The 70386-nt window shown below is 37.6% G+C and overlaps 5 protein-coding genes and 1 long non-coding RNA gene across 10 annotated transcripts in view; 5 read left to right on the top strand and 1 right to left on the bottom strand.

The window, feature by feature from the left end:
- Window positions 1-9555: 9555 nt before the first annotated feature.
- On the bottom strand, window positions 9556-10556 carry LOC113046792 (mpv17-like protein). Its single transcript, XM_026207786.1, has 4 exons — window positions 10404-10556; window positions 10250-10320; window positions 9903-9932; window positions 9556-9783 (listed from the first exon to the last, which is right to left on the bottom strand). Exons 1-4 carry the CDS (start codon window positions 10471-10473, stop codon window positions 9694-9696), a joined length of 261 nt encoding a protein of 86 aa, XP_026063571.1. The 5' UTR covers window positions 10474-10556; the 3' UTR covers window positions 9556-9693.
- A 508-nt stretch (window positions 10557-11064) lies between these two features.
- On the top strand, window positions 11065-12635 carry LOC113046796 (uncharacterized). The gene is made up of 3 exons (XR_003276175.1): window positions 11065-11111; window positions 12350-12506; window positions 12595-12635. It is a non-coding gene; the product is annotated as an uncharacterized LOC113046796 (long non-coding RNA).
- A 5142-nt stretch (window positions 12636-17777) lies between these two features.
- Window positions 17778-30569, top strand: LOC113046801 (pyridoxal-dependent decarboxylase domain-containing protein 1-like). Of its 4 annotated transcripts, none has more exons than XM_026207807.1 (24): window positions 17778-18024; window positions 18702-18775; window positions 18918-18986; window positions 19176-19250; window positions 20027-20176; window positions 20749-20938; window positions 21066-21134; window positions 21772-21850; window positions 21962-22046; window positions 22181-22229; window positions 22319-22420; window positions 22547-22672; window positions 22776-22826; window positions 23882-23926; window positions 25029-25086; window positions 25370-25440; window positions 25569-25674; window positions 26125-26296; window positions 27044-27162; window positions 27247-27368; window positions 27469-27561; window positions 27904-28000; window positions 29019-29117; window positions 29258-30569. In XM_026207807.1, exons 1-24 carry the CDS (start codon window positions 18004-18006, stop codon window positions 29485-29487), a joined length of 2352 nt encoding a protein of 783 aa, XP_026063592.1. In that variant the 5' UTR covers window positions 17778-18003; the 3' UTR covers window positions 29488-30569. The 4 variants fall into 4 exon arrangements, with proteins under 4 accessions (XP_026063592.1, XP_026063603.1, XP_026063613.1 ...); XM_026207818.1 differs by having other exon boundaries at window positions 17780-18024; window positions 20030-20176; XM_026207828.1 differs by lacking the exon at window positions 23882-23926 and having other exon boundaries at window positions 17781-18024.
- Window positions 30570-31087: 518 nt separating this feature from the next.
- LOC113046819 (eukaryotic peptide chain release factor GTP-binding subunit ERF3A-like) lies at window positions 31088-38387 on the top strand. The gene is made up of 14 exons (XM_026207846.1): window positions 31088-31529; window positions 32773-32814; window positions 33357-33611; window positions 34238-34271; window positions 34367-34444; window positions 34589-34769; window positions 35760-35914; window positions 36003-36143; window positions 36423-36516; window positions 36717-36797; window positions 36888-37061; window positions 37212-37301; window positions 37465-37633; window positions 37754-38387. The coding sequence occupies exons 1-14, from the start codon at window positions 31334-31336 to the stop codon at window positions 37804-37806; spliced, it is 1743 nt and encodes a 580-aa protein (XP_026063631.1). The 5' UTR covers window positions 31088-31333; the 3' UTR covers window positions 37807-38387.
- A 2215-nt stretch (window positions 38388-40602) lies between these two features.
- LOC113046822 (nuclear distribution protein nudE homolog 1-A-like) lies at window positions 40603-48709 on the top strand. Its single transcript, XM_026207860.1, has 9 exons — window positions 40603-40819; window positions 41603-41707; window positions 42612-42765; window positions 45015-45163; window positions 45261-45397; window positions 45583-45786; window positions 46060-46145; window positions 46254-46399; window positions 48442-48709. Exons 2-9 carry the CDS (start codon window positions 41622-41624, stop codon window positions 48488-48490), a joined length of 1011 nt encoding a protein of 336 aa, XP_026063645.1. The 5' UTR covers window positions 40603-40819; window positions 41603-41621; the 3' UTR covers window positions 48491-48709.
- Window positions 48710-55166: 6457 nt separating this feature from the next.
- Window positions 55167-70386, top strand: part of LOC113046828 (multidrug resistance-associated protein 1-like) — an 18348-nt gene continuing 3128 nt past the window's right edge. Inside the window, exons 1-25 of one of the 2 annotated variants that reach the window (XM_026207872.1) lie at window positions 55167-55396; window positions 57369-57545; window positions 57673-57798; window positions 58024-58161; window positions 58871-58996; window positions 59086-59147; window positions 59411-59542; window positions 59643-59870; window positions 60226-60403; window positions 60740-60901; window positions 61006-61099; window positions 61193-61395; window positions 61496-61642; window positions 61843-61930; window positions 62185-62254; window positions 62983-63109; window positions 64754-64930; window positions 65101-65268; window positions 65718-65904; window positions 66095-66136; window positions 67612-67660; window positions 67804-67945; window positions 68027-68234; window positions 69703-70013; window positions 70175-70374. In XM_026207872.1, the coding sequence (XP_026063657.1) occupies window positions 55349-55396; window positions 57369-57545; window positions 57673-57798; window positions 58024-58161; window positions 58871-58996; window positions 59086-59147; window positions 59411-59542; window positions 59643-59870; window positions 60226-60403; window positions 60740-60901; window positions 61006-61099; window positions 61193-61395; window positions 61496-61642; window positions 61843-61930; window positions 62185-62254; window positions 62983-63109; window positions 64754-64930; window positions 65101-65268; window positions 65718-65904; window positions 66095-66136; window positions 67612-67660; window positions 67804-67945; window positions 68027-68234; window positions 69703-70013; window positions 70175-70374 (3590 nt within the window). In that variant the 5' untranslated portion in view covers window positions 55167-55348. The remainder of the gene's footprint in view (window positions 55397-57368; window positions 57546-57672; window positions 57799-58023; window positions 58162-58870; window positions 58997-59085; window positions 59148-59410; window positions 59543-59642; window positions 59871-60225; window positions 60404-60739; window positions 60902-61005; window positions 61100-61192; window positions 61396-61495; window positions 61643-61842; window positions 61931-62184; window positions 62255-62982; window positions 63110-64753; window positions 64931-65100; window positions 65269-65717; window positions 65905-66094; window positions 66137-67611; window positions 67661-67803; window positions 67946-68026; window positions 68235-69702; window positions 70014-70174; window positions 70375-70386) is intronic. The other variant, XM_026207880.1, reaches the window with a different exon arrangement.

Genomic DNA, 70386 nt, shown 5'->3' on the forward strand with positions numbered 1-70386 from the left:
GTAACATCTTCCATAAGTGATCCAAAAAAAGCTTCAGCCAAAGCCTAAGGGGGGGTTTATTTGTTTGAGAATAACAGATAAGTGGGAACTTACCGGGCGGAAGCTGCACAGGTAGAACATGAAGTAGTGCACGTGACAGGAAGAGTGAGTGGGAAGCAGCACCTTATCAAACACAGACAGCAGCTCGATGTACAGAGCTTTGGTCTTCTCAATATCTAATGAGCCTGAAACAAAAAATATTATAAAAAAAAAAAATAATAACATAAGTTAAATTATGAATGCACTTCAAATGTTATTTATGAAATATGTATAATGCCTGTGCATTTGAATGCACTTCTTTACATGAAGTTATAACATGCTGCAAAATTACACTTACACTGCTTTTCACTGAAGAAAGATAGTTGTACTGGTTTGGAACAACATGAAAGAGCGTACATGTCGACATGTCCATTTCTGGATGAACTATCCCTTTAAATGTGTCCCACTGAGTATGTCCTGCATTATATGTATATTTCACTTACATCTAGTGTGAGCATCTTGCTGATGGTGAGCTCAAAGATGTCTCTCCTCAAGTCAGGGATGTAGATGGAAACTCTCAACAGGTTGTGCACGTAACACTCCTGTGTGGAGAGAAATCACGGCCTCTGTACAATCACATTCACACATGTGATGACATTACTTCAGTACTGGATATAAATGCTGTGGAGAACCTCTCCACAAACATAACTCAAAAGTGTTCTGGAGGATTTCTGCACAAAGGGGAACTTGTCAGAAAGGATTGGCATCAGGAATCGACTGGATCTGAAAGAACTAGAAAAGTGTTTATTAGTGCCTGTTAAACTGCTAAATCAATAAACTGATCAACTCTGCTATGCTTTTGGAGGTTTTGTAAGACACTTATGATGGAACATATCTTGCAGCAGGTGCAAGGCTTGATGACACCGATCAAATGTCCCCGGGAGATCTGTGTGAATTATAAAAAAGAACTATAAATAACTATAAAATATGGTGTAAGGTAGAATGATGCCTGTGATGGCAAAGCTGCCAATACTCCAGTCTTCAGTGTCACATGATCCTCACACAATCAGTGTTGATAATGTTGATCAAGGGGAAGTCGTGGCCTAATGGTTAGAGAGACTTGTAACATAAAGGTTGCAGGTTCGAGTCTCAGTTCTGGCAGGAGTTGTAGATGAGGAATGAATGTACACCGCCGCCAACTGAACTGGAGTGTGAAGTGACAATGAGAAGGCTTAAATAAAAAAATATATAAAAATTAAATATAATTAAATACAATTAATCCTTACATTCCCATGTCTATTAGATAACTTATCTTTCCAGCATTTGTCTCTCTTTAAATTTTTCCTTTATATTTCTTGCTCCTTCTAACAAATTATTTCTGCTATATGTATATTATTAAACATTTTAGCATTTTCTTTATTTGAGATCACAAGTTCTTCTCCATTTCGTAATGTCTGTCTATTTGTCAGATTTTGCTACCTCCCATTAAAACGGTGGGAAAAAACCTGTACAATTATGGTTTATTAAAGTCTATTCCTACCACAACCCTAAACATTCCCTTACAGTAAAGTAAATACATAAAATGTTGTTCAGCATGCGAAAAAGAACGCAATATTGATGTGCACATGTGCAGTAAAGCCTGATAGGAAAATCTGAAAGTAAAGTCAGGACACAGGTGTTCTTGAATTTTTATGCTATCCATTCGTTTTCCTAATCATGCCCCAAATATCAGAAATTTGTACATCCCATCCAATATTACTACAGTAATCCCTCCAATATTTTGCAGCTGTAATTGTTTTCCTTACAATAGCCTGATCGCCTTTGTATTTTACAAGATCTTTATATAAAAATAATGATTTTGAAGTAGCGTGTTTGGTTCAGTTGCGTTCAATAAAGGAACATTCTGCCACCTAGTGGCAAAAAGTGTTATGACTCGACGAATGGTTGTTTTGCATAAGGGCCACTTGGTGGATAGAGAGATGGAGCAGGTATGGATAATACACTAGGTGTTCAATTTTTAGCCTGGTCTGTATAGCCTACATAATAGTTAACGAATTTTACAACGCTTGCATTGTAAATGCAGTAAAATAATTATATACTCTTAGGCTACATTACTTTTTTATGTAAGAAATTAATGTGGAGTTTGACTTTTTTTATCTGAGGTTTTGGTAACATTAACGAATAAAAAACAGACCCCCTGTATCTTCTTTCATGTTCCACAGAAGAAAGTCCCACAACTTTAAAATGACATGAAGATGAGTAAATGATGACAGAACTTTATTTTTGAGGTGAGCTAATCTTTTAACCCTCTGGCCCTCTTGGTTTAGGAGTCACACTTGCCTCCTTCACAGTCAAAACTTACCGAAGCCTTGAAATGTAACTTTTTTTCTCAGGAAAATCAATGTAATATATTTTTGTTTGATCATTTTTATTATTATTATTTGTGATTTTGAGGGAATTTTATTATACTATGCAATAGTTATACAATTTTATTCAACTATCTTCTCCATGAGAATATTTATATATTTTTTTATTCTTTATAAATTTACTATTTTTTAATAAATGCAATATTTCACATTAAAATAGTTTAAATATTTTCACAATAAAATGTTTCAAATCGATCTGGAAGCATTTAACAAATAAAAACTTGTGTAATGTTGCGTAACCTCTTGTATTAGCACCCTGTATAGATATATACAGAAGCTTTTGGATTCCCATTGTTTTCTAGAGATAATTTCATCATTTTTTAGGTTTTGCATTTACATTTTGTCAAGGTTTAGATATTTTCGGTTAGATAAGTATCAGGTTTTACATTATTATTAGTCAAACATTAAAATCACACAGAAAGAATTTTTGTTACTCAGTATTTGATTATAAAATTTACTATAATTTATTAGTATTGTTTTTGACCATGAAGAAGTCATGTGTCTATTTATTTTTTTGACCCTTTAACATATCCAAACCATGTCAATGATTCTTTTGTGTGTTCATATTGTTAATGTGACAGAAGTTAGAATTAAGATTTAAGATTTAATTCATTAAGATTTAATTTTAGATTTAAGATTTAAAAATATTCAAAATGTACAATTTGTTGGTCAAAAATGACCAAAGAAGGCCAGAGGGTTTTGTTATTGTGTTCTTAATAGGCTACAATATTTTTGTAAAATCTGTGAGAAATCGATTAATAATTGATGGACTCTTTATTGAAGACCACTGGCACATAGGATTTGAGAATTTTGTATTGTCATGAAAATAATGTCACAATACAAATGTTCTTTCATAGGATTTGCCCTATTGAACAATACAGCCTTAAGTGAAAGTAAATGATCTTTTCCAGATTCCATGGTTAGCATAACTGTGCAAAAGTTTCTAACAAGTATTTTTTTTAAATGGTGTCAATGTATGAATGCATCTGAAACGGCATAAAAAGCACCTGAGATCCACCTGGTAGCTTCATATAAATATCTAGAAAAATGTTTTGAATAACAAAGGACACTGTCGCTGAGATATCAAACCGTCTGCCACCCATCCGCTTCATTTACACTGCTGCTTCGAAACTGGAGTGAACAAACAAAGATAAGAGGAGGCACACCTAATAACACTTCTCAATGTCCAAAGGTTGTACAGTAGAGATCAGATTCGATAAAAGCAGGACACTAAACATGTCTTGGTTACAATCCCGTTGGTCAAAACTCATATAAAACAGACTATTACATGTAGGAAAATACATAATTGTATTTATTTTGCCAAAAAGCCTTTCTTATCAGTGCATAATCTCAAAATAGTGTATAATACAAAGCACGGAACACAAAATCAATCAAATAAACGTAGTACAAAACCTAATTCAATTGTAAACATTTTCAATAAAAACAATGAATATTTCAACAGGAGAGAAAAACAAAAGTCCACTTCGGCAGCGCCATATGGTTGAATATCCTCTTCTGTAACCTGTTAAAATAAAACAAGAAAATGTTCACACATTTTTTTTTTTTTTGTCATTTAAAAGGTCTTTTTCTCTCTCTAGTGTGTATTTGATATATTATTTTATCCCACTGTCTGCGTCTATCTATAAATAATTATTTAACCTGTTGAATCCACTTGAAAAACAATGCATTTATGTTATACACAGTTTATAACTCAGTTTTGCTACTTTATTTCACTTAATCTTGTGTAAATGATAAGTTTTGCCTATATCAGGTGGTAAAACCAACTTCATAAAGTACATTAGGTGGGTAAATCCTCTTAAAAATGAAGATACATCTGTCATACTTGACATTGTTTATGCGAGCTATTGTAGGTTTCATGGTTGATGTTTAACAGAGTGATCTGCCCTTAATTATGATGCAAATACTTTCTCAAAGTCATTTCACTGACATGTTTCCTTATATGACCCGCTTTCATATCATGCCAATTATTACATCAAGAATATGTAGAAACAACGTTATAAAACATTTTTTAAAACTTGATTGAAACATTTCAGCAGACATTAATCGATAAACTGGTGAAGTTGCCATTGCCTTTACCTTAATAAAGTGATGCAATAGAGACAGCTATATATACATAATGAAATGGTATTAACCTGTACGTGATTGTTCATATGGCCTGTGTTTCTGTTCTGAGGGTGTCTCCTGCGGTCACTGTCGCAGACAAAGTGCTCACATTATCCTGAGGGGTCATTGCAAAAGCCACTGGGGCCTGACCTCCATCTCTCCTGTGCTTTGCTTGGCCGGCCACTGCACCTTGACCACGCGGTCCCCCGTTTCTCCTGAAAGAGTTTCGAACTCCGCTCGAGAGGCGGCTGGAGAACCTCCTGACAACTCCTGCCAAACCTCTGCCCTTCTTCAGCAAACCCACATCGTCCTCAAGCTCCTCGGGGGGCACCTCGATGTTACCCGTGTACCAGAAAACCCACCAAATGAGACTCAGGAAAATGATGATGGCTCCTGCATATATCAAGAAGTCGTAGAAGAACAAGTCTCCGAACACGCCGAGTAATAATATGATGAGACCAAAAATGTCGAAAGCCACCGCGAGCCAGAACGCGCAAGAACAGCGCCCGAGACCGCCTGGCGCTGCCTCCATCGTCAAGCTGTTTTACAGTTAGTTACCTTTGCTCGTTTAATTGTTTTATTTGAAAACAGCAGCCGTCTACATTAAGACTATAGACGGGTTTCGTTTGTTTCATAGGTAAGCGGAGTGAAGGAAATGATCTCTCTGTAACCACTTCACCTGAAGGGAGTGGCATAGAGCGGTGGGTGCGTCTTAAATACAGACTTACCTCACCTCCATACAGTACAGAGGCCTGCGCGGTGCGGTGCGGTGCTGCCCCGAGTGTCCGACACAACACTAGCACTTCAGGTATGCTCAATATAAACACTGACTGTGTACATTCGATTGAAGGGTTTTGTTTGATATTTTCAGGCTTTTTGAAGAAACAAAAACATGCACTGAAAATAATTTAGTGTGGAAAACATTAAACTCAAAAATTGCCAGTAAATTTCACAATTCATATACAAAGACTGTGCAAGGAACACACTGAACGTGATTTGAACGTGACATTTTGAAGGAGAAAGACTTAAACTTGCTTCAGTAGTCTTCTGATTCTGATACTATTTACAACTTTGAAAGATTTACATTAGTATCAGAATTGTTTTAGAATGTTTCTTTTTTCCTTTTTTTTTCTTCTTTTTTTTTTTTTTTTGCATGGCAGTGCTGGTTTTCCAAGATACCAGATGTTCAGGGAAAACTGAGTTTTGTAGAGGCAACAAGGACTATGTAATAAAATGAAGTGTAAGCTATATTAATAATATGTTAATAACATTAAAATAATAAATCAATGTGGTAAGTTTGAATAATTTGTTTAAAAATTATAGGTGTATTTATATATATGATAATAAGGTATATTATTTTACAAATATAAAATACTTGTTTATTGTTTATTCATTTGCTTATTTATTTTTGACAGTAGTGGCTACCAATTTGTAATGAAAATGTAAGGAGCCTATTTTATTTTTGGGGAAGTCGTGGCCTAGTTGTTAGAGAGTTTGACTCCTAACCCTAGGGTTGTGGGTTCGAATCTCGAGCAAGGCATCGAACCCCCAGCTGCTCCCCAGGCGAACTGCTCTGTGTGTGTGTGTGTGTGTGTGTGTGTTTGTGTTCACTGCTCTGTGTGTGTGCACTCTGGATGGGTTAAATGCAGAGCACAAATTCTGAGAATGGGTCACCATACTTGGCTGAATGTCATGAATGTCATGTCACTAGTGGCAATTGTCAATAAATTTGCTTACAGAGCTTGTTGGGAAATGCGACCCTGGACTGTCTTTTTATATCCAGAAACTTAAAAGCTAAAAAAAAGAGTAAATCTAGAAATACATGCATTTAGAACATAAATACATTTTAGTGACTTTCAACCTTTTTGAATGATGGCCTCTCATTATCCAAGACAATATTTTAAGGCCCCCATGAAGATTTCTGGTACTTCAGCTGTAGCGGCAAAGTTTCTAATTTACAGCAACCAGGAATGTCAATATATTAAATAATTATAATAATTATTGTAAAATTATATTAAGGTGTCACACTTGGCTGTGGGAAGGAATGAGAGAGAAACGTGGCATAGAAGCAAAAGTCTTTAATCCAGGAATAATCCACAATGGTAATACGGCACATCCGACAAGTATGGATGAAAAAGACCCCAAAGAGGAGATACACAAGACTTGGAACTTAAATACTATAGATAATCACAAAAAACAGGTGCATAGAATGAGACAATTAACATGGGACATGGAAAACATGGGAAGGGAAACCACAACAGGAGTGACAATAGATTACAATTTATTAGAAAACAATTTATGTGTATGACTTTTCCCACATTGTGATTTATAGGATGAGGTATTAAAATTATTTAACTCAGAACTAGGGCAATTTCTTAGTTTCGGTTATAAAATATTTTAGAGCAGACATAACTTAAGAAGAAATATAAATATTTATTAAAGAACTTTCCTTGACTTTTACAATGTATTAATTCAAAATGTATGCCAATTTTCATCTTGATTTTTTGAACCTTATTTTTATGCATTTTACATCATCTTGAGGCCTCTTTGGAAGTTTTCTCAGACCCACTTTGTGGGCTCCAGCTCCCTGGTTGAGAACCACCACACATTTAACAAATGTAAAAATATAAAGAAAAAAATGTAAAGTTAAATTTCTCTCTCTCTCTCTCTCTTTCTCTTTATATATATATATATATATATATATATATATATATATATATATATATATATATATAAATGCAGTGTTATAAAAAGTAACTTGATGCAAACTGTGTGTCACACATACTGCAAAAGGCAAATATTTGATCTTTGAACTTTCAATGCAACACGAATGCACTTTCTGATGTTTATTCTCATCATTCTTATTTGGTAATAAAAAAATGCATTTTTGAAACTAATATGCTAAATTCATGACATTAATGTACACAGTACCTAAGTGTTTTTTTCTGTCCTTTTGTCAAAGCTCATTGCATGCAGTGAGCGCACACCAGATATTTTTGCAAGCATGTGATCCTGCCTAATCCAACACAGACAATCAGTACCAGAAAAGCTGTTTATCTGTTACCCAGCGTCACCTGCAGTATCTCATAAAATCTACATTTAGCTGTCCCGTTTCACAATTCACCTCACATACACTTTCATAAAAACAGCACCACAAGAAACTGTACAACTCTCCACAAACAAAAGAAAACACTGGTTTATCTAAAATGCATTGTGTAAACTGTGGAAAGCAATATGTAATGTCACATTACACTGCCGGAAGAAACACGGAGCAGTGGATAAATCAAAAGAGACTTTAATAATTTCCAATACAGAGTAAATCCAACATATGAAACAGGAGGTTTACACACATCACTGTAAGACCTGATAGAGACAAACTGAACAGCCTAGTTCTTATAAACACAGGGCCATCGGGGGAAGACAGGTGACATCAATGGAACATAATCCAATTAACAAAACAAGGACAGGAACATGACCAAATAAGGGAACAGAAACCTGGAATAAAACATGACAGACACAGTCTATGATTCTGACATTAGAAACAACAGAAGGAGGGATAGGTGGGAACTTGGGAGGAGGCTGAGGAGGAGGATGGATATCCAGGAAGGGGCCAGCAGACAGAGTCCAGGGAGGAGACAATGGGCTTTGAGCAGGAGGAACCCAGCTGGACCCCACCCACAGCCATAATGTCGACCCACGGTGGAGCCAACGGAGAGAGGATTAATGGAGGAGGAATGGCCGCTGACTGCAGGGGTCCGACCAGTGGTGGCAGAGCAGGTGGCGGAGGAGCCCGGGGCAGAGACTGTATAAGCCAATGAGATAGGCGGATGTCGATGATCCGGGGGCCAGGATGGAGCTGAGGGCTTTGGCGACCAAGGCAGAGATGGAGATCCGGACATCCACTGTGGAGCCAGAGCGACTGAACACTGAGGAGCCGAAGGGGATGAAGGAAGGGATGAGGTGCAGCTGGAGGAGTGGAGTCCCGAGGTGCAGACTGGTTGATGGCAGAGCAAGGCGGAGCCTGAGAAACGAGGGAGCCTGGTGGAGATGGTGAATCGACGGGTGACAGTGGAGGCAAGGGACCTAGGTGGAGCCACAGGGTCTACAGGCCGAGGCGGAGTTTGGCCCTCGAGACTGGAGGCGGAGGTGAGGAATTCTTCAACCATTGTGACTCTGGAGAATCGCAGACCTACGGAGCTCACACCGCATAGATGGTGGGCTGAGGGCAAGCAGAGGGGATGGCAGACGACAGCGGAGGAGGCAGGTGCGTATGGGAGGGCAGGCATTTCTGAGCCTCCAGGCATTCAGGGATAAACTCTGGATTGGGAGCCTCTTGAGGGTGCATTTGAGGAGCGTGGACTGGAGGGCGCTTTCTAGGAGCGGAGACTGGAGGGACTGGACTCAGGGACTGGAGCCCTCTTCGGTTTGGCACTTGTTGCACCAAACACAGCTCACCCTCAGGGCACAGGGCAATCAGGGGAACACCGGTGCCATCAATGGAACATAATCAAACTAATTAACAAAATGAGGACAGGAACATGACCAAATAAGGGAACAGAAACGGGGTAAAAAAATTACACAGACAGTCCATGATCCTGACATAATCACAATAAATATATTTTTTACAATTTTAAGAAGATAAAAATCTTTTTAATACTGCATCCCATATGAGTACGTGCATGTAAACCTTATGAGTAAATGCTTCTTCATTTCTCTTTAGAAAGACAGTTATGTTTGGATAAAACACTGAACAGTATGTACATTTTTTAAATATTTCAATAAATTCCTAAGTTATTTGGGTTGAATGGCAACCTAACCTGGGGCACAAATGTCACAAGGCCCGTCCAACCCACCAAGTGAAATTTATAAAAACACAATGCATTTCCTTTAAGTAATAAATAAATAAATTGAATCACATAGAACAAAACTATATAAAGTAAAACTGGGTTGTTCAACATAAAAAGAAAATGAAAGGTGTACACTTTTAAGTTAATTTAATATCACTCTTAATAAGATTTTAAGCAACAAGATTTATAAACACAACGCAGCCTGAATACAGTACCATTGTGGGACTGAACTGTTCATCCGCAACAGCGCAATGATGTTCATAAGCACCATTGTGTCTCTATTTCTCCTCATCTGTACTACGAGGTAGAATCCGTTTTTTGGGGGACATGATCCAAGCGAAGGCTACCGCTGCTGTGCCATCCCCACTCTGTCGCGAGAAACATAAGAAGGTGGCCCACAGGAATGCTGAACAGCCCATGAATGCCGTCCTCAGGTAGAGAGGCAACAGAACAAAATTCAAAAACTGAAAGAAAATACAGATCTTACCTGCATGAATGGCCAGTACATTAGTCCAGTCTGTAAAGTAAAAATATATTTACACTGTCATCCATAAAAAGTTAGATGTTCTCAATTAAATTTTATAATAAATGTATTACATATATATATATATATATATATATATATATATATATATATATATATATATATATATATATATATATATCTCAGTACAAAATCCTGGAAGATGCAAAAGGTTCAGAACTTTAATGTTTTAGAAAAATGTATGTACTGTCCATATTTGATTTAGAATTATTCTCTGTAAAGGAAGTTGTTAATGGGCTAATTGGTAAAAGATGACTTATTATTTTTGTTGGGTCATCAGTGGGGCCTACCTTGTATGTATTAAAAAACTTTTCTCGCCAGTCTGCAAATATGTCCTCTTTGCCCTCCAAGAAACTCACACCTGTGAAGACAATGAATCGAGTTATTAAATAAACAAGTGCGAAATATGTGACTGAAGTGATTGACATTAAAACAGTACTTTACCTGTGTAGAAGACACTGGTCGCCAAAGGTGAAGCAAAAGTTTGGTTCAAAAGCAGTTTGCGTATAATCATACCGGCCGATCTTCCCGGGAAACGATGTTCTAAAGCTCGCAGCCAGAAGTAATTGAAGTTCCCCTGGAAGCTCAGCGCCACGATCGCCACGTTTCTCGTGTGCCTCCAGTCCATCTGATCTATGGGGTCAGAATTGTTGCATTATTCCAAATAAATAGATTATTATCCATAAATAAATGTAACGAGATTCACAAAAATATATCAAATTCACAAATAAATGTAAAGAGTTTCGCAAAAAAATATAAAACTCACAAATAAATAAAATGAGATTTGCAAATAAAAAAATATATATTTACAAATGTGTTTAATGTCACAAACACAACTTTACCTGGCATTTATTTGTGAACCGCTGTCTGTGCATTTGTAAATTACTGCACGCATTTGTGGATCGCTTCCTGTGCATTTGTGGATTTGAAACACTTCTAGGGTCGACGTGCAGATAAATCCACAAATAAGTGGACTCCACCCACCGTCTACTTAACCCAATCAGACAACGCCCGTGTTGCACTGACCAATCGCAGCACGCTCTCTCTCCAACCAATCACGTTTTGCCTAACAACCAGGGCGGGATCAGACACATGAACGCAGTCACTCGCTACAGTCTCTTCAACATGGCCGATCAAGAGGAGTAAAGACAGGTGAGTGATGCTAACACAGTAATTAACTGAAGTTTTACCAGGTTCTTGATATGTCATCATTTGTCATAACAAGTGAGGTAGTTTGACAATTTACACCATGATTTAATAAGTTATTATTTGCTCTCAAGCACCATTTCGAAGACTGTCGCATTTGTCTGCCACATACATCAAGGGTGTCTTAATTCTAAATTTGGCCTATTATTCATTGTGAGGTGTAAATTGTTGTAATTTCTTTACTTTTGAATTTCTTTACTTGTGGCCTACAAAATGCGACCTCCTTGAGAAAGCAGCCATCGAAACAGTCAGCGGATTTATTTTACATTTAGAATTACTGAATTAGTTTATTAGATTAAATAAACTATTAATTAATATTGAGTGCAAGATGAAGAATATGTGAAGCTGCGGGTAGATTCGATGTGCGCCTGTAGTAAGGTTGCCAACTGCCCTAATTATACAGATATACGTTTGGGGTAAGATCTTCCACTGCATATTACATGAGACTCGGTTTTATTCCCCCTTGTCACCCCCCGCAGTGGCATCGTCTCAGATACTACGAGTATGTGTGAACTGAGGGTCATAAGTTGTTGTTACGTTACCTGTAATGCATGACATGTTAATTGAAATTAACTGTCGAAAAGAACCAGTTTTCGAAAAAAGAACCTGACTTCCCATCACTAGTGAAAAGTTGGCTTTCCTCATTATTATGTTCCCTTGTATATAACTGGAACGGTTACTCCATGCACCTTTAAACTACAGTCTGTTCAGTTGAATATTTGGCTGCAGTTTGTGTTTACTTACTGTTTGTTCAGGGCCTTTCTGCACAAGGTGAAAGTGCTGCTCGGGCATTAGTGCAGATCATCGCCAGGGATCTGACACCAGGGCCAAGCCGCTCCACTAATTACTATTATATATAATGCTCATTACTGTAGTAACATCCAAAATAAAACTATAACGTTATTTGTAATTTAACTAGTGTTTCCCAGTTTTCTACCTCTCTGGTGTTTTCTGAACCTATCCGTCCGTCTGTGTTATTAAATTTTTTTTTTTTAAGGTAATTAAATGACCACTTGGTCATGTAGCATGTTACATTTAAAAATATTGTTGGAATATTGGCTATCTGCTAAAAATAAAAAAATCTAAAGTACTGTGCTGTATTTACCAATTAGACTAATATTTCATTATGAACAAGGTTTATTTCATTGATCAAAATGTTCTGTGTTTGTTATTATGCATTTTAGGACAGTGAGGCAGCAAATGACAGACTAATCCACTTTCTGAAGCTTGGATTACCCCAGGAAAACATCAGTAACATTTTAGGTGTCACTCATACAACTATCATTCGTTGGATGAGAGAATGTGTTTGGCCAGAGACAGAATCCAATAATTAACCCTGAGGTAATTATTTCTTCTTACAATGCTTTATTGGTTTTGCTCTGTTAGATTAACCCCCCATATTTAAAATGATTTATTTGTTTACCTTTAGATGGAATATTCAGACTCAATGGCAGTTGAACAAGATGGTGGAAATGCTGACCATGTTCACTTTGCAGTCAACGTGCCTGTAATTCACAGGCCACAACTCACAAATGAGCAAATTGACCCACTGCAAGTGTCTGATTCATTTGGAGTAGTAATTCACAGGCCACAACTCACAAATGAGCAAATTGACCCACTGCAAGTGTCTGATTCATTTGGAGTAGATGTATACCTCAAGACTCTCACATATGTACAGACTTTGATTGAATAAAGGGATATTTGAAGGTTTATTTCTGCTGCTCTAATTTTGACAGCAAGGTTGTAAATGTGTATATATAGTTGTATCTTAAGTAGAACTTGTGGAAACAACCTTTTAAGACATGTAAAATAATTAAATTTATTTTAAAATGTTATTGAAGTACTTTATTTATTATTATTACTTGTACATAGAAAAAAAAATTACATAGAACCAGTGTCCAGAATTAAATGAGTCCAAATCCAGTGGAGGATGTGTTAGCACAAGCTTGCAATGTAGATGCAAAGTTATCCATTGTGGTTATTTCAGCTGGTATCATCAGGGTCCTGCTGCAGGTAGAAGCCTTGAAGTATCTTCCATTCCAAACATTTACCTGGAGATTCTTGGATGGGACTTCCCATCCAGTCCAAAATGATGTAAGCTTTTGTAGCTGGTCTGTAGTAACTGTGTGGAAAAATAATCAGAAGATGCATACAAACAACTCTTAACATTTTATGGAAGGTTGTATGCATTAAAACTGTCAAACTGCAATGAGTCTTAGAATGAGAAGTTTGAAAAATACTTTTTACAGGATTTATATTGTAATTAAGCCATTTATAATACATATTAAAACAATAAATATCGCTAATTTGATTTGCAAAGTATTAATAAAAAATATAATCTTAAGAACATCTAAGTGTACTCAACTGTGCTCTTTTGAGACACCATAAACTAAAATGTGCTTTTAATATACTACCTCTATTTAAAACAATATGTATTTAGTTACCACTTGTAGTACAAGAAGTTCAGTTGGACTATAAGTGGTAACTAAATACATGTTATTAATACTTCCAATCATAGTAACCTGAACGACATACCAATTTTTCCTCAAATGTGCTTTATAATAAATTACAATAAATCTATGAACAGGCTGTGGTCATGTCATGCATTACAGGTAACGTAACAACAACTTATGACCCTCAGTTCACACATACTCGTAGTATCTGAGACGATGCCACTGCGGGGGGTGACAAGGGGGAATAAAACCGAGTCTCATGTAATATGCAGTGGAAGATCTTACCCCAAACGTATATCTGTATAATTAGGGCAGTTGGCAACCTTACTACAGGCGCACATCGAATCTACCCGCAGCTTCACATATTCTTCATCTTGCACTCAATATTAATTAATAGTTTATTTAATCTAATAAACTAATTCAGTAATTCTAAATGTAAAATAAATCCGCTGACTGTTTCGATGGCTGCTTTCTCAAGGAGGTCGCATTTTGTAGGCCACAAGTAAAGAAATTCAAAAGTAAAGAAATTACAACAATTTACACCTCACAATGAATAATGGTCCATTTTAGAATTAAGACACCCTTGATGTATGTGGCAGACAAATGCGACAGTCTTCGAAATGGTGCTTGAGAGCAAATAATAACTTATTAAATCATGGTGTAAATTGTCAAACTACCTCACTTGTTATGACAAATGATGACATATCAAGAACCTGGTAAAACTTCAGTTAATTACTGTGTTAGCATCACTCACCTGTCTTTACTCCTCTTGATCGGCCATGTTGAAGAGACTGTAGCGAGTGACTGCGTTCATGTGTCTGATCCCGCCCTGGTTGTTAGGCAAAACGTGATTGGTTGGAGAGAGAGCGTGCTGCGATTGGTCAGTGCAACATGGGCGTTGTCTGATTGGGTTAAGTAGACGGTGGGTGGAGTCCACTTATTTGTGGATTTATCTGCACGTGGACCCTAGAAGTGTTTCAAATCCACAAATGCACAGGAAGCGATCCACAAATGCGTGCAGTAATTTACAAATGCACAGACAGCGGTTCACAAATAAATGCCAGGTAAAGTTGTGTTTGTGACATTAAACACATTTGTAAATATATATTTTTTTATTTGCAAATCTCATTTTATTTATTTGTGAGTTTTATATTTTTTTGCGAAACTCTTTACATTTATTTGTGAATTTGATATATTTTTGTGAATCTCGTTACATTTATTTATGGATAATAATCTATTTATTTGGAATAATGCAACAATTCTGACCCCATACTGATCTCTCTGCGCGATCACGCACTGATGCACGAAATCCCCGCCGGCGAACAAGCATCCGTACAGAGTCACATTGCTTATCCAAGGCAATAACTTTGCTCGTCTGAAAAAAGATTTTCTCATGATCAACGAAACGGAAACGTGTTGTGGGCCTACTTCTAAATCGTAACCTTTGTAAATGACTTAGATGGACACGAAACAAAGCGGTGACCAGACATTGACAGACGGTGGCTTAGCTCATAAAATATGTTGCTCTACAAGTTAAATATTCTAATAAACTCTATTATCTCTAGTCAGTCTGGTTCATTCTATTTATAAATAATATATAAAAGGCACAATAAATAATGGTTTGACAGCTCATTGTGACTCTTGGTGAACATAAGAAACATTAGTAGATCATTACAATGCACTGCCAAATAAAACACAGATCAATACAGTCCTTGGGTTTAGTCCATCTTCTCGGACTTTAAAAGAGACAGCAAGGCAAAAATACGGTTCATTAATCCATTTAGCAATTAAATTAAAAGGATCCAGCGCGCGTTCATCCAGTGATCAGCAGTTTCCCGTTACTCTAGTCAGGTGCTCAAATCCCACATTAAAGCTGATCTGTATATAATACAGATCGACCACATATTCAGTAAGACCAGTTACTAGAGTTTATGTTCGTGCGATCAACATTTACTGAGACGTTTATGCTTACACAATGTTAACATATTTCATCCTTATAGTAACTGCCTCATATAAAGTTAATCTTATGTGCCACTGTTTGAACAAATGATTATTTGAGTCGGATCATCTCAATGAATCGGATCTTTTTCAATGAATCACATTCATTGGTCTTCACGTTAGTTTTTTTTCCTCTTCTTTTTTTTTTTTGGAGGGCAACGAGGGCATATTTGGAGACTGGTGAGAAAAGTTGTTTATACAAGGTAGCCTATAGATTACCCACCAACAATAATGAATCTTATATCAGTTACAGATAATAATTTAGTGATGTTTAAATCAAATATATAGTTGAAAAATCCCTCGAACATTCAATTCTCAAGTCAAGTCAAGTCTCCTTTATTGTCAGTTCTTCCACATGTAGTACATACATACAGAGAATCGAAATTGCATTACTCTCAGACCATTGGTGCATACAGATAACACTAACAGTAGAGCCTAAAAATCTAGATCAAATATAAAATATAAGATACAGCTATGCAATAAGGGAATGCAAAAAATACATGTAATAAAATTAAAAATAAAGTTAAATAAAGCAACGCAAGGCACATGGCAGATAGAGTGCAAATCAGTGAAGTGAACAAACAGTGCAGGTAAAAAAAATTTAGTGCAAAAAAAGCTTATTCAGTCTGATTAAAGTGACAAAGGGCTCTGGCTCTCCTCAGTTTGCGGAGGAAGTAGAGACACTGTTGTGAATTCTTAGCCAATGCTGCGGTGTTGTTGGTCCAGGAGAGGTCCTCTGTGATGTGCACACCCAGGAACTTGAGTGCTGCTCTCTACAGTCGCACCATTGATGGTAAGAGGAACATGCTGAGTGTGTGCTCTCCTGAAGTCAACAACAATCTCCTTCATCTTCTCCACGTTCAGAGAGAGATTGTTGTCAGTTCACCATCAGGCCAGGCGGCTCACCAAGAAAGTCCAACAGCCAGTTGCACAGCGAAGTGTTGAGATCCAGCTGGACCAGTTTGTAAATGAGCAGTTGAGGGATGATTGTGTTGAATGCTGAACTGAAGTCTATGAACAGCATTCTGACATATGAGTTTTTTTTCTCTATATTTGTGAGTGCTGAGACGACGACAGTGGAGATGGCATCATCCACCGGTTGGACCGATATGCAAACTGGAAGGGGTCCAGGTAGGGGAGATGGCTTCTTTGGGACTGGAATTATGGTGGTAGTTTTGAAACATGAGGGTACAACAGCCTGACTAAATGAGATGTTGAACATGTCTGTGAAGTCTCTCAGTACACGCCCAGGAATGTTGTCAGGACCCTGAGCTTTGCGTGCATTGATCTGGCTGAAGGATCTCCTCACACTGTCTGGGGTCAACGTCATCACCTGGTCGCCGTGCAGTCTTCTTTGCAGTGATGCTGTTCTGTTGCTCAAAGCGAGCGAAGAAGGTGTTCAGCTCGTTCAGCAGATAGATGTTGCTGTCACAGGTCCATGGTGGGGGCTTGTAGTCCGTAATGGACTGTATCCCTTGCCACAGGCTCTGAGTGTCTCTGCTGTCGCAATTGATGGTCTATTCTCCTGGAGTACTGTCTTTTAGCCTCTCTGATGCCGCGGGACAGGTTGGCCCTGGCTGTTCTCAGGCCCACACCCACCTCATCTCTATATCTGAATGCAGCGTTCTGTGTCTGCAGAAGTCTGTAGACCTCCCCTGTTATCCACGACTTTAACTGAACCTTTCTGAAAAAAAGTACATTATAAAATACTTGAATAACAGCAATTTTACCAATAAAAATGGATAAAAACATGTTTACGACTTACTTGTACGACAATTTTATCAGCACACAAATCAGATTAGTTTTTGTGAACAGAATTTGAATTATAAAAAATGCAAAAATATTGTGCAGGTGAAGTAGATTAATTTTAATGCAAATCTTATTTTGGTTCTCATTTACTATGTTTTTGAGCACAGTCGTGGCAACAACAAACTGAACATGGCTCACGTTACTTTTATTAAAACATAAAAGCATCTGATCGCCACCATAGACTGTATAAAAACAGATGTTAGATGTCGAGATGTCAGAGACCACGTGATGATGTTAAAGGTTTTTCGAACCAAATTGTTTTCGAACGAACTGTTCGAAAGAGCCGATTCGGATCGGACTCGACATCACACTACACTGCATCTGTCTTTGCATGGGGCCAAACCACAGGGGGGTAACCGAGGAGCTCACGAAGACTGTAAAGGGGGCGTATGTTTAGGCTACGTCAGCGCTGCCAGCGTGGAGCGACATGACACCAGGAAGTAACACTATTCAATTGACTATACAAATAACGAAGAGAGAGGTACCCGAGGTGGATTTTTGTGCCTTTTGGATTTGCTTCCGTAAAATTACACAGCACACGACGACGACGCACAGGGGCACGGAGAGTCCAACATAGCATGGATAAGCTGCCCGTGAAGGTAATGTAGAGCAGCAGACGGACTCGCTCAATGACTGAAGTGCAGGAAGCTTATTCACTCTCATTGCTTTAGAGAGGATGATGCGGAGCTATGCCGGATTCAATATAAGCCACAGTCGAGTATTTGTTGTGCGTAAGGCTTGATAAAGTTTGATTGAAAAATAATTTGTGTTACAAAATGAAGTGTTGTGTTGTAGCAGGATGCGCATGGGGACATGACATGAAATATTTCCTCGTCTGGACAAGGTGGACGTACGTGTGTTAAAAAGAGCCTTGTCATCCGACAGGTTTTCGTCGTTAACACACATCCTGAATATCAGGAATTATAATAAAGAACAGATAATGGAAGATTTAAAACAGCGCTACAGGCTTATTTTACACAAGCTGGCACAGTTTACAAGTTGAACAGCGTTTGTCAAGTCTGCCAGTTGTATGTGTTATTTATTTTGTGCTTCGGTGTATTATAATGTTATGAACGCACTATTATCTCAAAAGGACAGAGGCCTAAATGTTCCTTACTCTCTCAGTCAGCGAAAGTGCCCTAAAGCCCGAGGAGTCATTTTATTTAATGTGACAAGAAATATGATATACAGCCATTGTTATCAATTTGTGAGTTCTCTATGTTTCACTGCATTGCCCTTCAAGGATAACCATATACATTTTACTGTGCAATTGTAGATGATGGACCCTACACTTGCTGAGATGGGAAACCATCTCTCTGATGCCATGAAGGTTTTGGAAAGTGGAAAATTGTGAGATTTCACCTTTCATGTTCCAGTATTTTCAGAAACTGCATTTAAAATGCCTACACTAAGCCATCTTCATGTTAGGTTGACAGTATGTCCATAGTTCAGTTACTATTATACAAATATAACGTTGTGTGGATGTATTTAGGGAATCTGAACAAGGCAAAGAAAAAAGAAAGTTGAGTTGGAAAGACATTCCAGGACCTTTGCAAGGAGAGTGAGTGAGCCTTTAATATCACACTTTACATTTACACTGTTTCTTGTCTTGCTCTGTAATTCTGCCCTGCATATTTCTAAGGCATTTTATGGGGTTTACACTACAGTCAGCGCATATTAGCTATAAAACACTTTGGAGCCTCTCTTATCCTTTTCCTTTTTCCATTTTCCATTATTATTTTTCTGACAGTGGACAGGATGTTGTCAGCATACTCCAGCTTGTCCAGAACCTGATGCATGGAGATGATGACAAACTGGGTCAACGGTAGGTCACAGCATTATAGAGCTGCTTACTTTGTTGTCCTAAAGCCAAGAAATGAATCCCTTGAAAATTTTGAACAGGTTTATTTAAAAAAGATAATAATACTTCTATTCACAAGGTCAAGGATGCATTAAATTGATAAAAAAAGTGATGTTATAGTAATGTTACAAGTAAATGCGTTTTTTTTTTTCTTTTTTCAAAAAAAAAAAAAAATCCTGGAAATAAATATCATGTTTCTAGAAATATATGTTAAGCCCAACTGTTGGTAATAATAATAAATATTTATTGAACAGCAAATCAGCATATTAGAATGATTTCTGAAGGATCATGTGACACTGAAGACTGAAGTAAAGATGCTGGAAATTCAACTTTGCTATCAAGAGAAATGTAGAATAATTTAAAAATACATTACAATAGTTTCTTGAATTGTAGTAATATTTCACAATATAACTAGTTTTACTGTATTTTTTGATCAAAGAAATGCAGGCTTGGAGAGCATAAGAGAAAAATGTCTTACAGACCCCAAACTCATGAATGGGGGTGCAAGTAAAATAGAACAGTAAAATAAGGTCTGTTATACATATAGCAACACAGAAAAGTCTCCTCAAGAAAGGTTAGTTGTATGCATTATTTTACTGATAAACCAAACCTATTGTCAATTAGTCTTTGGGGTTGGTTCACAAATTACTGTTAAGACAGAACAGCTGCATTATATTGCACCGAGAGCATGTGTCATAAACCCCTCTGCGTGTGTCTTAAAACTATGAACCTCTGTTTAGCAGTATGCAGAACATCGGAGAGCAGGGACACATGGCTCTACTGGGACACAGTCTGGCCGCATATATTTCTGTCCTGGAACGAGAAAGATTGAGAAAGCTGACCACCCGGATCCTGTCGGATACCACTCTCTGGCTCTGCAGGCTTTTCAGGTACGCTCAGGTTCTCTCTTTGAATTCATGTGGTTTCGGGGGAATTCTCTTCTCCCTGTTATACAAATACTTCAAAGTGATATAAAGCTATTTATAGAAATGTGTGTTAGAGGATTAAGAATAACCTCCCACTTTGGCTCACCTCAACAAATTTAATCGGTGGTGTCCTCACTTAAAAACATGGAGCTTTTTATTTACTTATTTGTTGTGTGCAGTTATCATTTAAGACAGCTAGGTCATGATTTAAAATAGGTGCTTTTCCAGTTTTTTAAGGTGATCATTTTTTTAAGCAAATTATTGTATGGTTTTATATGTCCTACAGATATTTTAAGGATGCACTGATATTATAATTTTAGCTTTCATGTAATGATGGATAAACAGTAATTGGCTAATATTAAAGTTCTATACATTCTATAAAGTCAAAATAAATAAATAAAAAAAACACAAAACTACAATCTGATTTTAGACATCACAACGTTAAAATGTACAGAATGAAAATAGATATCCATTTTGAGATTTGAGATTACACTACGTTTAATTAATATATTTCTTTAATGAATTCTTTTTCATAGATATGAAAATGGCTCCGCATATTATCATGAAGATGACCGTGAGGGGCTGGTGAAGGTGTGTCGGCTAGTTATTAATACTCTTTATGAGGACTATGCTACAGAGGGCTTTACAATGTTCAGCTCTAAACATCCTGTGATTTACCAAAGTGCTGCATGCAGACCTGGCCTGGGACAGCATCTCTGCAGCCAGGTATAATGTCACCTCCACATCACACCTCAGTGCTGCAGGATCTGAAATGTTTCACATTATGTGTGTTTACATGTAGTGGATACTGCTTGCTTCGATTAGACAACTTTTTTTTGTGTTTGCTTTTCAGCTGGGACTGCCTCTGTCATGTCTTTGTATTGTGCCCTGTAACACCATGTTTGGCTCCTTGCACCAAATGGTAGGAAGCTGGCTTTTGGTAGATACGTTTAGAACTTAAGTATGTTTTTAAAAAAGGCTCACCAAGGCTGCATTTATTTGATACTGTAAAATCAATGAAATTGATAAATATCATTGCAATTTAAATTAACTATTTGAATATATTTTAAAATGTAATATATTCCTGTGATCGCAAAGCTGAATTTTTAGCAGCCATTAGTTTAAACTTCAGGGTCACATGATCCTTCAGAAATCATTCTAATCTGCTGACTTGCTTGTTTTTAATGTAAATAGACAACTAATTTATTTAGAAATTGGTTTAACTGATTTATAAAAGTAAAAAATCATTAGAATAAAATATAAAACAAATAAATATTCAAATTTGCTGCTGCTCAAAAAACATTTTTTTTTATTGTTATCAGTTTTGCTTCATAAATATTTCTGTGGAAACCATGATACTTATATTTTTAGGATTCTTTAATGATCTAAAGTAAAAAGAACTGCATTTATTTGAAATACAAATATTAATAGGCATATTAACATAACACATTAAAAAGAAACTATTTGTTCAGAAAAGTGCAAGCAACAAGGCAGTGTTGATACAATTAACAGAAAACCTGTTGAAATGGTGTGTTTTTCACTTAATTGTCTTCTCGCAGGATGTTGCATTGCTTGACAAGCTCATCAGAGAGGATCGTGAATCAGGGAAGGTTCCACTGCTGTTGATAGCTAATGCTGGTCAGTTTGCTATTAGATCTTATTTATTCAAGCAGTATCGTTTTGGCTTGTTTGTCACTTTGATGGTTGTCAGTTTTGCATGCAGTCATTAAAATCCATTTAATCTCTCAGGAACGCCAGGTGCAGGTCACACAGACAAACTCAGTCGTCTGAAAGAGCTCTGCGTTCAGTGCAACATGTGGCTTCATGTGGAGGGGTTGGTATTAGCTGGTCCTATTTTTGGAGTACCTCTTTTACTTGATTTTCTTTTATATATTGAAATAAACCGATCTGATGTGTATAATTAATATTCATCATAGTTTAAATTGACTTTCTGTGCCTTTCTTTCAGGGTGAATTTGGCAACACTTGCTCTTGGTCAGGTCTCTTCTGCTGTGACGGTATGTTGTGATTTTTCAGGCGCACATATGCCGGCATTTGTTTCCTGTTGTAAAGTACATGCTATTTTTTTCTTTCTCTCTCTATCAAGGCGGCCACCAAGTGTGATAGTATGACTTTAACACCGGGCCCATGGTTGGGCCTGCCAGCTGTGCCTGCTGTCACTCTTTACAGACATGAGGATCCGGCCCTGGTAAGTTGGACTGTTATTTTAAGGACTAATCATCATTTTGCAGCACATAAAATGGAAATGGAATCCAATGATATGACAGTGTTCAAATACCTAATGTTGATTATCCTCTCTGGCGGTTGGGGGCAGTCTCTTGCAGCAGGTCTGACCTCCAGTCAGCCAGTGGAGAAGCTTCGGGCTTTGCCTCTCTGGCTGTCCCTTCAGTACCTTGGGCATGATGGGATTTTACAGAGGATTAAGCATGCCTCGCAGCTAGTGAGTACCCTACCAACTTCATTTTGGATGCCAACTTCGATGCGCTGTACTTTAAACACAAGAATGAATCTGACCTTGTGGGAACTGATCTGTCTCCCTGTAGAGTCAACAGCTGTTGGAGCATTTGAAGACACTGGCTTCAATAAAAACCTCGGTAGGTGAACTTGTCTTCATCCATTTAGCTGTTAGACTTTCAGAGTTGCATCACGATCCCCACAAAGAAGTATCAGTGAATCAGAACTATTTTGAAGCTTCTGCATATCAATATTTCCTCTGTCCTGAGTTGGTATTTCTCCCTTCATTTTATAAATGGATAGTTCACCCAAAAATGTTGCCCCATTTTGTTCCAAACCAGAATGACTTTCTTTCTTTCGTGGAACACACAAAAAATGTTTTGAGAAATGTTCACACTTTTCATACGGGCACATAATGAAAATGTGAACTGGAAAAAGAAGCTCCTTACAAGTAACATAAAAGTGGCCCATGTGATTTGTGACCCATATACCAAGCCATACAATAGTTTTGCGCGAGGAACCGATTTATATATAAGACATTATTCATGTATCAGCTTTCCTCAAATGGCATGACAAAAAAGGTTTGGTGAATAGTGGTAACTAAAACAAAAACTATTCTATATAACTGAAATAAAATATTAGAAAAACTTGAACTTAAAAGCTTGAAAAATGAGAAATGTTGCCACAGTAACAAATAAAAAATCTTTAAATTGAAATACTTTACTAAAACTGAAATAAATGTAAATGAAAGTTAAATAGAAATATTCACTTTAAAAAAAGAATAAAAAAAGCAAGCATGTGTCACAATTACTAAAACAAAAGGTAAAACAAAAATAAATACAAATAAGATCTATATATAGAGTATATATTTACTATTGTAATGACTTGAGGGTAGATAGATGATGACAAACTTTTTATTTTTTGGTGAACTATCCCTTAAAAATCTGGATGCCATCAGACATTTCTGCCATTTACAACCAGACAGTATCACCATGTTAAAATATGTCAGCTGAAAATATTAATACATAATACATTTGGTAGCTTAATGACACATCTAAAAAAAAAACTTTATTTGGCAGCTTCTTGAAATGTAGTCCTTTTCTATATGTCAGTGGCCCAACGTTTTCCTGTCAGTCAGAGAATCTAGGCTAAAACCTTAAAAGCAACCACCTCTGTTCTGTGTCGCCACCATTAGGATACCCTTGACAGTGAGGTGTCTCTCATCGAGGCTTTGTGCATGGTAAAGAGCAGAGTGTTCATCATATGTATGTTGGCGGTGTGCTTTGTGAGCGTCAGCACTGTGTGCAGCTCTTATACTGTATACATAGTGTGGTAGTGAGCGTGGGTGCCTTGGTTTCAGGATGTGGTGTCTCATTCCCGGGTCCCTCCCATCTCCGGGGGCTCGCTGCGGGACGTGCTGGGCTCTCTTATACTCTCTATTGTAGGTGGGACCAACCCTCTGCCTGCTTGATCCCAACCCCACTCCTTCTCACTTTCACTCGCGCTGTTTCTCCACTGTTCCCTCCCTCACCATGTCCACCCATTAGTGCTGGTGCTCAGTTTAAAGGCTTTTATCCATGTAAAGGCCTGCCAGTGCTACAGGCATGTGCAAAAACATTTAGGAAATGTCACTTCACAGAGCTTGATGACTCGCTGGGCATCAATGCTGGACCTCGCTTTGGAGCAATGATGCAGCATCATGGGAATTCAATTGATTAAAATGGCCCTTGTGAGAGATGGAGCAAAATAAAACCGTGACGTTCCTGTGTATAATACTAAAACTCATTCTATTAAGTTTGTTTCTTCAAACTTAAGTTAATTCTATGATAGCTACGACTACATAGCTATAACAGGGACCACAGTACAACATTTATTTAATGTTTTTAAGAGATTCAGAGCGGTAGAGACACTTGATGGATATTTTTAAGGTTTCACTTCTTTAATTTATGTATAAGGTTTTTTTTTGTTCATGAAAATGCCCATTAATCAGGAAGGAAGCATTGTTTGATAGTAATAAAAATGGGTAATTTCTCCTGTAATTTAATGACATAAGCTTTTTTTAGTTTTAACACAGGATCCAGCGTCACATAGACATTCCAGCAACACTACTGCTTGACTTTAGGTCATGTGCCACATTGACCTCCAGATTGACCTGCCAAACCCGTAGCTAGTAAACAAAAAGCCTCTTCATGACATTGCATCAAAACATTTAAATACCAAACCAATTTCACAACAACATGGTAGTGCTCACAGCATGACATTAAAGCCTCCTGTATGCTCAGACGTGTAACAGGTGTTTCGAGACCCTGTCCCCACCCTCTGTGTCTCTCTGATGTTTGTAGGTGGAAGATGAACTGAATTCTCCTGTGGTGGTGTTCAGGTTTTCACAAGACAGCACTCGTAAGTTTTCTGTCCTTGTGTGTGTGTGTGTGTGTGTGTGTGTGTAAACCATTCAAAAGTTTTGGGTCAGTTGTTTATTTTTTTATTCAGCAAGGTTACATTACATTGAAAATTAAAGTGTCAGTAAAGATGTTTGTTACAAAAGATTTCTAATAAATGCTATTCTCTTTTTTTACTTTCGATCCATCAAAGAATTTTGCAAACAAATGGGTTTTTACAAAAAATATTATGCATGTAAATACTAAGAGACATTAACTTAAATACACAAAACTTTCATTTTCAGCCTCAAGTGGCAGCTCAGTGGAAGGATTTTTTGCAAGGGAAAGAGATGTCCTTGATGTCTTTAACAGATGGGTAAATGCTTCTCTTTCTCACAATGTATTTTGAGAAATAAGTAGGCTGAATTTTGAGCATTTATAATAGAGTGCCGAGATGCTTTTCTTACAAATGAGTGACCCGACTGCTTTGATCTGATTTGACAGTTGGGTGAACAGTTGGCGCAGCAGGTTCCCTTAAGTGGTGTGGATGTGGTTGAGCTGGAAGATGAGGGCACATGTGTTCGTTTCACCCCCCTCATGACCGCTGCAGGTAAGACATTTGGAATGATAAATAAAAATCTGAAAAACTAACACAATGTTCAGGCCCAAGCCATACTAATTTAAGAAGATATACAGGTGAGAGCTTATGAAATTAAAAATCAAGAAATCCTGGGTTAGGTGCAAGCTCTAAAGCCTATTTTAAATATTTGCAAGGAAGAAATAAGAGGAAATTGGCTAGATATATTTCTGTCATATGATTTAATCTGATATATAATATTTATACAAATAATAAGTACCATAAAATTATATCTATTATTATTTTACAAAATATTTTTTATTAGTAGTAGTTATTATTTTAGAAAGATATTTCAGCTAAATTAGGGGCTTGAGGGAACTATTCTCTGTCCTCAGTGTGCAAAGATATAAAAGTTGTTTTGCGTTGATGAGACCCAGTTCATGTTAAGATGTTCATGCTAACATTGGTGTTATGTGTGTGCAGCTCTGGGCACTCAGGAGAATGATGTGGCTGCACTGGTGGAGAAGCTGGGAGAGATGATTCCAGTGCTGAGCTGTACCCTACGCTACAGACAGGACTTCAAAGATGAGGTTCTACAACAAGCTTCACTCTCGTACATTGAGGACCTGAGCTGGCCTGGTCTCGGAGGTGTGAGGTGAGACTCTGTAGTAAAACCTCCATCAGTTTACAGCACATTTTACATAACATTCATGCATTTGACATGCACTTTTACCCAGAGTGCATTTAAGGTATACATTTAGTCAGTTTTGTGCTCTTTGGAAATCGAAAATGTGACCTATTTTGCCAGCTGTGCTAAAAGGATACAGTGACCCTAGTCTCAGCCTCAGACATCACGACTACTCATGTTGGCTGAATGCCTGATGCATATGGCACACAAAATTGGAAATGCTTCGGGAGTTTCGAAGTCGTCATCGGATTGGTTGAATTATACAAGATTTCCGGGAGATGTGCGTGTCGCATTCTTTAAGGTTCCATCTGGAAACAATATGATGTGATGCCAAACCCCTTAATGTTAGAAGGAATCTGTTGTGTTTAATTACGACTTATCAGGATCAACTAAATGCTGGATTCTCAAAAGTATGTGAAATATTTAATGCTCACGGCATAGAATCTTTAAAATACATCCAAGAGTTTTACACACACACACACACACTCACACACACATACATTGTTATTGTGGTGACATTTCCACACCCCTTATCATGACACAGTACAAACTGAGCGTGATTGGTTGTTTTAGCTGTCAGTCAAATGGCTTCTTGGGCGGTCCTTCCCTTTCAAAGAGGCCAAGGTTCTGTTTCTCACTCAAAGAAGGTAACTTTGTTGCATTGTTGTAAGTTTTCACAGTGCTAAACATGTTATTTTTGTTCATTTTTATCAGGTATGAGCCCAGAACCACAGACCTGGATGAAAACAAGAGAGAACATAGTGTGGAGAAGATCAACAGTGACTTGCTTAAGAAGCTGATGGAGCTGGACACTGACCTGTACTTCTCTGGTGGTAAATATCTGATGATCTTATGATTGTAGAATTGCTTTAATTCACATGAACTCAGTGACCTCAAACCCTCTGTCTTGTGTGTAGGTCCTGAGTTTTGTGAGGAGAAAAATTGCATATTTATTGGAATGGCAACAGAAGACCTGGATGTGACAGAGTTGGTGGAAACTATAGTGTCTATTGGAAGAGAGATTGAGGAAAGTGGAAAGGTTTGTATTGATTGTCGTTTTGGACAGGTGTTTAATAATTAAAGTAGACAATGAAAATCAGATACATAATAAGATATATTACATCTATGTTTGTGGCTAGTTGTTTGAGAACATGACGGAGGTAGTGAGAAGAGGCATCCAGGAAGCTGAGCTGCAGCTTCAGAAGGCAAATGAAGAGAAACTTATAGAAGAGGTGAGTGTAAAGGGACAAAATCTCATTTAAACCTGTAAAATAAAACTTTATGACATAAAATGGATGAAATATTAGTTTTATAAGTTTTAGTTTTTTCTTCAAATTGATTTCTAGGTCAAAAAAGTAAATGTGTGACATTGATCATGTGACTCATGTGGGATCGTGTTCTTTTTTCCATTGAAGATACAGTTAAGATAATAGACAACATGGTCATCAGGATTCACATAAGCAAAATACTAAAATACCAAATACTAAGACATTCAGTAATTCACTTTCATATTCAACAATGCTTGGGTAAATAATTGTAATAAATATTAAAAAGAAATTGTAATTTATTTTCAGGGAGTACTTCGACAGATCCCCCTGGTGGGTCCTGTGCTTAACTGGTTCTCCCCGGTTCAGGCCTCTGTCAAAGGAAGAACTTTCAACCTAGCTGAAGGTATAGATGTTTAAAAGGGGTCATGAACTGCCTCTTTGTTTATTTTGTACTGTTCTCTGAGGCACATTTATGATGATTTTTTTTTTTTTTTTTACATCAAATAACACCATAATTTAAAAGTTATAGGCTATTTTCTGTCCTGTTTTGACCCCCTCTTCAGAACGCTCTGTTTGAATAGGTGCAGCGGATTGTAGACTCGGAAGTAAACGCCCACTGCTACGATTGGCAAACAGTTGTGTATGTTTGACAGCCTACAGCCTTCACAGATAGACGCAGCAGTGATTTAGGCTAAGAACGCATAAACACTCAGTACATATCAAACGATCTTTAATAACAGACAAAGCTCAATAGTGACCATGTAATAAAAACAGTAACTCACACTTGTGTTGTGCGACATTGCTGTCAGATCCAATATAGTTGCCACAGCATCGTCCTTTAGTTTCAATCTTTCTGAAAATCCTGCGCTGAATTGTGCCTAGTTTGTAAATGAATCCACGGTAAATGAAGTGAACAAAGGACCATGAGGTCTGGATCTTCATTCAAAATAAAAGTTCATCCACTCTTTTCTAATGTTGGGATCAGAAGTAAGGCGATGCAAATCATTTGGTTTTTGCGTTGAACTTAATTTGCCTCTCTTCTTATTTACACTACATGCGTGAATCAGTGGGCGGGGCTAAACAGGCAGAGATGTAGAAGGAGGCGTTTGTCTTCTGTGGAGGCGGTGCTTAGCCACACTATTACATCATAAAGTGACTCATTCAACAACCTGTCATTTTTGGCAGATTGGCTTCAATAAGAGCTGTTTTTAGACTAACAAGAACGTTTGGCGTTCTGAAACTTACAGGATGTTTTTACAGTAAAGTAACCTCTTATATGTCAAAAGATCAAGGTTATCTTGATTTCTCAGTTCATAACCCCTTTAAAAATGTTTGTAAAGCACAAAAATGTCAAAGTGTAAAACGAATTTCCGATTAATTGTAGTTTTCAGGTTTTTATAGCGTCTGTTTTTCCTCCATAGGTTGTCTGGACAGCACAGAGCCTGTGTATTCTGTAAAAGCCCAGATGAATAAAGAAGCTTCCCTCGATTCCCCCAAGTCCATCACCAAACGGTTTCCAGGTAATGGTAACATGTTGATCTGAGATCAGTGTGGCCCTAATTGCATCTAATTACTTTGTGTCCATTAAATAATTAAATCACATTTGGTCTTTATTGATGTTTACAGAACTCTCGGGTTAATCATACCATGTGATTCACAGGTCAAAAACTCTTCCGGCGGCACGGAGCAGGCTCAGACTCTGTCAGTGATACCAGTTCTGTCAGCCAGCTTGAAGAATCGTTCAGGGAAATGGCACATGTGCGGTCCAATAATGTAGATGAGGCAGAGGTCCCTGAGGAGCGTCATGTACACATAATGGAGGGAATGGCTCTGTCAGACCAGCGTGTACCAGAGGGCCAAGAGACAGAGAGTGTAGACACCCTTAGATAGGACCAATCCTAAATGGATGTCCAGAGGTTGGCTTTGTGTTATGGAGGAATTTTGCGTCCATGACCTTGATGCCTTGAGCAAACCACTTTTGAAATTAAGAAAAGAAGCAGCTTTAAATGCAAATAACAAAACACTGGAATTTCATGGAAATAATGTCTGAAAATGCATCCATTTTTCTTAATTATTACATAATCAGTTGCACATTGTTTGGTTAATCATATAATATTGGGTCTTTATGTGCACTGCAAGTATATCCTTTCATTATGGGTGACATAGTCGTTACCTTTTGGTTTTGGATGTTTGTCTTTGTCATCTATAGGCCTGTCTGACAGGTTTTTTCTGATCCATTTCCACACATTATTTACACAACACAAGGGCTATTGTGGCTCTACCGCCATGTATATTAATGTCAAAATATCTTGTTTGCCAAAAGCTGGTCTTTCTTTATGTATTCTCCATAAGTTTCACTCAGCTGTTTCTAATCAAAAAATAGCCTTATTGCACTTTCATGTATAGAAAGGTCACACTTTAATCAGAACAGCAAAATATTTATTTATCCTATAAATAATTTTATTTGAGGACGTTAGGCTATTAAGAATTAAGTAACGTTTGCTATGTGTCTAAAATAAATTTAAACCAAACCGATATCCATCCAGAACTTTTGGCTTTTCCAATAGTTAAATGATTATTATACTGTTCTCACTGTGAAGTTTCAAAGAAGTGTCTTTGAGTAAATGTTACATTTTTGGATGTGTATGAAGGCTAAATATAATGTACTGAAATTAAGATCCTTGTTTGTTGTTTACACTGATGTTAATTGTTTTAGCACACACACACACACACACACACACACACACACACAAAGCTTTGCTTCTGGGGCAATTATGTGGTTTCATTTAGCATATAGATATTGTGTGAATTATTCATGAGAAGTAGTACTCACTACAACTAGAACACATCCATCCATATTTTGGGGGCATAAAATGCTCTTCATAACTGTGCTTCCTTACTGAATTGTAGATCTGTCATCTTTTTCAAAATGATTCTGTCTTAACTGGTGCAATAAATCATTGGGATTTTTCCTTTGGGGAGGCAAGTGCTGACTTGAAATATTGTGTTAAAAGTAAGAATAGAGTGGTTTTTATAATTACAATTTTATTTTACAACGAACAGTTATGGAAATGACAATAAAGAAAATAATACTAAAACACAAAAAATAGCTTGGAGGTTTATTTTTTATTTATTTATTTTTAACTCTGTCCTGAACTTCTAATCGTAACTTCTATATAACTGAAGAAGTTAGTTAAAACCGGCTGCTTTGTCACACCTTTAAAATCCTATAAAATGACTAAAGTTAAGCTTCAAATACATTTTAAAAGCATATTAAAACACTTCAAATACATTTTCGCATATTTAATAGTTTTATAGCTGCAGTGAACCGTAATAGGCTATTTGGTAGTTTTTAATGAGGTCAGCAAACGATCGGGTCCACCCATAATGCAGAAATGTAGTTTATTATCGACACCGCTCAGGCGCCTCTCGCGTTCTTTCAGAAGCAAAACACTACATTTCCCAGAATCCCACCCGCTATTGCTTCGCGAGGTCAGGGGAATCGTCAGCACACACGAGGACTCATTCCGAGAGCTTAGTCAAACCTCCCTTTTTTTCTCTTCCCTCCGCTGCGAGACACCGGCTGTTTGATTTCAACCAAACGGGGGGAAGGCCACAGTCCACTGACAGAAAGTTCAACGGCGCACGCGGTGAACTGACCAGCGGCTAAGGCCGGGCACGAAAGTGATCAAGTCCGTGGCTTTAAAGCGTGCGTGTGTGGAACAGCTGTGTGGCGATGGAGGCGATAGACACTGCCCCTGATTCCTGGGATCAGGAGGACGATGGCCAGGCCCAGGTCGACGAGCAACTTTCCAATGCTTTTACTACCAGTCTAAACGTGGAGGCCAAGCCGTTTGTCCCCAACGTGCACGCCGCAGAATTCGTCCCGACCTTCCGACAGAAGGACTCCGATGAAACGGTGGAGTCAGCGGGTGAGTTCCCGGTTATTTAACGACTGTTAGCCGCGTTAGCTGTTAGCCTCACACACGCTTGTTCGCATGAGCTTAGCATGGATGCTACATCAGAGTTACAGTCAATGGCTCGGAGCGGAAACAGGGCCAACGTTTAATTTACAAGTTAACAAGCTGAAAAACTTGCTTGACGTGAATTAGAAGTGTTCGTCTACGCTGTAAGAACGCGGTAACAGTAGTTCGTGCTTTATCAGCGAATCAGTTTGGTGGAGACTTAGTGTATAGTAGGTGCTTATAAAACAATTTTAGACTTATAACAACATAAACCTGGCTGGTGTTGCAGAATTAAAAGTGTATTCGGTTAGTGTTTTTTTTTAAATGGACAGTTTGCTGAAACTTTCGACGTGTTTTGACGTTTTATTAACGCACGTGAACTTAGTCAAAATGTGCTTCCGTTTATTATAATTTCTATATCTTCGATTAAAAAAATAAAAAACATCTGTCCTGTTGATTGACTGCTTTGTTTGAGTGGCCTCTTTTAACTGATTGTTTAAGGGTGGGGTTTGACCCCCATGTTGTCTTAGTGCAAACAAAATGTACCATTATGTGTTATGTGCTGTTACAGTATAACAATGAAAGTCAGTTGTTGCCCTCATCCGCTTAAATCATGACACTACAAAACTGGACATATTCATTATCATCTAGTCTTAGATCAAAGGCAGATCCAGAAAATACCAGCACAATTTGGCAGCAAAATTGTTTCACTACAGCTAAGTTTCTAAACTCTCACCTGAAGCCTTTGTGTCAGCTGTTGTGTTTGAATACAGTGTGTTTAAGGCTCTCACTGGAGGTCTTCTGGGAAAGATCAATGTAGCGTGTAATGGAGGTAAACGCAGTGATGTGATCTGATATGCTTATTAAACTGTGCAATAAAAGAAAACTCTTAAGAGGGGTAGATTTTAACACAATTTATGAAAAAAAGTATTAAAAAATAAAGAAATGAAGTGGAAATTTCAATCAGTGATCTTGTTATAAAACTGTCATTTGGACAAACGTGGGAGTTTGTTTTTAACAGTTTTTTGTCTTGCTACATGTGGAAGATATACCATTTACATTTCACATACTATTATTACATACTCCAGTTTGATGTTTGCAAATTTGTTGAATGTTGTTATGCAGTTTCCCTTTTAAGATGATTATTCTTAGCAACCAGACTGTCCTGTGTAATTACAGCTGTAAAAATAAGCATTTTATATTCCTGCAGGTCCTGATACAGATGCCAATGTGGAAGTATCAGAGCCTGAGGGTAAGTAAATGCCGAGACACACAACCACATTGTGCTTCACATCCCTGTAATAAAGATAATAAACATACAGATGAGTCTAGTATCTTATGCTTGTTCACATTGTGGATCATTCAGTATGATAAACATGTTAATTTGAACGGACACATTAATGCTTCCGTTCTAGCAGGACATTTGTGTGCCATCAATGCAATTTTTTCCATTCTGCTGTGAAGAAAACTATTGTTCAACCAATGTGAACCGTGCTCTTGGTCACAAGCCCGGCGCTGAAACATAAAACCATGACTTGGTGGTGCTCACGAGCAAAGTATTTTCCTAAGTAATGGTGAATAGTCAATCTGTAGTCTTGTATTTAGGTGTAGTTTGATCAACACAATAGTGAAGTGAAAAATCTTAATGGCTGTTTGAAGACATATAAATATTGTTTGACATTTGTTTTAAGTGAGAAGCTGGTATCATAAATGGAAAGTTGCATAGGGCAATGTTAAACCGGGGTGTCTTGTTGGATAAATGGTGTAAAAAGATAATGTTGGTTTTGACACCAGCTCCGCCCATGGAGAACGGTGATGTGGAGATGGGAGCAGATGACACCTGGGAGCAGAAAGGGGGTGAGCCCAGCAAGGCTGAGGCAGAGCCAGGAGGCAGCCCTGGAGGAGACGGGGGTCAGGCGGAAGAAGACTCCCCTCAAGAGGAAGGAATGGAGGAGGAGGAAGAAGTAGTGCCAACACCTAAAGTAATCCCCACACAGCCAAATGCCCCCAAGAAGGAACATGTTAACGTGGTCTTCATTGGCCATGTCGGTTAGTGTTTGCATACTGCATTTACATGATATATTTGATGCCAGCATCCAGTTTTAACTCCTTAGGGACTGTTTACTTTTGGGTTGATTCTCAGGAAAAGATCTTTAATGTAAGGTCACATTTAGTTTAAGATTTAGATACTTTAAAAATATATGTATACAATTGTTTTGTTGTTTTCTATATATAGTTTGACTTTTTCTATTCAGTTTTTTTCCGATTCGTTAATAAATAGCTGTGGTAATTGGTATAATGGTAAATTATTAACAAACAAACATGGTTAATCGCACAGTAACTTGTCAAGAACTTCTTGCTTGTGCTTTTTTAGTTTTATTGTTTTAACTTTTCATCTTTTAGCTTCCATTTCATTTTCTTAAGATAAGCAGTTTCAGTAACACTCACAAGTTTCATTCATCTCATTTGCCGGAATAGTTTTTTCACTTGGCTCTAATTCACTTGGATTTGTTATGTAACCACTTTATTATTAATCCATTACCTTCAAGGCATCTCAGTGCAAACATATCCCAAGAGCATCATGGGGAACACTTTTAAAATGTCTTTAGGAACAGAATTTTACCATCTTTATCTGTCCTGGCTTACCCTGTCTTTCTTATCTCATTTTGCTCCAGATGCTGGCAAGTCAACTATTGGAGGACAAATCATGTGAGTTGTTGATTTTGCCACAGTGTGTTTGGCAGATATTGTTGGTTTTTCCGTCCCATGTTTCTGATAGCTTATATTCTGCCCCTCCTCTGCAGGTATTTAACAGGAATGGTGGATAAACGAACTCTGGAGAAGTATGAGAAAGAAGCCAAGGAGAAGAACCGGGAAACTTGGTAATTAGCTTGGCTAAAAAGTTAATTTACCAGAACATCTAGTGGGCAGTCAAATTAGATCCTCTAAACACAGTTGAAACACCTTAGTATTTGTATTTATTTCTTAAGGTAGAGTAATTTTTCATAGTTAATGTTTTTTCTCAGGTACCTTTCTTGGGCCCTTGACACAAACCAGGAGGAAAGAGACAAAGGAAAAACTGTGGAAGTCGGACGTGCGTACTTTGAGACCGAGAAAAAGCACTTTACCATTCTGGATGCACCAGGCCACAAAAGCTTTGTGCCCAACATGATTGGTGGAGCTTCACAAGCTGACTTGGCAGTGCTGGTGAGTTGTAGCGTTGATTAGGCACTGAAAGACATCTGTGAGAAATATCCACTCATGCCACCTGCTGTTCAGGAAGTCTCCATGGAAAAATCCTCTCCCTTGCTGATCTGTGTTCAAGTTGAATGTGTTAATGACACAGTAGAGGGCGCTGTCTGAATGCAGATGTCAGTCTCAAAAGGCTTTGACTTTAAAGGGTACATAACATACAGTTTCACCTAATCTCATGTTAATCTTGAGTACTTATAGAGTAGTAGTGCAGTTGTACTTATTTATCCAAAAAGTCTTTAGTTTTATCATATTTATAAAAGAAAAATACAGCTTTCCAATTCTTTGCGGGAAAAGCAGAGCTCCTGGAGGCGTGCCGTGAGCGGAGCTATAATGCTGATGTTTTGTGTTGTTTCCATTAACATATATTCACTTATGTGCTGATTTCCAACAAAATACAGAAATCTGATGCATTTGTACTTACATGAATGGGGTCTTTTATCACAGGGACGGCTACATGTTTTTATAGCAAATGATGTGCAAATCCAGCATCCACCTGGGCCTTGTTTAGAAAACAGTCGTCACTCAAATGACCAGAACACACAAACGTACTTGATACATTCTGTTGGTGCCCTGGAAAAAGAAACTGCATCCACTGTTCGTGTAACGCTGGGTTCTTGGGGAAGCTGAACACAGTTACTTTCCCTCACATCCAAAAACACACTTTTTTGGAGGCATTCTCAAACAAATCCTATGCAGCGCTGTCAACGATTTTGAAGCATGTTGATGTGCGCGGTCTCGCTCTCCTCCAGTCAATGTGTGTGCGCAGGCATGCTTGACTGGGAGAAATGCTCTTAAAAGGACTTCCATTCATTAGATCCACGAACAAAACAAAAAAAACAGCCGAAACTTGTACCAAAACCCGGAAGTAAGATTTTCGGCACAGAAATTCTCAGTCATTCTTCTAAATTATTTTTTAAAACTTTGGCCATGTTTTGTCTGAAGGTAATCTCTGCAAGGAAAGGAGAATTTGAGACGGGCTTCGAGAAAGGAGGCCAGACACGGGAACATGCCATGTTGGCCAAAACTGCTGGAGTCAAGCATTTGATTGTACTTGTAAACAAAATGGATGATCCAACAGTGAACTGGAGTTTGGAGAGGTCAGACATTTATATACAAAGGCTGTTGGTGTTGTATTTATTTGTTATTTTTTTTTGAGGGTAAATTTTTTACACTGTTTGCACATAGGTACGAAGAATGTAAGGAGAAACTTGTTCCATTTTTGAAGAAAGTTGGGTTCAACCCCAGGAAAGATGTTCATTTCATGCCGTGTTCGGGACTTACTGGGGCCAATCTGAAGGAGCCAGCAGAGTACTGCCCTTGGTATACGTAAGTGTGCTGACTTGCTGTCATTTAAATTGTATTTGAATGCTTTTTGACAATTATTGTGTAATATTTTACATATAGTATAAAAAAACATTAAATAAGTGGTTCTCAACCTTTTTGACTCCCAAGGCTCTTTTTTGTCCAAGATTGTATTTGAAGGCCATTCCTTCTAAGTTCTAAGATTCCTTCTGGTTCTCCCGGGCCCCCTGGTTTAGAACCACTGCTTTGAATATCATAAAAGTACATGATTAATGTGTCTCTATTTTCGTGTATTATGAACAGAGGGTTACCATTCATTCCACATCTGGATAGTTTGCCAAATTTCAACAGATCAAATGATGGACCAGTCAGGTTACCCATAGTAGACAAGTATAAGGTATGTAAAGTGTAAAATAAATCATCTATGAAAAAGAAGAATAAATATTCTGTTTTATTTAATTATTGTTGGGGGAATTAGTTTTTTTCACTTAATTTGAGTTATCTTGAGCTGTATGAATGTATTGAAGTTCATATGTCATGCATGGCTTTATTTAGATGTTTTATTTAAAAATACTGCTTTTTGGTGTGTTCTTGCAGGACATGGGCACTGTGGTATTGGGGAAATTGGAGTCGGGATCAATCAGCAAAGCTCAGCAACTTGTGATGATGCCCAACAGGGTAAGATTATTGTAAAGTATCCCTTTAAAAACATCAGATTTTATTGCAAGAATTGGCTGACGTATCTGTACTTATCTCAACTGTCTGCAGCACACTGTAGAGGTGCTGAGTTTGCTTTCTGACGATGTTGAAACCGATGATGCCGCCCCGGGAGAGAACTTGAAGTTGCGACTCAAAGGCATTGAAGAAGAGGAGATCTTGCCAGGCTTCATCCTCTGTAATGCTGAGAACCTTTGCCACACTGGGCGCACCTTTGATGCCCAGGTCAGTGGAAACTCTGTAAAGTCTTCTGTAATTAAAAGAATGATCCAAATTAAATAAAAGTTCAGCTCTATCAACAGTATATATGATTACTCAATTACCTTGTTTTTGTTTTGCTACATGGGAATTGTGCTTTTGTCTCTGCCATTTCAGATAGTCATCATTGAACACAAGTCAATCATCTGCCCAGGTTACAACGCAGTTCTTCATATCCACACCTGCATTGAAGAAGTGCAAATTACGGTAATGGCAGCACATTTTCAATTTTTACATTTAGTATTTGGACAGAAGTTCTCTTGTGTAAATCTGTGACCATAAGCTCTGCAGACTTTAGCTCGGGTGAGTGCCTCATTTACAGCTGGTTCTGTATCAAAGTGGTTTAAATGTGCCTTTGGTCCCTTTACAGGCCTTAATCTGTCTGGTAGACAAAAAGACGGGGGACAAGAGCAAAACACGACCGCGCTTCGTCAAACAAGACCAGGTGTGCATTGCTCGTCTGAGAACAGCTGGGACCATCTGCCTTGAGACCTTCAAAGATTTCCCTCAAATGGGACGTTTCACCTTACGAGATGAAGGTAAGTGGACATTATCGCCAAATGCGAGTTTGTAACTTATTTTCAACTTGGATTTGTTGCTTTATATCTGTTCTGTGAATTTCTTTTGAGTTCTGAATATGTACTTCCTTTGTCTTGTAGGGAAAACCATTGCCATTGGAAAAGTGTTGAAACTTGTTGCTGAGAAGGACTGAAAAGAATGATTGGTGGTTCTGAAACGACTGACCGAGGCGGAGGCAGATGCTGCTTCAGCCGCAGCACACTTCATAGCCCTCCTGTCCTTTCTCCTCTCCGCCTCCCGAAGACCAGCTTGAAAAACTTATCTTAAAGAAATCTGTTTTTAAGCAAATGAAATCAAGTCCACATGTGTCAGCTTTCTCATATTGAGAGCTCAGCGATGCCATTGTTCTAGGTTCTCCCCCATGACCTGTTCTTCATCAGTCTCACACGTTGAACGGCAAGAGATCTAGCTCTCTTCCATACCTTTTATTTTTATAATTTTTCTTTTTGCTTCCATCAGAGAAATATAATGGCAGCAGTTACAGTAAACGTATGTGGACCAAGATTTGTTTGTTAACATAAAATGATTTATGAGCAGAAAAGTTTGAATGAATAACCAATTGAAACCAAAATGTTATATATCTTGGTTGTACATGTCTCCCGTTGCTTATTCCCATTTTGGTTTCGGTTCACATAACGTTCTTGCAAAGTGCATGAGCGTGTTCACGTTATTAAAGCATCTTCTATGACAATAAAATATAAAATTGGGAAAGATGTAATTGTTGAATTTTTTATTTTCCCCCTTTATAAAATGTTTTTTGCTAGGTTTCTTTTAAAAAAATGAAAAGAAAATGTGTTGGAAATGTATTTGAATAGCATGTCTGCGCTGTTAATTATAAGGGTATTTTGGTTTACCCCTTTAAAAAAAAAAAAACTTTCTTGATCTGTTGCTATATTTCCACATCAAACAACTTGGAGTCTCTTTCTATATATTTTGGTTCCATGTTTAGTCAAAGGCAGAAATCCGAAGTACTTTTCTGAGTAATGTGAATTTCTAATTTCTATATTACTCAATACCTTGTATATGCAAACTGCAATGATTGTTTCCAGTTTATATATCCTGCAAAACATGGGCTTGAGGTGAACTATTTAGCCCTTTGCTTAAACTGGTAACAATGTGATTTTTGTATTTGTGTCTGAAATTGCTCTGAAACGCAAACAGGGCAGTGAGGTCCAGCTCCAGATGTTCATCATACTGACACACCCACAGGGAGTGGCTTTCACTCAACTGTATTCGGTGGATAAGTACAGTAACTGGCAGGCAGATGTGGAACGAGAGCTTCTCCATAATCATTGATTGGCCCTGAGCTTTCTGAGTAACTGCTTCATTTTTTGGTTAATGCATTTAAGTGATGATGAATTGTTTTTCTCTGTCTGTTTTCAATGCTCTAAGGCTAAGTTCATATTGGTGGTCTATTTCTGTAGATCAAGATGCATTCCAACATTTCTTCTGTGCAGACGCAGACTGATGAATCTGGGTCATGTCCTGGAAAGACTTTCCATAAAGGAGTAAACTGTGTTAGAGGTCACTTTAAAAAGCCAGCCCTGTCCATATTCATTGGGGGTCTTCTCTTTGGCACGGGCACTGCACTATCCTTGTTATGCTACACCGGGGTGGGCAATGTGCCCTATTTATTAGGACCTATTTTCTTGTCCATGGGGCTGATGTTTCTGGTCACTGGATTTGTTTGGGTGCCCGTCATTAAGCAGAAGATGGTCCATACAGCCATAACCCAACTGAGCCATTGCAGACCTCTGCTACCTGAGTAAGAAGATGTGTCTTCTGTTGTAAGTGCTTATTTGTATTGTTTTGTCCCTGGTCAATCCCTACAACTGGATTAAAATAGCTTTAAATGCTCTGATGTCATCAGAGGTAAAAATGAATTCAGACCAAACCGAATGGCAGGGACACACAGAATACTGAATAAGCACGAATATGTAGGTCGATTCTGAGGAAAACACCTTCAGATTGAAAATAATAAAGCACTGTGTTTGTCTACCATTAAGTCATTCATTGATTACGATTTGATGAATTCGGTTTTTAAACAATTATTGTTATAACGTACTGATGATTATGTTCACTGTTTGCACCCTAATGTAGGCTTATATTTACCCAGAAATGATCATCTATATGTTCTCGACTCTGAACCGAGAGCAACCGAGGAACTTTGTAAATTATTCTGAAAAGTTGTTCCGAATAGCATTTTTATGAATAAAACAGTTTTGACAGTTTTGTTAACACACATGTGAAAATTGGTTTTAAAGGATAATGGTATTGATAACACAGACATAAAAACACAAACGGAGGACCAAACCTACATAAAATAAATAAATACATGAATGTAATAAAGGAAATAAATTAATAAAGTACTTGATAAAACAAATACAATTACAATTCTTTTAAAATTAAATGTAGTCCTAATTTTTGTATTACCTTTCCTTAATAATTATTATTTTCTGTACTTATTGTTAACTTTTATTCTTCTTAACTTATTAATTCACACAATTTTTCTAGCTGAGAGATGTAAATATTGTCATTGTATAAATTAATATTGTTCAATGGTCAATTTTTTTAAAATGACTTTTTAAGAGCTGAATCAAGACGGCTACAAACAGATCTGTGACACATGCAATAACAGTAATGATTATTATTTAAAAAAAAGGGGGGGGGGGGTGCTAAATGTAATATGAAATGTATTAGAGCGCATAATAAGCTAACCCCACCCATGTTACTGAGTCGAAACGAACAGATAAAAAAAAAAAAAAACGATGCAACGAAACATTTAATCTACAATGAATAATTATTATTTTATAGATGTCTTTCAGTATTTTGAGCGCCTTCTAGTGTCCGAGGTATATAAGGGAGGACCGCCCTCCAAGTATGAAACAAACCAACCGCTGGCTTGCAAAATGATGGCGTCATTACAAATCAGCCAATCAGAAGAAGGCATGAAACAAACCACGAGCTGAGAGTTTTTACACAACAGTCGGATTTGTCCCATTGTCAATAGTGTGACGTGCCAGAAAATAGTTTGTATAGTGTCGTTATTTAATTTCAGATTCATAATCATACTATTTAGCTCAACCTATCTCTCACAGGAAGTATACAGATATTTGGGAGAAAGCAGATTTGAGCATTACCCGGAGGTAAGTTAAGTTGCTAGCTAGCGTGATCAGTTCGGTTGAAGACTGAGATGTGTTAGATCTCTAAACATGCTGTTAAGTATATCGTTATTTTAATAAACAGCAGTTTCAGCCAAAAGACACGGCCAACGTGTTCTTCATTCGTTATTAAAGTAAATCTCGGTCGGAGCCTATCCTCAGTTTAAGTGGCCGGTTTGTTAGCCAGCTAGCAAACTTAAACTTGAAGTCTTTTCATATGATGGTGAAAGAAAGTTGATGTGCTCTTAAATGTTTACTGTTATCCGAAGCATAACTGCATACCTTTTTGTTGCAGATTTTAGATATGTAATACATTTTCTGTTGTTAGTTTAGCTAAGGTTATAAATCCATAAGAAGTCTTCAGATAGTCCAAGTTGCACAGTCCTTTATTACTGACATATTGTTACTGTTTAAAATTGTAGAGTAATAGTGAGTCGTGGGCCTGTGGGAAAATATCTTTGTTTTCAAAATCATAACAAAACGCCATTCATCTCCTTTTTTAATCTCATTATTCCAAAAAAGCTCCACCCTTTCAAGAAGAAACTGTTTCAGTAACAAAATAGTCTTGCAAGTTTCACAGATTTTTGTCATCCAATGCTTTTGGATGACCACATCAAACTGACATAGACCACAAACAATTTGATATGTTACTCCAAACAATGTTTTTTTATAATGTAATTTGTATATTTCATTCTTTCAATTAATTTATTGTTCTTGTTATTATTATTATGAACAATTTTAATGTATTGATGGCCATTATTTTGCCAGTAAACCTGAAAGCACAGCAATGAGTGACCCAGAGCCAGCAACATTTGCATCTGTTGAACAAGAGAGGGACTACTGGAAGGAACAGGCTGCCAAATACCAGCAAAGGTACTTCACTGTTGTTTTTCAGTCAAAATGACATTTGATCTACATTGGACATAAAGGAACTTAAGGAAAAGTAAGGCAGGTTTGTTGCTAAACACTTCAGATAGAACGAAGGATACGATCGTCCTGTACAATCCATATTCAGTCATTTTAAGCCCCTCTTCCACCGCAGGAACTAGGCCGGTACTTGGTGTGTTTCCAACGCAGGAACCAGGGTGTAAATAAAGTTCCGGGTAAAAAATATTGCCCCTCAGAAAGTTCCTGCCTACGAAGTAGTACTTTTTCAAAGGTCCAGAACTTTTGGGGGCGGGACTTGAGCACTGAACATACTGATTGGTTGAGTTCATGGTAAATCTTAACAGATAATCTTAGGTCTTTATTTCTATTATTCTATTAATATGTTAAAATGAAAATGACAACAGGCAATGTTTGATATAATATTTAGTTTTCATTGTAGGCCATGTACGTTCCCTGAACTACATTTCTGTGGCTATTAATATGTTTAAATGAAAATGAAAAGGGGCATTGGTGTTTGATATATTTCGTCTTATTGTAAATACAGTGTGGAAAATTGCAGTAGCCGAGGTGAGCTGACTGATGTCATGAAGTACGCTGCTGTTTGCAGAATTACCAGACTTGCGTCGTCCCATCTGCGGGAGTTCACACTCAGTCAAACTCACTCAGTCCGAACTACTGGGAATAAAAGTCTGAAATTTGCATACTTGGTATGGAAAAGCATTCATACCTACATCACCAGACTATTTGCCTAATCTTCTCAGTACTTTAAATCGCGAAGGAAATGCAGACAGCAACAGGTCTGGGGTGGAGGGGGGTGGGAGAACCTAAGACATACTGTTCCAGGTAATTTCGGTGGAAAAGTGGCTTTATTGAATCACTGCTTGTTCAGGGCTGAGGAGGCGCAGGAGGAGCTGCAGGAGTTTCAGCAGATGAGTCGAGACTATGAGGAGGAGCTGGAGACAGAGCTGAAGCAGTGTGATGCCCGTTATCGTGAGCTTCTTACGACCAGCAACAGACTCCGCATGGAATTAGAAAACTACAAGGTACTGTGGTGCATCATAGACACATGGTTAATCAACTAATCTTTTTTGAAGATTTATAGTAATCACTGTTTAGATGCTAATTGACTCTTTGCCAAGAGTTTGATTCACTGGTGATCTGACCAATCATAATGCCAAATCTGCCATTTTGTCCGACAAACAAGACAGGAGAGTAAATTTAACATTGGTGGTCTTGAACTTGAAAAATGGTGTGTATTGACATCTTTTCATAGTTGAAACGAGATACCTTCTGATGTTTATTTATTTCAATCTTTAACTAGTAAAGAGAGAGAGGATTGATTCAAGTGCCATTAGAACTGAAGCACTACAGTGATCTCTCACGACACAATAAAGAGCCACAAAACTGTGTTTGTTTGAATTTCTTAAAAAAATGACAATTTGAAAGCCAAGACTTTTTCATACCTAAAGTAACCTACTCTGTCTTGTCTGTCAGCATGTTGTCAGTTTCCTCATTGCTCTGCAATGTATTTTTCATTGCGTGAGAACGTGTGGCACGAGAGTGCCATGGTTTGTCAGACATAGCAACAGTAACTAAGGGGGTGGGTCTTTGCGCAGGATCAATTATATAAGGCCCGTTTGGGTCACACCTTTGTAAACAAAAATTCAGTTGACTACAGTTGATTGCAAACACATTACAGTCAGGGGCACAGGTACAATGTAAATTGAAGTATACATAATCTTTCATCACCAACCTCTAAAAAAAAAAAAAAAAAAAAAGATAATTGGTCCATTTAAATGAAAACGTGCCTAAATCACCCCAGAACAGTTTACAAACCTGATTAAGCAGTCTTTGCCTCAAAAGGTGGTTTAGCAAAATATTATGATAAAAAAAAAGTATGTATGTTGTGCTTATTTTTCTAATAAATCTATTTGATCTATTACCTCAAACCATATGTGAACAACATAATAATGGGCTGTAAACTGAATAACTCTGATGTGAATAGATGTGTCACTGATGTCTCATAAAGCACATTGATGGGGTTTTATCTGTAATATTTGAATACAAATTTGATCTATGACTGACGTTCATTTGTTAGCATATAACCACAGATAAAAGCCATTTGAATCTTCGTTGGCTGCGTGTTTACATCCAGAATGTCTGTCAGGTTTTTCATTACTTACTGAGGACACATTCACAGACCAACAACAGAGATCCAATTCAGGATGAGGAGAGCAGCTGATGCTTATTTCTGCATCAGTGTCTGGAGGGCATGGAGGCTCACTCATGGTTTTACTTGCCGTTAGTTGCACAAACATGGTTGTAAAGCCATATTGCAGGTTTAATTTAAAAAAGACCTTTTCAGTTGACTACAGATTTTTATTCAATTAAATCTAGGGATCATTATTTGCTGAGAAAGCCCCCAAATGTAGATCATTCAAACATATTACTTGTCGCAGATAAATGGAATAAAATGTGGCTTAATTCATATACACTACAGTTTGTGTTCAGGTCAAGCGGCAACCTCCTGCTCTCTCTCGTGAAACCAACACAGAAGTGACTAAAACTGCAATTCATTGACTTGCCGCTTGAGGCTGGCTCCAAAAGGGAGTCAGTCCTATAGACTCCCCATGTTAAATTGCCCAACTTTACAGCCGGAAAAAATGTTAACAGCCTGGTTCAAAAAATTATTTTGGTCTATATAGCTAATTTTGCCCTTCATGACAACTGTGAGTGGGGATTTTTTGTTTTTTTAGTAACTCATCCGTTAAAATTATATTAAGCCTTAAAGTTCTGCGTAGTTTAGGGTGTGGCCACTTGATTGACAGGTGGACTGCTGCTTGTCACCAATCTCGAGCTAGGTGGGTGTGGCTTTAGCAACCAGGTCCTGTCTCTATGCCCATTTTTGATTATCCAGGGGTGATGCGTTGCCAAGGTGTCGATGGCTGGCTCCGCCCACTTTGAGCTTCAAAAACTGTCTTCAGAATGCATTGGTGACATCACGGACACTACGTCCAAGTATCAAGGATTCCACAAAAATATTAAGCAGCAAAAACTGTTTTCAGTTTAAGAAATGTTTCGTCAGACGTTTCCAGATTTTTTTTAAAATATTACCAACTTTTGAATGGTGGTTTTTGTTTGATATTTGTATTTTCTTATTCCTATAATTGTACATAAGCTTATGACTGGCCTACAGTCTGAGTGTAGTTTCTCATAAATGTTTTACTTTATCTCATCAAATGTATGTTTTACCTTCTTTTTGTTTGGTCTTTTTTTTCTCGTTTACTAACAGGAGAAGTATGAAACGCAGCACTCTGAAGCAGTCAGGCAGATTTCGACTCTAGAAGGAGACCTGGCAGAGACCACAGCCATCAAAGACCAACTGCACAAGTATATCCGGGAGTTAGAGCAAGCTAACGATGACCTGGAGAGAGCTAAGAGGTGTGTTTAGTGCTTTAACAGAAGTATTTGTCATACATTCTAGATATTTATGAGTTAAACAATATATTGCTAATATCTGTCTATCCTGTTCTTATAGGGCGACTATAATGTCACTTGAGGACTTTGAGCAGAGAATGAATCATGTTATAGAGAGAAATGCCTTCCTTGAGAATGAGCTTGATGAAAAAGAAAATCTTCTAGAATCAGTACAGAGATTAAAAGATGAAGCCAGAGGTAAACTCAGTGGAGACCTGTTTGTATATACACCATTCACTCTTATCTAACTGCAAACTTCTATTTTCTTTGATAATTAGTAGTATAATCACCTGATTTGCCAGTCTCTGATGTTTTAACAGATTCAGTGTTTGTGTGCTGATTGTGTTCTTTTCTTTTCCTTTTTGTCTTTCTCCTCGGTGCAGATTTAAGACATGAACTTGCTGTTCAGCAGAAACAGGAGCGCAAGACCTCAATCAGCCTTTCTAAAGATGTAGAGACGCCAGAGACCACACCCTCCAGACCCTCCTCTGTTCTTACCTCCGCTCTCCCATCACTCCATCCCACACCCTCCAGACCTCCATGCTCAGGGAGTGCATTTAACACCCCCTCAGCTTCCTACAGCAGAAGTGAGCACAAACACAGCCACTTAATTCTGTAAGGGCCACTTAACTGGCCCAAGGACAGTATCCAGTAGTGTAACTAAAGGTTTCCTGAGCATTTCTTTTCAATGCTGTGCATAACACTTAAGTTACTGCAGTTTAAATGATACCAAGAGTGGGGAGAAAGAATACATTTGAAGGATGGAGAGGAGGAAAATTCAATTTCTTACATGTCTAAAACGTAAGTTTAATTTAAATGTTGATTTTTTTTTAACTTAATTTTTTTTCTGTCACGTCCAGTTGAAGGCCTAACTGGAACTCCTCTCACCACATCTGCACGTATATCTGCCCTTAACATCGTTGGAGAACTGTTGAGGAAAGTTGGGGTGAGTTCAGCTTTAATTGTGAATATTTCCAAATAATACACAATCTTTCAACTGAAGTTGTCTGTGGTTTTGATCATCATGTTTTATGTCCCTTTGCTCTGTTTTCAGAACCTTGAATCAAAGCTAGCATCGTGCAGAGAGTTAAACATCCATGAGAAAACACCCAGACGTGCCGCGATTGGCCAGGGTACACCGAACGTTTCACGGGAAACCCCTGAAATCCCATCCAGCACAAATGGCTTGTATGATAAGGGGTTTGTCTCACTGTTAATTTCCACACATTTCTGTAATTGACCAAAATGATTTCGATTAGAGCCTGACCGATATATCGGTATCGGTGAATATGCCGCTGATATGAATTTCTTTTTTAACAAAATATAATGCAGATTAAATGCTTGAAATGGCGTAATTACTTAGTTTGTCCAGCAGAACGCGCGCCAGTTTGATACTTGCGATCTGGATGAAACGCTTTAAAGCTTAAGTCTATGGACAACCAATCCCGGGGGGCTACTGACGCTTGGAGGGTGTCATTCGAGAGGGCTGAAGGGATCCCCCGAATTTGCCCTGTGAAGTGGACTTTACGTGAAATTCCACCATGATTCCAGTTCCAAGGGAAAGTACATGTTATATTTAAAGGGCATTAAAGTATGCGAGACGTGAATTTATATTGTATTCATTTACAGAGTAGGCTATATTATGTCACACTTCTAGTGGCCGAAGTTTGGTCTGTGTGTGAAGACAGTAGTGCAAGTCTGTGAATGAATGTTTCAAAGTGAAATAAACTTAATCAGAATAAAGTTGAATGGAATAGAATTTAATTAAAGATGAATAAACTTGAGCATTTACTGTTCAGTGCACTGATGTCGGGCTCATTCTGGATAATAGTTTGTTAAATGCCATACTTCCATTACATAGCCTATCTCTGTCATGTAATTCTAAGTGTTTGATCACTACATTTGATCATTGCAAAAAAAATGTGTTCATGTTTATGTAAATAATATCTGTAGTACCGGTCAGATGTTTGGACACACACATGGGGAAAGTGTCCAAACTTTCGCTGTTCTCTAGGCGCACAGCTGCACACACATGAAGCGCACACGCGTTTCAGACAGGGCGCAAGCACCGAACTGAATCTTCTTCCAGATTCTCTGAATAGACGCATACAAATACAATTAAGAAAAAAAAACCCCATCTCGACAGTTATTTATGTCTCAAGTGAATGAAAACAGTTGAAAAATTAATGGGATGTGATGTGTATCGTTATATGGGATCCGTGCATCAGGTCATAAAGGGACAGCGGCCTCTAAATACTGCTGCTGTCATTTATCATCAAACAATAAAAAAAGCTGTGATAAAAATCTATATTTAACCATTTTGCACATGAGTTTAAAATATTCTAGCTGAGCCCCCATAGTGAGTTTTTTTTTTTTTTTTAGGTGACCGTTATTTTAGAGTGTAATGCCTTATTGTTTCCATGGCGATTATGATATATCTGATGTTCCGATTCTGAAATATGTGAAAGTAAATATATTTTTTAGTTTAAACACTTTTATATCGACTGTGTTAGTTGGGTGGGTGATGGGCGCCGCCATGTTAGTTCACGCTGAACCCGAGCTGTGGGATTACAACACGCACATTCACCCTCTCCTTCCGAAGCACGTTGAAGTAGGTCTCCAGTAAACTCGGAGAAGGGCAGAGTAAACTTTATAGTTACCTACACAATCAGTATATGATAACGAAAATCATGTCATCAGATTATATTTGTAAGGATCATTATTAACGTTTCCACAGACATCAGCGTGTATTTTACAAGCTGTAAATTGAAGGTTGAAAACACTGAATATTTGTGATATGACAAGCGCTCAGCTCGTCCGATCTGGCTCTGCTCTAAGCGCGAAAACGGATTTAAATTCAGCAGTTGATGACGTGACACACTGAAAGTTCTGATCAAGGCTTCAGGGACCAGCCAAGACCGATCACACCGGTGTGACCGTATGCGTGAAAGGATTAATTTATACATTAAACACTATGCATTGTTATAAAAATTATCTGATCCATGGGTCAAAAACTATAATGTGATCTAAACCATGAGATTTGCGATACTTTAAACCACTCTAATATACACAAAGAATATCAGAAAAAAAAAAGAATACCTTTTTTTTTTAAACTCCCTTATATCGTTTCAGTATCGGGCCACTAAAAAAAAAAAACATATCGGTTGGGCTCTAATTTGGATTGTACCACCACTGGCTTGTCCATAAAAATTATTCTCCAAATTTTCTGTTGTGTATTGCAGGATGGTGAAAAGGTTGGACTTTGGAACAGGACCCAAGATAATGCTGTGAATAACGCACTATTCGCTTCCAGTGCACATGCATGTCTTTTGCTCTCACATCATTGGGAATGCAAGTACTCCTTATCCATTAATATGGAAATGCTTTATTTTCAGGAGCTGAATCATATCTTATGCCCCAAGTCTTCCACTATCTGAGAAGGTTCTGCTTTTACATTCATATCATATCATATCGTATCATATCATATCACATCATATCATATATCATATAATATACTAGAGTTGTTCCGATTCCGATACTAGTATCGGAAATATCTCCGATACCACAACAAATTCTGGCATCGGCATCGGCGAGTACATGAACCCATATACCGATCCGATACCATTTTCTTAAAAAAGACCTAGTTATGACCGCAAGCTTTGCCTAACCGCTGCACGGTTCTTCTTCGCTGCTCAAAATGCATTGAAAACACAGGAAGTTGTGCTGTGTTGCCACAAGCAACCCCTGTTTAGAGCAGCGAAGAAGAAATGAAAACGCGTTAGCAGCCCTTATCTATATATGACTGGATCACTCATCACATTCTAAACTGCCAAAAGACAGTGAAGCCGCTACTATATTATAGATCAGTGGTTAGCAGTATGTCTCTGTAGTACCGGTAGTTACAGACTCTCGAGTATATTCAGTACCGGCAACTGCGTTCAGTCGCTTCCGTGTAAGTCAAAACGCAGGGCTCCAGACAGTAGCCGAATATATACTAGTGTCTGTGAATATTAAACTGCAAAATACTATTTAAATATTACTCCCGCAAAATCTACATCTCTGTGGGTGACTGGCACAGATGCGCGAGAGCTCGCTGTTTTGTAGTCTCTGCTGTGTGTCATGAGGACACGAACGCATAAACCGTCACTTCATGAGAATTTACCGTTTCATTTGAGAATACTGTCATATCATAAACACAGACACTCAAAGATCTTCATGGCAGCCCATTAAAATAAATGTTTGGTTTACATGAGTAAATTGACAATATATAAAGCTACTGTTGTAGCCTACAGTAATAATAATACATCTCTATAATAATAATAATTATGCCTAGATGGTTGCTTGTTTTTTACTTGTTTTTTACTTGTTAGAGATTATCTGATTAATAGATCTTTTTTTATATTCCTAGACTTATTTTTTGCAGTTTTTTTATACAGTTATATTGTAAAACTTAAATACCTTTTTTAGTTTGCGGTGTTAGATTTTTGGCTGCATTTGAAGTTCTTTTTTGCATAAGAAAATAAATAATACTGTCAAATTCATGTTAGATAATAAAAATACTGTAATAAATACAGTAGTTCACCATGTATTTGTTCATGTTTTATTGAGGGATCTGTCTGAAGCACACCATAAAAAAATTCTAGCAATTTACACAGGGCTAGTAGTATATACAGCTGTATATACAGATATACACCCAGGTATCGGATCAGTACTCGGTATCGGCCGATACCCTGAGCCCAGGTATCGGAATCGGTATCGGGAAGAGAAAAAGGGTATCGGAACATCTCTATAATATACCATATCATATAATGTTATCGTGTCTATGCTAACTGTTTACCAGCTCTCTCTGTTCTGTGAAATGAAACTATTACCTGTTGTTTTACAATTTTGTTGGACATTTGCATTGTGTTTTACAGATTTACTTACTCTTAAATACTCATACACTGTATCTCTTTTTTTTTCTTTTTAAGTATTGTTTTTAGGTATCTGGTGATGTATAGTAGTATTTAAATGTATAATCTGCACCATAATTGTTATTTGCTCTTTTGGGACCATAAATTGGGGGAGACTGTTGCAGGTGACTGAAAGTGGGTCCGTAGATTTACCCCTGCAGTCCCATTACATTTGGCACTAAACTACTGATCAGTGTCCAGGGAAATGTCTACCGCACATGCTTATTATTTTTCACAGGACTGGAGCAGGTTAATTTTTCATTCAGAAATACATTATATATATATATATATTTTTTAGAATCTAGCATTTTAATAATGAGTTTGTTACTTACTGAATAGTGTCTAGTTGAAAAAATGTTGTTACAAGGAGGTTTGTGTGATGCTGAAGCTGTAGTGTTCATATCATTGCCTCGTTGGGGCTGACGTAATAACCAACAGTAGTCTGTGTTTATTTCTAGTAATGGCTAATGTACTCCTCATTTGAACAGTCAGTGCCATCTTTTTCAAAGATTACAGCACTTCAGTACTGGAGAGTAGTTGCTGTCATATCATGCACTGAACATGAATTGAAAGTGCCTTAATATAAGATTTGCCTCAAAGTTGACTTATTACTGGGTTACTTACTAGCCCAAAGGGAGTTGCAGCTTCTCTCGCTATTCTTCCCAATGTATTAATTCTCTGATATGTCAGAGATTCCATGAAGAGGAGAAACTGAATTCTGAGTTTAAGTGCTTAGTTTTCACATTTCTCTTTGAGTTGATTTAAGTAACAAGCAATATGAATACTTCAGTGAAGGGTACATATATTTTTATGTTAAAAATAGAAATGTAAGGAAGAATTGATACATTTATATTATCCATTTTTGCCTAGAGGTACAGATGAAAAATGATATGAAATTAGAAATATAGAATGATGGTTGATAGAAAGATTCGATCACACCATCTCAGGGCCTCTCTTAAGCAATAACCTCACTAAAGATATAATTACAGTTCAATTTCTGTCAAGTATTTGTCAATGTATGCACAAGACATGCACAATTGCCAATTATTGTCAACATGGGTTTTCTTTGCTATTTATAAACCGAAACATCTGCAATGTCCATGCATTCCTCAGCAAAGACAATGCTTAATTTATCCTGTATGTAAAACAATTTTTTTGTTGGTTAATCCATAACCTTCAAAATAAATGTCTTGTTAACAGGACTACTTATTTGACTTTCTTTTTTTTTTTCAGAAATGGTATTGTTAGAGGAATGATATAACTCTTGGTTATGTTACTAAATGCTGTATCACATGCAAGGCACTGCTAGCCATCTATGTAGAAGCAGAAAATAAGTTTTATGTCAACAAAAATGCCATATACACTTTGAATTAAGTAAATTAAACTACAGATCAAACTTCTTTTTTTTTTGTGATCCTATCAATGGACAGTGGATTAAAAAATGCTTCATGTGGTTTAATCTTTTGGCAAAAAGGAACTCCACACTTCTCTGTTTTCTCCAATTTAATTTTTTTTATATAATCCAGTTGAATTTTTCTGAAAGAAGGTCATATACACCTAGGATGCCTTGAGCATGAATAAATCATTGGGTAATTTTCATTTTTGGGTGAACTATCCCATTAATGCTAAAAAGAAATGACCATGGCACAGTGTGGTATAACTTTTTATCACTTTGTACTTTGATATATACAGTGGGGATCGAAAGTTTGGGCACCCCTTGCAGAATCTGTGAAAATATGAGTAATTTTCAAAAAATAAGAGAGATCATACTAAATGCATGTTATATTTTATTTAGTACTGTCCTGAGTAAGATATTGTACATAAAATATTTTAACATTTATTCCACAAGACAAAAAAAATGCTGAAATTATTAAAATAACCCTACTCAAAAGTTTGGGAACCCTTGGTTCTTAGTACTGTGTTCTGTTACCTGATGATCCACGACTGTTTTTCTGTTTTGTGATGGTTGTGCATGAGTCCCTTGTTTGTTCTGAACAGTTAAACTGAGAACTGTTCTTCAGAAAAATCTTTAAGGTCCTGCAGATTCTTCATTTTTTCAGTATCTTTGCATATTTGAACCCTTTCCAGCAGTGACTTTATGATTTTGAGATACACCTTATCACACTGAGGACATTTGAGGAACTCAAACAAAACTATTTAAAAAGATTCAAACATTCAGTGATGCTCCAGAAGGAAACAAGATGCATTAAGAGCTGGGGGGTGAAAACTTTTGAACACAATGAAGATGGCCAAATTTGTCTTATTTTGTTTAAATATAATTTTTTTTCCATTTAGTTCTGCCCTTCGTTAGCAACAGAAGATACTTGTATGTTTCCCGGTACACAAATTAAGTACAATTTACCTTGATCTTCAAATTCTTAAAGTTTTCACCCCCCAGCTCTTAAGTTGTCTTGTGGAATAAATGTTAAAATATTTTATGTACAATATCTTACTCAGGACAGTACTAAATAAAAAATCACATGCATTTAGTATGATCTCTCTTATTTTTTGAAAATTACTCATATTTTCCCAGATTCTGCAGGGGGTGCCCAAACTTTCAATCCCCACTGTATACTTTGACACATACAAGGTATTGCTATTGTACATGATGTCCAAAAACCGTGGAGTTACCATGGTACAATTTTGTTGCTTGTAAAACCCCATTAGAATTAGTCAACTGTTGGAATCAATGAAGAACGGACCTAAGTGCCAAACCTCATTTTAGGAGATAGTCAAGATTAAATAACAAATTATTCAAAAACAGATTTGGGAATAATTTCTTTAGTGGTCATCTTTGTTGCCGGCATTGTAGTCTACTCTCCCTGGATCAGGAAACAGTCCTCCATAAAATGTGCTGCACACATCTAAATATTTGGGTTGAATTGTTCTGGAACAGTGTTGTAGATACAACTAAACTATTGATTTCTAGTCGTGTCCTCTCTTGGAAGACCAAACAAAGTATTTTCGCTTTCACAAAGAAACCGCGTCTCCAAAACATGGCTTACAAAGTTATGCCTTCTTTCTTTGCGTGAACATTTGGGCGGCGTTATGTAAATCTTCCCACATATTGACGTAGACATGTGGGGGTGTGTTTAAACAAGGCGTTTTAGGGGGGCATGGATGAGTCATATGATACCATATGTCATATGAGTGTTACAAGCTCTTTGTCAAAGTAAAGACTCTGACGAGTGCTTGGGGTGTTCGGCCAATCACAATGCACTGGGCCAGTTGGCCAGTCAGACCAGACTGCTCTGGTCGGAAGGAGGGACTTTGTAGAAAACAATGTGTTTGAGAGAGTTGGGGCATAGAGGACCTACAATAAAGTACAGTATTTGAAAAGTAACACATTTCCTGTCTCTTCTTTGATGCTGGCTGACCGAAAACCTTCCCTTTATGAAGGTATCCACACCATCTTTTTGGTCGACCAATCGGCTATAAACCTGTTGAAAGATGATAAAGTCCCTATGATCATTCCTGGTGTGTTCAGTAAAAGCTTTCTCACAAACCACTGACATATTATATTGGCTGTTTTGTATTTAAGTACTGGATTCTCATGACGAATTTCCAGGACAATTTTTGTCCTTTAAATGTATATTGTTCTTATAAAATATGTTCACTGTTAAATAAAATCAAGGATGTACAAATAACCTATGTTCTTTGCAATATTTCAACAACCCTGCAGTGCATAAACAGGCAATTCTTAAAAAAACATTTAAAGAGTTCCACCTTAAAATATGACAAATGTGGAAAAAGTCAACACTGGTTGACTTACATTACATTACAAATTACATTACAATGAAATTACAATTAAGTAAATACATTTGTTTTAAATGCTTTATTTTCTGAAAATAAATATAACTAGTGCTACAAAATATATAGTACTTATGATGCTTTAAATATTTAATTATGTTTATAATGTATAAACAATATATAATTTAACAGATCTAATACATGCTACGATAAGCACTTCTTAGTTTTGCAGTGTCTGTGTATGCTAAGAGCAGTATTACAAAAAAAAATTAGTGCCTTGGATGATACAGCCAATGCAAATGATAAGGCTTCTCTACTGAAAGATTGCTTTGTAAAGGTCTTTAAACACTAAATGACTGTTTGTAGCCAATCTGTCATGCCTTGACTGAAGTCATTATTTATTATTTCTGTTTCACCTGGCCAGTATACCTAATATAGTTTATAACTAATTTATAATAAGTCAGCTCTAAACATTTGTAAAAAGTTATCAAGTTTAGGTTGATGCTCATTTTACAAGCTTATTAGGATTTGATTTCAGTGTTTCCACAGTTTGAGTAGTTTGACCCCTAGTTGTCTATAATGGCAATCCATTTTAACGTTTAATCCTTAAAATGTACTAGTATCTATTTTCATGCTACTAGTGCTTATGTGTAAGCTAGTATTATCTATTAATTTAGATAAAGTTAAAAAAGCACATATAGCCTAAATATTTTCAGAATATTTTTTGTTCTAAAAGGTTACTAGTAGCTAATACTTAAAGATTAACTTAAGTCCTCTTCCAAGTTAAATATTAGACAGCAAATATAAAAAAGATGCCTCTTATCAACTCCTTATAACTTTCCTATACATTGCAACAGTGCACAGTTCTAAGAACTTATTTTATCATTCAAAGTATTTCAGTATCTTTACAAAAAAAAAAAAAGTATTTCATGCAAGGCATCAGACATTTTGACATGCGTTTAACTGAGTGTCATCTTGTCCCTGTTTGTTGTGTATAACATACAGGAAAATGACTTACAGCACAGTAACAAATTTGTTAGACAAAATAAAACATACTCAAACCTTTGATTCTCTGAACTGCTCTCACCTGAAGATGATGTTAAACCTCACTGGCTCTAAACAGCTGGGTTTAAAACAGTAATTAAGACTGACCCAAAAATCCCCTAGCATTTCTTTAATGTAATGAATACGTACTCGAAGCTAAAAACGAGTACTAGCTGAAGGAAAAGCACTAGTACGTTTTATTAAAACGGCTTGCCATATTGCCGTGTGTGAGTACCGTTATTAAGTCAGCTCAATCGCTGAAGTAACAGCGCCCCTTTTTTTCAGCTCATCCATCCCACAACTACACTGGTCTGCAACATCACAACACAACAGCACATTGCAGTGGTTATGAAACGGAGGCAGTGTAAACCCAGCATACGATAACAAATCCTTCCTGCGGCGAATGGCTATTGACAATTTCTGCAGTTTGGATGGTTCTGATCCATTTTGGGTGAGTAAATGAACAGTCCTTTCGTCGTAAACCGTTTTCCCGACGATATTTTGTTTTCAACAGATTGTCAAGTTTCGTTGTGCTTGTACTCCGCAGCATAGAGACAGACACTTGGCTGTGTCTCATAACACAGCGAGCAGCCTAACTTACCTATCTTAGACATTATTTTAGGGCTTCATAGGAGCATTTGACGATCAGACCAGGCATCAAATCCGCGCCTGCATGTGGGTTGAATGGACCTATAACGCCAAATAATGATGCCTAGGTAGACAGTTCACCAAGTTTTGAGACGCTGCCACTGTTGCTAGGCTAACCGGTTAGCCATATGCCTAAAAATTTAACTCTCTGTGGGCTTTGATCCTGTAGTGTTGATTTTTGTTTATAACAGTCTAACCACCTTATGTAAGATTGATTTATAACACGACCACTTGCTCAATGTGTCTTTATCTCAGTGGGAAGCTGATGAGTTGACTTGTTACTTCTCTGACTTGTTTTTGTTAAGCAAAATCCTCTAATGCTAAGTAGTTTTCTTGCAACTAGAGAACTCAGGTAATTATTTGATATAGTCACAAAGAATTAAGCTTTGTTTATTTGTGTTCCAGTTTATGCGAGGTCTGACAGCTCAGTGGATTAATAGTATTAGTTGTTTCCTGGCAGGTTGAGACAGTTTGTCCTGCAAAATATTGAATAATGAATCACACATGACTACATGCCAAGAAAGTATTTTACTTTTCTTAATTTACATTGTTAATATGACTTTGTATGGCCAATGATACAAGGCAATGAAACATTACCAGATTTGTAAAGTGATTAAAACTGTTTAAAGTCATAGGGATATGTACAAATGTGAAAATTGTAAAATGTAAAGAAAAAAAAATAATAAAATTGAAGAAATCGTCCCAGTCATATAGTACCATATCATTATATTATTAATATTATTGGGTATACAAGTACGTTTTTTACTTGTCTTTTCCCCAGTCATTTAGTAGCTCTCTTATTTTTATATAATAATAATAATAAAATTGGTACAAGAAGTACTTCCATTTAAATATGCAATTATTATCTTAATTTTTTTTTAAGTAATTTTAATAACACATTTAAATGTTTCATTTTTCCCCCTTATTAAACTGCTGGGAATTTTATGGGTATATGTTTTCAATTCTCATTAAAATACTATAAGTGTATCTTTTTTGTTTTACTTACCATTTTTCCCATTGGACTGAGTTGGCACATTCAGCAAATCTTTTTTGTATTATAGTCTTTTAAAATTCTACCATGATAAAAATAATTCCCAAGTGACGCTTTTATCATATTTTTTTTTCATGATTTTCCTCGTAACAGTAATAAAAAAAAAAGTCTTAATGGTCTTAAAAAAGGCTTAGTTTTCTTTTAGCAAAACATAATTTCCTTATGGTGAATTTAGGATGAAACATGATGTTCTTGACAAGAGTCCCATCATTAGTGTCATTAAAAAAAAGCTTTTAGTTTAATAGCTCAAATGTAAGCTATTTCATGTCCTAGTCTGGCGAAATTAGCAGAGCAGCCTTTTATTCATTGATCTGTTTTTTCCTTTTGTTTATTGACCTGTTATTCCTCCTCAGAAACAGAATTATTGGAAGAGATGATCCCTACAGAGAACACAATTAGATCTTCTTTGTAAGAAAAGGTTCAGTTCATTTTTAAGGCATGTTTTGGATGTCACTACTTGAAGGAGACTTGTTTTTGTCAAGAAGCTCAAGACTCTCTGCTCTGCTTTATTGCACAGAAAAGATTGCGCTTTACTTTGGTTCTCTGAAAGATCCACTCAAGAGTGTTTGTTCCTTGCACACGTCATTATGACTTTGTGTGCTTTGCCAAGCAGCATAGTGCTCCGTGACTTCTCCAGTTGTTACTTCGTTTCTCAGTTTCGTCCAAAGATTCTCCAGAGACGCAGAGTAAAATGAAATACCCTTTTGACCTCTCATGTTTTTAGGATTGGAACCGGACCTGGCAAACACACAATCCAGACCTGACACCATGTTTCCAGAACACAGTGCTGGTTTGGATACCCTGCCTCTACCTCTGGCTGTTTGCACCGTTATACATCCTGTACCTCAAAAGAAATGACCGTGGATACATATGCATGACCCACCTCAACAGAGCCAAAACAGTGAGTATTAACAAACAGGATTCCGGTACAATGCTTTTTATGTAGCAGTGTGCTTTGGTAGTGTGTTTCCTGATAACTCTGCCAAGGTCAACAGTTGTTTCAAGATCATGTGACTCTCCTCCAACAGGCTGTTGGGTTTACCCTATGGCTTATCTGCTGGGCAGATGTTTTCTACTCTTTCTGGGAAAGAAGCCATGGTGCTACAGGAGCCCCAGTCTACCTAGTCAGCCCCACTATGCTTGGCGTTACAATGGTGAGACCTGTTCTTTCACAAAAGAAAAGTGCTGAATTAAACTATTTTGCTTGTAAATTACTCTTCGGTTTGCATTGATTTCATATTCAAATTAATTGAAAGTATTTCACTTTCCCTGCCTCAAGGACAAATCCTACCTGATATATTACTGTTTATAGTTTCTAAAATTGTTTCTTAGCCTGATGTTTAACAAATTTGAATTTTTTGTAATTGGATGTGTTTTAGTTGCTGGCTACGTTCTTGATCCAGTATGAGCGGAAGAAGGGGGTACAGTCCTCAGGGGTGATGCTTAATTTTTGGCTGATCACCATAGTGTGCGCTACAGTCCCCTTTCGCTCCAAGATCCTGCATGCATTGAATGAGGTAAATATGACTTATGCATTAAAACTGACAGATTTTGCAGTTCATGTAATAATATATATATATATATTTATTCCAGTGTGATTCGGATGTCTTCTTGAGTCGTATGTGACTCAGATTTGTTTATTTGTTTTTGTAATCTGTATTTTGTATAAAACCGAGCCAATTCATATTCATATGCGATTCCAAATGAGATTTTTTGGGGGGCAATTCACCTCAGTCTCAGACAGTTTTTGTCATTCGGAATGCGTCGTTTATAAAATGGCACGCAAATTGGGCAAAAGAGCTCTGCCTGAATACACTTATTTTTGTTCACCCTTTCCTCGTGTAGTGAACTGTGTAATAGAGAATTGTGTATGAGTGAATGCATGATTCAGCAGTTTTATTTTCAGTCAATGCATGAATGTGTAAAATGACACTGTCACTCGTGATCTCTCACGTTCCATGTGGGTTCTGCGCCGCAGCAGAGGCCAAATTTCCTGTCCCTCGCCCACACTGATAGTTACTCTTCAGTTTCTGCAGAAGAAACTTTCTCAGTATTATGCTGACTGTGACATCATTAATATAGCAACCAATATAGTTATTGAAATACGGGAAATTTAACAAACCGGATAAAACCTCACATTTCATCAATTACAGATTAAAAAAAACAAGTCAGGTTTGCTTGATATGTCAGCAAACCCTTAAAGTGTTGTTTGGTCTTTCCTTTCAGCCTGCCAGTGTGAATGTGTTCAAATATACCACTTTCTACATCTATTACACCATGCTGCTCATCTCCCTGATCCTGGCCGGCTTGTCTGACCAGCCTCCGCTCTTTTCACAGGCTGTCAGAGACTCGGTTAGTGTACTTTACTTAAAGAAGGTAGAGGTATGCTTTATTATATGGATGTTAAATTGATGGCCAGTACTATGAATGTGTTTGTGCAGAATTCATGTCCAGAGTCGGGGGCTTCATTCCTGTCCAGAATCACTTTCTGGTGGATCACAGGGTGAGCAAAATGAATGACGGCATTTCCAACACTCTTCTTTTTAAAACATAGAACTTTGCACAACATGAATGTTGACTTCTCTAGAAGTTTTATTCTGGCTCATGTTATTTCTTGATCCAATTCATCCCGTCAGTTTCTATCTTCTCTCTACCATCTCTATCAAGAAAGAGTACTGAAGGAGCCATCGTTTTGCTAGTGAATAAGCTTGTATTCAGGCTGGGTGTTGTTACTTGTTAGTGCATGTCCCTTTCTTTTCCTCATAGATTGATGGTGACTGGTTATAAAAGGCCTCTGGAAGAGAAGGACCTGTGGTCGCTCAACACAGAGGACAAGTCTCAAAGAGTGGTGCCACAGCTGGTGCGCCGCTGGGACCAAGAATGCAACAAGGTCAAAAGGTCAGAAGCAAGAAGTCAACCCCCACCCCCAAATAGACAAGTTTATGGATTTACTACAAAACGGACTAATCCTCTGACTGGGTTATGATTTTTGTTTTAGGCCAGTAGATAAGACACTCTACTCCCCAAAGAGATCAGCAAGGGAAGAAACGAAGGATGGACAACAAATTGAAGAGTCAGAGATTTTGCTTGCGAAAAGCCTTCAAAAGACAGGCGACCCTTCTCTCTTCTGTGCTCTCTGCCGAACCTTCGGACCATATTTTCTAGTCAGCTCTTTGTTTAAGATTATTCATGACATCCTGATGTTTGTTGGGCCGGAGATTCTCAGGTAATTAATACAACATCAGAATCAGATATTATTCCCATCTGAGCTGAATTCAGAAGCAGTAGTAAAGTGCAAAGGGTTAGGGGAGAGTGCAAGGGTTCCCTCTGTGGTTTCACAGTCATGTGGTTAGAAATGACTTTAACTCTGTGGGAAGGCCACTCTGTCAAAACAACAGCTGTGGCTCTCAAAAGAGCTTCAGTGAAGAGTTAGTTTTGGCATGCTGAAAAGTTGTGCCATCGAACGTGACATCAAACAGTTTGCTCATTTTTCTTGCACTTGAATCCAGAAGAATTGCATTCTGCTGTTGGATTGACATATAAATGTGTACTCATTGTGAGTTTGTTCTTTTGTTTCTTAGGCTACTGATCCAGTTTGTGAATGATTCGAGTGCCCCTGATTGGCATGGCTACTTCTACACCTCCCTGCTGTTCATTTGTACCTGCGTGCAAACCCTCATTCTGCAGAAATATTTCCACGTTTGCTTTGTGACCGGCATGAGGTTACGTACGGCCATTGTTGGTGCTGTGTACAGAAAAGTAATTGGGTTCTTTAGTGCTAAAATGTCTGCAACAGGGTATAATATGGTGTTTATGTGCATTTGGAGGTTATTTGTTACGGTTTCATATTTAGAGCGCTCAGAGATTCAAGAAGCAAACAAATGCATTTGCCATTGTGAATATGCCATACTTTAAAAATAATAATAATAATAATAAAAAAAAATATAAAAAAAAAAAAAAAAAATATATATATATATATATATATATATATATATATATATATATATTATTTTTTTTTATAAATATATTAATATTACTGACTCCAGTATTTTAATGGTAGTGTACATTTATAATATTTTCCTTAATTTTGACAAGGCCTTAGTCATTACCAATGCTGCTCGGCGAACATCCACTGTCGGAGAGATTGTGAATCTGATGTCTGTAGATGCTCAACGTTTTATGGACCTCATCACCTATATCAACATGATTTGGTCAGCACCTTTGCAGGTTATCCTGGCCCTTTACTTCCTGTGGCAGGTATGTGCCTACACAAAGGTGTCTTGGCTTGTGTGCTCATTTCATTACACATCACTAAAACCTGTTATGATGTATTTATTTATTTCTTGCTCTTTTGTTATCAGAATCTGGGACCTTCTGTGCTTGCTGGAGTTGCTGTGATGGTGCTAATGGTTCCTCTAAATGCAGTCATTGCCATGAAAACTAAAACTTACCAGGTTTTGAACCTCTTTTCCTGCTCAGCAGGTTTATTTGCCTCAATCTTCATTAATTAGATCATCTTTGTTAATCTGACACACTCTCATTTACAAGTTGCCCAAATGAAAAGCAAGGACAATAGGATCAAGCTTATGAATGAGGTGCTGAACGGCATTAAAGTGCTTAAACTCTACGCATGGGAACTGGCGTTCAAAGACAAAGTGTCTGCCATCAGAGAGAGTGAATTACGTGTGCTTAAAAAGACTGCTTACCTTGGTGCCGTGTCCACCTTTACTTGGGTCTGCGCACCATTTTTGGTAGGAGATGCCTTTGAATTCCAGTCCTACACAGGCTTTTTCATGATTATGCCCACTGTTTTTGATGCTACCCTGTGATTGTCTTGTCTCTTTCACAAAGGTTGCCCTCTCCACGTTCGCAGTGTATGTGTTAGTGGATGAACATAATATTCTGGATGCACAGAAGGCATTTGTTTCTCTGGCCTTGTTCAACATCCTGCGCTTCCCTCTTAATATGTTGCCCATGGTCATCAGCAGCATGGTGCAGGTACTACACTCTTACTCTCTGTTTCTTTTAAAAAAAAAACGTTGAATGTGAACTTTGTTATACCTTGGAATATGGTATAAGTTGTCTCAACTGTTTTTGGACCACTTGTGATCGGATCAAATGGTTAACACTGAAATCCAGGAACTTGTGATCAGATTTTTTTTTTTTAGTATGACTGTGAAATGTATTGCTTCCTTCAGGCCAGTGTGTCTATGAAGCGCCTGCGTGTGTTTCTGTCCCACGAGGAGTTGGATGAAGACAATGTGGAGCGGCCAGCCATCAGTTCATGTGAGTCCAGTGATCCACAAGCAGTTCAAATCTGCAATAAAACATATGTGCAATATTCTGTGGCATGTATTTTTAGTATGTTGTGCATGTTTGACTTACAAAGCACGGCAGTCTCCAAACTCTTTCCACAGACAGACATAAAACAGCATTGTACGAGAGAGTAGCAGCTGTTCAGTAGATCGGTGCGTTTAAAGGCATCCCGTGTGTTTTGATGTCTGCTTAAAAGACTTCGTTGTTGTTTCCTGCTCATTCAGCTCCAGACAGCATCAGGATTGTGGAAGGAGCTTTCAGCTGGTCTAAAGACGACTCCCCTACTTTGAAGAGGTAACACCATTTTCTTAGTTGCTCTTCAAAACTATACAAATACTATACTCCACTATACTGGTCGTATAATATTTTTTGTTGTTGCATGCAACGGTAAAAATGCAAAAGTATATTTGTTAGGTAATAAATGCCAGAGTTTACAGTTTTTTAATACCGTTTCTGCCCTCATTGGAAAACATTGAAGAACCATTAATAGAATGTCATGTCAATCATTTGAGCTCTGTGCTTAATAACCATGATCAAATCCCAACCCTATGTACTCTACACAAATGTACTTATCATATTCAAAGCATTGACATGAATATTGCGATTACATAGAGCAGAACCAGTGAAGCAGGATACTGAGGACATTACAGGCAAGTACACGTGCATGAACCCCGATACAGGAGAGCATCAGAGGAAATGTACTCTGGGGAATCTCCACTGATTTTAATGAGAGGGATCATGGATTTTGGGTTGCCGAATTGCTTTCAATCTTAGCCTAATCTCATTTGCTTCAAATCATGCATTGAACTGTGTAATTTGACGTGCATTATTGTTCACTGTAAATCCCATTGTTAATATCAGTACACTTCTGAAAGATTTGCCCATAATCTTCAATCAACGATGAAATTAATGAAGAAATCCTAATGAATGAATGTACTCTTTTATGACACAATGCCGCCTTTGTCCAAATGCTGCTTGAACTTTTTGTTATTCATTGTGTCAGCGTGTCTCTCTCTCTTCAGGATTAATGTCCGTATTCCTGAAGGGGCGCTTGTTGCTGTGGTAGGGCATGTGGGTTCAGGGAAATCCTCTCTGCTTTCAGCTTTGCTGGGAGAGATGCAGAAGCAAGAAGGGTCTGTCTCGATCAAGGTACAGACACAAGCTATGTGCTTTTGTTGTATGTTGTATGTGTTTAGAGCAAGGTTGCCTGAATGGATTCCGTGTGAAAACAGTGGCTCTTGAATTAAATGCTCTGTTGTATTTGAGTTAAACAAATTATGTATGCACTGGGGCTCAAACATATTTTAGCCCACTTGGTTTTTCTTTTATAATTTAATATTTTATTATGTATCAAATACAGTGGGTATAGAAAATAATCACCCCCCCCCTTTGAAACCGGTGTGCTCAGTTTTGCTGTGTGTTTTGGGTCATTTTCATGTTGGAAAGTAAACCTTCTTCCCATTGACAACTTTCTGGCAGAGGGCAGCAGTTTTTTCTCAAGAATTTGAAGGTATATTGCCCCATCCATTTTTCCTTCTGCCCTGACAAGTGCTCCAATCCCTGCTGCAGAGAAACAGTCCCATAACAGGATATTACTGGAGGAATGGAGTTATTTGAATGGTGAGCTGTATTGGATTTCCAACAGATGTATTGTTTGGTTTTTAGGCCAAATAATTCAATTTTATCTGCCTCAGAATCTTCAAGGTGCATTTAGGCATGATTGCAATTAGCCTTTCTTGAGGAGTAGCTTTTTTTCTTGCAACCCTCCCATACAAGCCAAATTTGTGATATTGTTGTCACATGCACAAATTCACCAGTTTTTTTTCATGAATTCCTGCAACTGCTTCAGAGTTGTTGTAACCCTCTTGGGCGCATCTCTGACCAGTTTCCTCCTGGTTATTTCATCCAGTCTGGTGCGGCGTCCTGATCAAGGGAGGGTCTGTGTTGTACCAAATACCTTCCATTTCTTAATAATAGACTTAACTGTACTTCTAGGCATCGATAAAGCCTTTGAAATGTATAATTTTTTTGTAAGCATCTCCTGACTTGTGCCTGTCCATATCCCAGAGATTTTTTGACAGTGCCTTGCCACACTTAGTTGATAGTTTGCTTCAGCTGCACTACCAAGGACTGAAATGCTCCAGGGAAGCTTTTTTTCATGCCGAGCTAATCAAAATTACCACACCTGATCACAGGTGAAAGTCAAATGGCTTTGTGTGCCATTGAGAAGGTGATTATCTGCTACACCCGGTTGAGTTTACAAGTCATTTTTAGGGAGGGGAGATCCTTTTTCCAACTGACTTGTTGGTGTTATATTTCACTTGGATGTTATAAGTTACACTGAGTAAATACAGCTGAATAAAACAAAAACTGTGTCCATCTTCATTACAGGCTGCAAAGCAACAAAATGTGATTATTTTAAAGGGGGGGGGGTGATTATTTTCTATACCCACTGTATAATTTAATATATATATTAAATATAAATATTTTTTCATAAAATATTCCATAGCTTTTATATAACATAATTTTATTATATTAGCAGCAAAACAATCTAATAACGTTTTAGTATTTGGTTTATTCCCTTGAGTGGCATTAACTCCACATGATTTGAAAATTATCCAAAAAGCATCTTGTTTGACTTTCACATCAAAAACATCTGACTGTCTCAAAATCAATGTCTCAAATTGATTTATTTTATTTTGAAAAGCTATTAATTTCATGTCATACATTTGTCACTTAAACATTAATAATGGGAGGATAAAGAAATACATTGAGTATCTGACTGTTTTTCAGGGCTCTGTGGCTTACGTGCCTCAGCAGGCCTGGATCCAAAACGCCACTCTCAAAGACAACATTTTGTTTGGACGGGACGCGAAAGACAGCTGGTACCAGAAGGTGGTGGAGGCGTGTGCTCTCCTACCAGACCTGGAAGTCCTGCCTGGAGGAGACTTGACAGAAATTGGGGAGAAGGTAAATAAAGACTTCTTCAGAATGATTCTTACAGTTTGTCCTAACCAAGCACGATAGATTGAAGGTTATAGCTGCATGTTGTCACAGACTGCTTTTAATGCAACAGTACGACATTATTTAAATCTATAGTAGTAGTCAGTTGGGTTTACCATATGACATTGTAATTTTAGGGCGTGAATCTGTCTGGAGGACAGAAACAGCGGGTGAGTGTGGCCAGGGCTGTGTACTGCAGCTGTGCAGTGTATCTGCTGGATGACCCGCTCTCAGCCGTGGACGCTCATGTGGGAAAACACATCTTTGAGAAGGTCATCGGACCTCAGGGGTTGCTACAGGGCAGGGTAAAGCCATTTAGCCATGTATTATCCAAATATATACCGTATTTTTCGGACTATAAGTCGCGCCTGAGTATAAGTCGCATCAGTACAAAAATACGTCATGATGAGGAAAAAAACATATATAAGTCGTACCAGACTATAAGTCGCATTTATTTAGAACCAGGAGAAAACATTACCGTCTCCAGCCGCGAGAGGGCACTCTATGTTTATTAGGGGTAGACTACAGGAGCACTGAGCGCCCAGCATAGAGCGCCCTCTCGTGGCTGTAGAGGGTAATGTTTTCTCTTGGTTCATTTCTCTTGGTTCATGTCAAAGTAATTTTGATAAATAAGTCTCACCTGACTACAAGTCGCAGGACCAGCCAAACTATGAAAAAAAATGTGACTTATAGTCTGGAAAATACGGTATACATCTCTTATAGGCATTTCACGTCATGCATGGAACTCTTGCAGACTCGGGTTCTGGTGACGCACGGGCTGAGCTTCCTGCCCCAGGTTGACCTGATCTTGGTGATGGTGGATGGAGAAATCACAGAGATGGGCTCTTACACCGAGCTGCTGGGCAGACAGGGCGCTTTCGCTGAGTTTCTGCGTAACTACTCCAACACAGAGCAGGAGGAGGTGGAGGAGTCAGTGGCAGGTGAGGCTGGCCTCCTCATATCTGGACTGCTTTCAAATAGCCAGTTCCTCTAAATGATTACTATTGTTCATCATGTGTGGGCGATCTTTTTTTCATAATTAATCTGTGTCTAGTGATTATTTTTGTCTGTACATCTATGTTTCTTCCCAATTTCTTCTTATTTGTTGTGTCCCCTCTGTTGGCTCTTCAGAAGAGGGAGGGGAGGCAGAGGACGAAAAGGGGAAATCTGAAGGTTTGAGGGTGTAATTAGTCCCCGGGCCATATAAACTGAATAGGCCTGCTTGTACTGCATGTTAGAATAGGGCTTATTATCCTGGGCCCATATTTATCAAGCTTCTCAAAAGTGCCAATCATAATAATTGTCTTGCTCTCAAACCAGCAACAGACGATATCTCTTACTATCACCGATACACAATACTATCGTCTACCAGCGCAACCCTAAATTGAAGGTTGGGATGACGATTAGTTTCCTTACCATAATGTATTCTCTTTAAAATTCTTTATTGTCAAATGTTCGTTGAATGTAAACTCCTATTAGGAATTTAACCATTCAATGTGAATTTATCTGAGAATATTCTTAAATAAGTAAATCTATTCAGTGATTGTTCCATGCGTATTTCGTCATCCAAAATCCTGTTTATGCAAAGTGTCGTGAATCAACTCTTAAGGCTGACATTTAAGATCTAATCCTACACTTCGCTTAAATTATGATTAAGATGCTTGATAACTAACTTTTAAGCACAGCTTTTTTTTCACTTAAGTCAATTCTTAGCAGCGCTCTTGAGTGCAATTGATAAATACGGGCCCAGGTCTGAGGCATGAGTTTTTTTTTTGTACTTTCCCATTTCATTGCCATTGGACTACAGCTCACAAACCTTAGATTTACATGTTACACATTGCACTGTACTCCAGTTTTGGAGTAAATAGTACCCCTGTTCACAGTAATATAATTTGATATCTTCTCAACTCACTTGAGAGCTGAGCAGTGATGTAACTGGCTGTTACTACGATACAAAAAAAAGCTGTCAAAACTGTAATATTTTGAATTATAGTTATTAGTGTGTGTGTGTGTGTGTATATATATAAATATATATTTATGTATGTATGTGTGTGTATGTTCAAAAGAACAAAATGTATTTGAAGTAGAAAAGATACTGACAAATGATGATCATTTAATTTATAAGATATAAAGGGAAGTGTGTTCATTATCTGTGCAGGACATTTAAATTATTATTATTATTTTTTTTAATGGAGCACAGTGAATGGCTTCAACATTTGGCCTTCCCCAGTCTTGTGGCTGTGTCAGCATCTCATGTGTGTGAGGTGCTGGGCAGCCTGCTGGTGATTCTTCTAACCTTCACCTCTGAACCTAAACAAGTTTTGCTGACTGACATATCAGCAGGCCTGAGAGGTGTGGTTGCTTAGAAGCTAATTATGATGGCCTTTTATTGCCATGTTAAATATAGACATGTTTGTACTCAAGTGCATCCCGGTGTTTTAGTCCATGCTTGATTACATCATTTGCTGCAAAACGATTGTGTTGCGAAGGTGTTTTCGGATGTCATGACTTCTAGATAATAATGAGAAAGCTTGTCTTCTTTAACTCTGAATAGTTTAAAACGTCATTGGTACAAGTATGGATGTGGAAAAGCATGAAGCGTGCAGGAAGAATTCTGTCTGATTTAGTACATATTTTTTAATCTATAGAAGCAGTTCCACGGAAAGGACTTGAGAATGGGGGTCCTGCCATGTTGGGGTAAGAGATACCTAATAGCTTTTCTGAATTATTTCTTTGTCCTGAATTAACACTGTGTCCCGACCTTTTGCAGCATGATGAATCATTTAAGTCATGTACTAACAGTATTTTGACATTATTTACTCTATCTCTGTGTCCTGTAGGCAGAGTCTGAATTCTCTTAATACAGCAGGCACAGGTAAAACCCCACAGCAAACTGAACCTAATGATGTTGCGGCCGCAAAGAAGACCAAATCTGCAGATGCTGCCCGACTAACTGAGGCCGACAAGGCCAACACTGGCAGGGTACGAGTCAGCTGTCTCTGTGTCAGGATGTTAGAGGATGTTACTTTTTTCTAGATTTAGTGAATGTTGTTTGTTATGCAGGTGAAGCTGTCTGTGTTTTGGGAGTACATGAAGGCTATCGGCTTGCCCCTGTCCATCTTCAGTATCTTTCTGTTCTTCTGTCATCATCTGTCCTCTCTGGGCTCAAACTACTGGCTCAGTCTCTGGACAGATGACCCTGTTATCAACAACACCCAGCCCAACAGAGAGATGCGTTTAGGGGTGTATGGAGCCCTTGGAATCTCACAAGGTCAGATTGTTGTGTGGGATTTCTTATATTCACATTTGAAATGCCTGAAAACATTTTTAATATGACAACTTTTATATAAAAAAGTTTTGAGCTAAATTGTCACTGTTAGTTGGAATTTGTAATAAATAATTTTTCATTTTGGTGTAGGGCTGGACAATATATCAATATTAGTGATAATATCGGAATAATTTTGATGACGATGTAAAATTTGAATATCGAATATTTCAAATTCAAGCATACTTTCCCAAAAGAATGTGCCGAACGCCCAAAAAAGGAACCTGTAACTGCTGACTGCTCTATGAGAGCGGCTGCCAGATAACAAGAGTTTAAATCCCCGAATCGGAGCTTCGCTGTTACAAGAAGACATTTTCTGCACGGTGTATGTTTCGTACTTGCTAACTCCTCATTGTGGAAGCGCCGCCGCCCGATGATCTGAAAACACTAACAAGCGGTAGTTTAGCAATCTAATGAATGCATCGTTCAGCCGGTCTGTGTTCTGTCATGACATCTCGACTGTAATGTTTGTGATCGCTGAATATATGCTCTTACTCAACCGCTGATGTTTGAATAGTGAAACATGGACTATGTCCATTTGGAATTACTATTAGGGAATTTTACTGTTATATTTACCAGTTTTCATAATATAGACAGATTGAGTGCAAAAGTCTTTGGTATTCATTTATATATATTTCTATATAAAAATAGCTATGTTCTTCAGCAACTAGCTGCCCATCTAAGAGGGTTTTAAGTGTCAGTGGGAACATAGTTTCATGCCACAGAGCTTCTCTTAAAACTACAGACAGTTGACAGACTTGTGTTCTTGGCTAAAAAACTTGTGAATTGTGAATTGCATGCACTAAAAAGTTGACAGAAATGTACTTTTCTGTACTTGTTTTGCACTACTTCAGTTAGAGCTAAATGTGTTAATTTAATTAGAAGCACTAAGTGATCACTTGGTCTAGATTTTTTATTTAGCTGCTTAAATTAGCTGATTAATCCTAAATAGTTTTTGTTTGTTTGTTTGTTTTTAATGGCCAAAAGAAAATCATGTTTTTTTATTATTTAAAAGCAAATGTTAACATATCAAGATATATATTGAATATCGTAAAAATGTTGACAATATTTAGATAGAATATTTTTCCTTAATGTGATCATATCAACAAATACTCACCTTTCAATATATATAGTTATTTATTAAAAATATATGTTTTTATACCTGCCAATTAATAATTATGATATTGATTTAGTATTAAACTCTTTAAATTGAAAACATGTTAAATTGCAGCCACTTAAAATAATTTTAATGCAATGCATTTTTTTTTTTAACTACATATCTGTCATTAATATGTCTATTTAGTTATTTTATATTATTATTATTATTATTAATTAGCTTATTTGTCCAGAAACCATTTTGATTTTGAAGCTAGTTTTTGATGCCTTTTTTTCTTTTTCTCTATCTCTCTGATAGGTATTGCAGTGTTCTGCTATTCTGTGTCGGTGTCGGTTGGTGGGATCCTAGCCTCCCGCTACCTGCACCAGACGATGCTCTACAACGTCCTGAGATCTCCCATGTCTTTCTTCGAACGCACACCCAGTGGCAATCTGGTCAACCGCTTTGCCAAAGAGACGGACACCATTGACTCAGTCATTCCTAGCATAATAAAAATGTTCATGGGCTCCATGTTTAATGTGCTGGGCTCATGTGCTGTCATCCTCATTGCCACACCACTGGTAGCCATCATCATCCCGCCGCTGGGCCTGTTCTACTTCTTTGTACAGGTCAGCCAGTTGTTTTACCTTGCGGCTGCATGTTAGGAAAGGCTAGCAATTCTCTAGGCTAAATAACATTTAGATAGAAAATATTTGAGATCTAAAACTTCAATGTAAGTGTAATCATTTGCTGGGTTCTACTCTAACATTTGTCTTTTCATTTCTGTCAGCGTTTTTACGTGGCGTCCTCTCGGCAGCTGAAACGACTGGAGTCTGTGAGTCGCTCTCCTGTCTACACACACTTCAACGAGACACTGCTGGGAACCAGTGTGATCAGAGCATTTGGAGAACAGCAACGCTTCATCAGAGAGAGTGACGGCAGAGTAGACCACAACCAAAAAGCTTATTTCCCCAGCATTGTAGCCAACCGGTGAGAACTCTC

This window comes from Carassius auratus, chromosome 3 (genome assembly GCF_003368295.1).
Source record: "Carassius auratus strain Wakin chromosome 3, ASM336829v1, whole genome shotgun sequence".
NCBI classification, from domain to species: Eukaryota; Metazoa; Chordata; class Actinopteri; order Cypriniformes; family Cyprinidae; genus Carassius; species Carassius auratus.

Coding starts and splice junctions, on each gene's coding strand:
- LOC113046792 (XM_026207786.1), bottom strand. CDS start 10,473: ATGATTATACGCAAACTGCTTTTGAACCAAACTTTTGCTTCACCTTTG. Junction 10,321..10,403: donor GACCAGTGTCTTCTACACAG/GTAAAGTACTGT, acceptor TTGTCTTCACAG/GTGTGAGTTTCTTGGAGGGC. Junction 9,784..9,902: donor TGTACTGGCCATTCATGCAG/GTAAGATCTGTA, acceptor TTCTCGCGACAG/AGTGGGGATGGCACAGCAGC.
- LOC113046801 (XM_026207807.1), top strand. CDS start 18,004: ATGGATAAGCTGCCCGTGAAG. Junction 18,987..19,175: donor CCAGGACCTTTGCAAGGAGA/GTGAGTGAGCCT, acceptor TTTTTCTGACAG/TGGACAGGATGTTGTCAGCA. Junction 27,369..27,468: donor AGATTGAGGAAAGTGGAAAG/GTTTGTATTGAT, acceptor GTTTGTGGCTAG/TTGTTTGAGAACATGACGGA.
- LOC113046819 (XM_026207846.1), top strand. CDS start 31,334: ATGGAGGCGATAGACACTGCCCCTGATTCCTGGGATCAGGAGGACGAT. Junction 33,612..34,237: donor GGTCTTCATTGGCCATGTCG/GTTAGTGTTTGC, acceptor ATTTTGCTCCAG/ATGCTGGCAAGTCAACTATT. Junction 34,770..35,759: donor AAGCTGACTTGGCAGTGCTG/GTGAGTTGTAGC, acceptor TTTTGTCTGAAG/GTAATCTCTGCAAGGAAAGG.
- LOC113046822 (XM_026207860.1), top strand. CDS start 41,622: ATGAGTGACCCAGAGCCAGCAACATTTGCATCTGTTGAACAAGAGAGG. Junction 41,708..42,611: donor GCTGCCAAATACCAGCAAAG/GTACTTCACTGT, acceptor CTGCTTGTTCAG/GGCTGAGGAGGCGCAGGAGG. Junction 46,146..46,253: donor AACTGTTGAGGAAAGTTGGG/GTGAGTTCAGCT, acceptor CTCTGTTTTCAG/AACCTTGAATCAAAGCTAGC.